The sequence below is a fragment of the Ochotona curzoniae genome, unplaced genomic scaffold (genome assembly GCF_017591425.1).
Source record: "Ochotona curzoniae isolate NIBS_2020 unplaced genomic scaffold, NIBS_Ocur_1.0 contig_3050, whole genome shotgun sequence".
Taxonomy (NCBI): Eukaryota; Metazoa; Chordata; class Mammalia; order Lagomorpha; family Ochotonidae; genus Ochotona; species Ochotona curzoniae.
In genome coordinates, this window is record NW_024465705.1 from 542,645 (window position 1) to 603,592 (window position 60,948).

Below are 60,948 nucleotides of genomic sequence, written 5' to 3' on the forward strand. Positions count from 1 at the left end.
CAGGGTCAGGGACTGAACAAAGGAGTAGAGGTGGCCCGAGATTTTAAGCTCAACTTAAGTAATCAGCCTCAGGTGAGCCCATCAGTTCGCACTCACTGGATGTCCTGCAGGAGCCAGCAGAGGCGCTGAGCTGGAGGGGTCATGGAGAGATGTGGATGGAAGAAGGAAAGGAGCACATGATCTTGGGCTCTGGGAATACAATTCGGAGTGGCAGTATCGTACAGAAATTCAAGACATACTGTGTCTGAAAGAGGGGAGATGGAAATGACCGTGCCAAGAATGGTGGAAGATGACAGGAACCCACGTTGAAGAAGCTTGTTGCAAACATTCCAATAAAAGTTTTCCTAACGTGGGGGCCTGCGGCTAAAGTCTTCACCTTGAATGTGCCAAGATCCCATATGGGCACCAGTTCTAATCCCTGCCACCTTGCTTCCCATCCAGCTCCCTGCTTGTGGCCTAGGAAAGCTGTGGAGGACGGCTCAAAGCCTTGGGACCCTGCACCTGCATGGGAGACCCAGAAGAAGCTCCTGGCTCCTGGCTTCAGATTGGCTCAGCTACAGCCATTGTGGCCGGTTGGAGAGTAAACCATCAGATGAAGATTTCCCCTGTCTCTCCTCATCTCTGTCTATCTTCCTTTCCAATAAAAATAAATAAATCTTCAAAAAAAATCTTTCTTAACATGTGAAAGTAAATACACACTCAAGTTGATAATAAACCCTTTCTAAAAAGCCTTATTGACAGAAATCTGGAACTACATCATATGTGGGGCTTCATACATGGGCATATAGGACAACCAGCACCTCAGATAGCAGGGTCGCTAAGAGGGAACTGAGCTGTACGCCATGGCTGAGCCCATTAAAAGCCCTGAATTACACAGCCAGTAACTGCCGCCAACCCAGCCCCACCTGTAAAGCTGCTCGCTGTGCCAGCTCTGCAGGTGGAGCAGAGGCGTCCCCTCGGCCCACTTCCCAGGTCCTGTGCCTGGAACTCGGAGGGACAGTTTCCACGCACAGTGACTGCCTCCCGTGGTAACCGGCTCTGCTCCTCCGCCCAGGAGCTTCCTCCGGCACTCTGCAGCTTGTTCCGGCTGACACAAGAGCGGCCGAGTGCGGGGGCTCTTACAACCCCGCAGGTAAGTGGGGGGGCTGACTACCTTCTCTTCCCCAGGGCTGGGGGACGTGCCAGGGACATGCACGAGACCGGCAGAACTAAATCACCCCCAGCGGTGAGGTGCACTGCTAACCGGCCTTCTTTGCTCCCGGTTCACCTTCTCCACTCAGCCCGTTGTGCTGCTTGGGCTTGCTTCCCAAACAAACTTTCTGAATCCAGGCCTTGTGGCGGGATCCCCATCCAAGCACCACTTCCGTTTTGTGTCTGCAGAGGCCAGGGCAAAAGACTTCTTCCTTCATGCTTCCCCACCGAGTCCCATCATCTACAGCAGTGCGCACAGTAAGCATTTACAGGTCCCTTCCTAATGCAGCTTCTCTGTGTGCCTGGAGAGAATTCCCTGATGAGTCAACATGGCTTCAAGCAGCTTCCAAGTGAGACTGGGACAGGACACACGGCAAAATTCCAGAAGATTCTAGAAGATTCAGACCACAGAAGAGGCAAGGCAGCTCTAAGGACAGGAACTACTTCCAACAGGGTAGTATTTCATCACTACACAGAATTACTCTTCAGACATTCTCCATCAAATATATTTAGATCAAGCTATATACCTTCATAAAAAAACTCAGCAGTGGGTCTGCTGCGGTAGCCTAGCAGCTAAAGTCTTCGCCTTGCACACCAGGATCCCATATGGGCACTGGTTCTAATCTTAGCGGCCCTGCTTCCTATCCAGCTCCCTGCTTGTGACTTGGGAAAGCAGTGGAAGGCAACCCAGAGCCTTGGGACCCTGCACTTGCATGGGAGACCCGGAAGAGGTTCCTGACTTCAGTTTGGCTCAGCTCAAGCCATTGCAGCTGGGAAGTGAACCAGCGGACGAAAGATCTTTCTCTCCGTTTCTCCTCCTCTCTGTATATCCATCTTTCCAATAAAAATCAATAAATCTTTTTTATAAAAAAAAGCAGTGCTAGCTGACAGGCCAGCCCAGACACGGTGCAGGGTCAATGGTCTAAGTGGCGACGCCTAGGCGACATGCTAAGCAAAGCATCTTCACTCTGAATTCTGCCTGCCATGGTGCCATCGGGTGTGAACCATGCATCCAGGGACCACAGAGCGCTCCTGCTGTGTCTGTCCCCACCTTGGGACCTTCCGTCCTGATTCTCTGTACGCCCGCCCACCTTTCGCCCTCTTCACTCCAGGCCCCTGACCACTGTCCTCAGAGCAGTATCAGCCGACACTGTCCCCTGCCTTCCCTTGGTGAAGGTGACTTCAGTGAACACCTGAGATATTACACATTTGCTTGTTTATTTTTAATCCCCTCCCATCAAAAATCCTCTAATCCCAAGGAGCTCCCCTCCCGCTGCATCCCTGGCTTAGAAGACCGCCTGGCACAGAGCAGGTGTTCCATAGGTATTTGCCTGAAGGATGAATGCATTTCCTCACTGGAACTCAAAGTCACCAGTCACCGGCCACAGTGGAAGTACCGTCCAGTCACCATGAATCAGGCCATGAGCGTGGAATGCCTGGGCCTACAGCGCACACTACATTTTGTGGGAAAAATTCAGGGTAGGGAGGGTAAGCTTTCAATATGTGCGGCAAGTACCAGTTAGGCAGCTTTAATTCCATCATAAAAATGTACAGTCACAGACTGTAACATCCCGTGGCATTTTAGAGCTCAGATAGTATCCGTCACTTACTACACAAACTTAATTGGGTTGTGTGTTTGTGTGACAAATACACACTGAGTACTTACGATGGATCCGGCGTTGGGCGAGTGTTACGTCTGACTTCTTCGCAGGAGTTGATTTTCCACCTCACTGCGAGGCCACACCTGTGCTTACACAGACAGCAAGAGCTCATCTGACAACACTGACATGCTCTCTTCCCATTCTTTTCTGCTACATTCTAATCTATTTAAACTCCATGGGAAATACTTCAAGTGGCAGACGCTCTTCCCATCACGTTAGGGGAGGAAGCAGAGCAGGGGCACGCCGTATTCGCCAGGTTACTCCCACTCTTACAGAAATGCTCCAGGGTGAGGCCAAATCCTAACGGCACAGGACTGGCTGGGTCCCTGTATACCCCTGCTCCTGGCTGGGTGACAGCCTGTTCGCCCATGGGTGACCCCACCAGACTTCCTCATGCCACTCCTGGCTTCTACCTGCCCACCTCCTCTCAGAAAGGCCGTGACCAAATTCCACCCCCCAGCACCCTCCTCTTCGCTGCCTCCCTCTCACATTGCTTCTTTCTCTGCCTTCCACAAGTTTCTCCCCATCTGACAAGGCAGGCTCACGCCTTCTCGGCCTCTACTCTGTGGTTCCTCTGGCCGGGGAACCCCCGCAGCACCCCACACACTGAAGACAAAGGGGGCTTCGCTGCTTGCCGTGACCCCATTTTAGAGCGATTAGAATGAGGATCACTCATCCTGTAGGACAAACGCCCTACGCATGGTCTTTCCTTTGGGACTCACGGGTCAACTTTCAATGTCTCTTACTTCCAAGTATTGTGAGGAAAAAAACTACTTTTGAAGAGCTGCAATAAGTAGGAAAGAAAAGCACTCCTGTTTTGTGAAAGCAAAGGGGAGGCCTGTGAGCATGAGGGACAACTGTTGGTGAGGCTGCGCAGGAACGGCGACCTCACTCACCTTGCAGCCCAATCTGTGTTCTAAAAGCCATCACCTGTGCATTAGCAAGGACCCAGCCATCCCTGAGTCATCCGCCGCGCTGTTGTGTAACCCGCTGTGCTGTCGGAAGGGCTCCCAAACTTGCGGCTCAGACAAAAAAAACCAAGACCTCTTAGGATGGTCTTTTGATTCCACTAGGACTTTCCCCAGAACTCACAACAGAATAAAGGACTGAGATCCAAAACTCATCTTTACAAACGACCCTTGCACCCTGGGTCAGATCCAACAGCCTCACATCAAGATTCAAAAGCCTGAGTTGAAGGCCACGGGAAAGCTGACTTTACAGCAGAGCTTCAACAACACCTGGTCTACACACCATCATTAATTAAGGGCCGATAAACGGAGAGGCGGGGCAAGGGGAGCGCAGACAGCCTTCATTTCGCGCTTGCCAGTGTAGCAGCCATATCATGTCATCTTGCCCAGGAAACAAAAGCAAAATATTAGAAAAAAAAAACCCCTTTGGTGTCCACACATTATGTGTTTCTCTAAAGCCACGGCTGCAGGCTTTCCAGAGGACTGGGGTGGCCAGCTTGGGTTCTCACAGCAATGCAGAACTGAAGGTGCTGTGATTACAATATCTCCTAAGCAGGTTAATCCAGCCATGCTGCGTTTCAGGAAGGGTCAATGTCTTGTGAAGGGGCACTCTTCGCCTCCCAATATTGCAAGAGAAATGCAGACAGCAGGCAACCAAACTGCAGTGGACCCCATACGGTTACGCTGGCTGGCTCTCTCGCTCTCTCTCTCTCCTCTCCACTCAACCCTACACAACCCTATCTTGGTCATGGGGAGACAACTGAGCAGCCAGCCTGCAAGCGTTTCTGTGTCCTGGCTGCCCCTGGATGTTATCAGCAGCCACACACGTTCCACATCCCCTGCTGGCTACATCCAGTAGGAAGGCAGAGGCTTCACCCCCGGTCCCCATCACCGGGGCTTGTGGGAGACTGCGGTTCGGAGTGATACACACAGCACCACCTAGCCATTGTGAGAGCCAGTCGGGAGAGCGGCTGCCACCAGCAGAAGAAATAAAGTGTTGCATTTCTTAGAATAACGCCCTGGCTGGGTGCTGCTGACCCAAAGGACGCCCACCACCTCTCAGCAGGATCCTGCTCCTCCTTTTAAAGACCCTCTCCCGTCTATCTGGCCAAGCGCACCTCCAGAGCTCCTTGCGAAGGAACAGCACAAAGGCAGGAGCCCTTCCAGAAGCAGAAGGTCTGCTTGGCTGCAAAGTTGTGGCAGAGGAACCGAGGAAGAATCCTGTCCTTCAGGTCAGACAAGAGATAAACAATAGGAAGTGCTGGGTCAGTCCAAGACCCTTGCTGGAGAGGGACTGGGGGGAGCGGAGTCAGCGCCCAGCAGCCCCCTTCACACCCGTTAGCCATGAAGGGGCAGCCATGGCCACTGCCCTGCCATCCGCCCCAAGGCGACATGCCCAAGTCCTGCGGCTCGAGAAAGGGGAAGTGAGAACCCCTTACCCGCCCGCGGCCGTCCGCGCGCAGCTGCAGAGTTGCAGGGTCGAAACAGCACCAAGTCCGGGCGCCTGCGGGTTCCGGGTGCGGCTGGGGCAGCGCCGAGGCAAGCACACGCAGCCGACCCGGGGTTTTACAAGCCCGCGCCCGGCCCCGCCGCCTCCCGCCGCACTTCACACCCCAAGTGCATCCCGGCCGGCCTCGCGGCTTCCCGCAGCGCGCTCAGCTCCCGGAGAGCGGCCGGACACGCGGCCCCGGGCTGCCGGGCATTCCTGGAAATGTCATCCCGGCACCTCGGGTCCACCGCCCCCATTGCTCGGCTGCACGCGCGCGCGCACTCCTGTCGCGGCTGTCAGCAGGCCCGTGCGCTGTCCCCAAAGCCCCCGTCGTGTGGGCGCGCGCCGGGCACCGGGCGTCTGCCCCCTGCGCCCCGTGCCACGCCTGGCTGCGGCTGGCCGGCTCCGGGCGCTGCGCCCCGGCTGCCGCCCCCGGCCCCCTCTCCACCTCACCATTGTTCCACGCGGCTGTTCCTGCGCCCCGCGCGCCCTGCGGCGGGGCCCGGGGCTCGGGCAGGGGCGGCCTCGGCGCCGGCACCCCCGCCCCCACACACGCCCGCCGCCCGTGGTACCTTGCCTGACAGCTGGCTCCGCGGGCCCGCGGGCGCGGGCGGCGCTACAGACAGCGTCGATGCCGAGCCCGGGAACCCAGCTCCGCCGCGGCCGCCGCTCGCGCCGGCGCCACCATCTTCCCCGCCGCCGCCTCAGCCCCGCGGCCGGCTCCTCGGGCCCCTCGGAGCGCCCCACCCCCGCCGCCCGCGCGCCCCTCGTGACGCGCGCCGGGCCGGAGGGAGCGCGCGCGCACGCCGCGTGCCGCCAGCGCCCCTGCCTCCCACGCCCACTCGCGGGCGCGCGCCGCGCGGGCCCGGGCTGCTCGGATGGGCGTGCCACCGCCCCGCGCGGGCCCGCGGTCGCACGCAGGGAGGCGGGATGGCGACTGCGGCCCCGGGAGGGCCCTGCCGGCCGCTTGGCACGCTCCCTCGGCGGCGGCCTGCCGGGCTTGCCTCTCCAGGCGCCGAGGACATGGCCACGCCGCAGGACCGGAGTGACTCCGAGCTTCCCGCTTCCCCAGCCGCTGGACGGCGGCGCGAGCGGGTCTCCGGACGCGCGTGGGTTCGCAGCAGAGCCACGCCGGCCGGCCTGCCGAGCCCGAGGGCCACTTACTCGAGGACCGGAGCAGCCAGCCTCTGGGTTGGGATGCCAGGGAGACGCCCGGATTTCCTACTCCGGGTTCAGGTCTGGGTGATGGACACTTGAAGTTGTCCTTGAAGCCTGGCTCAGGCCTGGAGGGAGCGGAGACCCTTCCCCGCAGGGACCAGGTGGCAGGTGCTGTGCCGTAATGAAAAGCCCCTCCGGTGGGTTCTGGCGCCAGCCCCATCTGTAAGTGGCAGGGGAACCCAGCCACGCTCCCTCTTCGAGACACACCTTTCTCAAGGATGACAATGACGCTCTGTTTGCGGCAAGCTCTCGTTATTACACATCCTGGAATTCTCATTTAGGAAGATGTGCGTGAGCCTCGGATATGCAGACACAGTGGAAAATGCAGCTTTTACCACTCCCTCGTCTCTGCATTGTTTTGAGCATACATCCTGCAGAAAAATCAGTGCGGCAGGGGTCACACCAAGAAACATTCTGAAAGTGTTTTTCAATGACCCATCATGCGAACCTTGCTTTCTACTTCACAGCCAAACCCTGGCGGGCGGGGCGGTGGCGGAGGAGGGTGGCATCATCAGCGTATCCTCCTACCAAGGGTCTTTTAGTAAAACGTAAACTGTTTATACCAGCGAGTTGTATCTTCATGCCGGTGCTGTGACATCGCTTGAGTGGGTTCCCATCTCCCTCCGGTTTTGGAGCTGCCACGCCCCGTCTTTCTGACATTGCAGACACTAAGCCCTCAGATCAAAGAAGAGGAACGTGGGTAACTCTCCCTGCAAAGGCGCTGGAGCTGCACAGGGCTCCAGGACCAGGCCAAGGCTTTCCAAGGAATTGTCACTGCCGACTGCCCGCGAGAGGCAGCAGTGAGAAACTCCAGATGGAGGATGGAGATGTGAACAGCGGCCAGGAGGGCAGGCATAGCGAGCTGTTCACAACCAGGGTTTTACCTGGGACCCCAGAAGCCAGGGAAGGAGGCAAGGTGGGTGGAGGCAAGGCAAACAGGTCAGCTCCTGAAAGCCTTGGGGGTGGGGGGCAGCGCCAGGGCAGGGACAGCCTGTGCTGTGCAGGGAGGGCTGGCTTCAGTGTCTGCAGGAGCTGCCCCGCATGCGGCTGCGTTGGGGGCTTGCCCAGCACCTCTTTCCATCTGGTTGCAGGAGAAGATGGCCCGGAGCAGAGGCGCTTTGCGTGTGTACTGTGTCCTTTCCAGCTGTGGTCCCAGTCCGACAGGGTCTTAGGCTCATGAGTGAGAGATCCGGGATTGCTCTTCAAAATGCTTCACCTTCGACTCTTACACGCCAAGACCTTTGTGCAGATGAATGCGAGTGTTTGGAACGCCCGTGCAGAGCATGAAGAGCCCTGCGTGTGGGTGCACATCTCCCCCCTGCCCTGGCCTCCTGGCCTTATTCCTTCCCCGCAGTGTGAGTCACTGTGTCGAGGGCTCACATCAACTCAAGGTCTGATTGGCACATCTGTGTAGGCAATGGGGAGATTCATAAAGCATTTATGTGTCTTTTTAAAAATTTATTTTATTATTTTATTTGGAAGACTGCAAAGAAAGAGAAAGACAAATAGGTCTTCTAGCTGCGGGTTCACTCCCGAACAATGGTAACACCCAGGGCTGGGCTGGGCCAAGGTCGTGAACCTGAAATTCCATCTGGCTCTCTTCTGGCCCACGTGCATGGGTCAGCTCCACCTTTTCCGCAGGTGCAGTGGCAGGAAGCCGGAAGGAAAGCCGAGAAGCCCAGCCTTGCTGCAGGCTTCAGATGGGGAACGGCAGCTTCCAGCTGACTGCTCAGCCTGCGGCACAGCACCGTGGGGCACCACCGTGGCTGGCCTACGTCTTAACCCTTCCCCTCCTCTCGTTTTACATGCACATTTCCTAAGCCTGTTTTACTGGTCTTTTTAGGCCTTATTGTAGATCTAAGGTACTTCAAATATTTGTTGGTACTTACTGCTAGTAACAAGAGTCACTGTGGGAACTAGATGTTCCCTAAGGTAATGATGTAGACTGTAGGTCCCCCTAGCAGCCAATGCAATAGGAACACCACAGACCCCGTGCCAGGACTTGGGCCTGCAGTAAGGCCTGTTGGCCTCTGCATGTGGAGAAGTCTGTGTGTGTCCCCTTTTAGGGTCCACTGACTCCTCAGTGACTCCTGGAACTGTGACCCTGAGGTCCTGGACTTCATGAGCCTGTCCTGTCCCTGACACAAGCTTGACAAGAGGCAGAATCTGTGCACTTTCTCCACTTAGATTTTATTGGTTAAGACTTGAGGATTCCAGGACGCACATACTTGCCTCGCATGTCCCAGGAGTGTGACGCGGCCCTCCAGCCCCTGGGGGTTCTGGACGGTCGGAAGGGAACACCTCTGATGCTGAGCTCCTCGCTGACAACCTTGTTTCCATCACACTGCTTTTTAAATTAAGATTTATTTATTGGTATATCCCCACCAGCATCTAGCACATTCTAAGTACTTACAGCAAGAACTTATCAACTGTTTGTTGATGAGTGAGATGTATTACAAAGCATCTGTAGAAAATGAAATTTATTTTGATTCAGAAATATTTATTAGTCCATGTCCACAAGAAATCTTCAGAAGTTCATGGAAATGATTATTATGAAAGAAAGATTTTGCATTGATTTGAAAAATGTTTGCACTAAATTCGTCCAGTTGCTGTCCTCCATGGGGTATTTGGAGTATTCTTGTAATTACTCCAACTGGGTCATCCAAGAAAATCATTAAAATGGATTTCCTCTACTTTGTTAGTATCTTAATCAGAATTCAGCAATGCATGAAAAAAGTGATAGTATGTTGATGAAAAGATAAAGAGCTTGAGGAAGGCATCTGCAGTAAACGAAGCCGACCAGTCCCGGCTCCTCTGTCAGTCAAGGGCCAGTTCATTGACGCTAACTCTCTTAGGTCCGCCAGCAGTGGGATGCAGCGAGCTGCTACTCCGTTCCAGCGCTATTTTAGGGGCGCTTTCACCATATGCTGCAGTCTCGGCATCCAGAACGGGCAGGAAGACCATAATTAAGTCACGAACATGCTGAATATTCCTAGTAGGTGATACTATTTTAAAAAGCCACCACATATTTGCATCTTCATTCACAACTTCATAATCTAATAGGCGTTAACTACTACCATGGGCATCTCAAAGCCCAATTACCATCTTAAAATTGGTCTTGCTGTTGATGCTGTTGCTTTGTTTTTTGCTTTAAGAAAGTCAGGCCAACATATAAATAAATGATTTCCCTGACAGGCCTAGTGTGATGACCCAGTAGCTGAAGCCTCACCTTGTAACTGCCAGCATTCCATGTACTGCCTTCCCAGGTCACAGGTCGGGACTTGGAAAGGAAGTGGAGCAGCCAAGACACAAACCATCATCCGAACAGAATCCTGGCACATGTAAGGTGAGGACTTTAGCCAATAGGCTCCTGCGCTGGACCCTGTAAATGCACTTTTTAAGAATTATTAAATCTGACCACGGAGAGGCCTCTAAGTTAGGAAGGTTTTGCTATAGATGGGATTTTGAAGGCACATTTAAATTTCAGTGTTTACAAAGTTGGGTGCTGCTAAATTGAATAGGCTTTGGTTATGGCGACTGCGGGAACTGAGATGGAACGGAGAAAGCTGTGACTGGAGAAAGCTTTTGCTGACAGATTTTAGGTCACTCTTCATAACGTCCAATAGTTAAGGAATAACACGGTGGGGAAGGTAGGAACGCAGGTTTCCACCCATCCCTGCCATTCGGAAGTTACATTCATTCACACACCACTGCAAACCCATCAAGCAAGCTGCATTGAACCACACCTGTCCCGAATCCAAACTGTCCTGCCAAGCCGACGGCTCAGGCCATGTGGTTAGCTCGCTTCGCAAAGACAAGGGATGCCTTTTAATTCAGTTGCATTGGACAAAGAAAAAATCCAGGGCACAGCGCCGGCTTTGGCGTTGCTGGCCTTGTTGACTGACTGACTGATGGCTTAGGGTTGGACAAGCCCAGACCAGCAGGAAGCCGCTCCTCTTCCGCCAGTACCTTGACTTCTAACGCCCAGAGAAACACCAGGTGACCCGGCGATGATTCCACACATCACACATGTGGCACTACTGAGTGTGGGAAAGACGGAATACCTACGATAACTGGTATTCAGTCAACAGTCTAACCGTTTGTGGAAAAGTTAATGTTTGTGAACTTACATCTCACCCCCTACAGCAAAATAAGCTCCAGACTTCAAAAAATGAAAACATGAAGTCATCAAATCATAACCATTTTGCTCCGGCTCTTTGCCAAAGGCCCAGCACCCATGTGAGCTCTAGAAGCCCTAGTTCCTGGCTTTGGCCAGGGGCGCCCGTGGAATGGAGGTGATGTGAGGAGTAAACAGGCAGACAGAAGATCTGCTTCTTCCTCTCTTTTTAAAATAAATGTAACTCTTTCAAATAAATAAGCAAACCTATTTTTAAAGAGATTTTTTGTCTTTGGTCCTCAGGCTTAAAACCATTGGATTTCTTACAGCATTGAGGCAGCTGGCAAGACAGTCTGTGTTCAGTCAAGATTTCTCCATGTATCTAGCCCCTCTATGGCTGTTCATACCAGTAGGAACTGGAATACTACTACCACTGGCTTGAAAGTCACAGATTTCCTTTATTTCAGTCAGAAACTCCGAGCCTATGATGAGTAAATTCCCGAAGATTTCTCTGTGGCTCTAAATATAGTAGCAACTGTTAATGAATCATACAATTATATAAAAAATATAAAGCTAACATTCTTCTCATAGAAAATTTGGCAAATATAGCAATTAGAAAGGGGAAATTACTCATTGCTCTCCCATTCAAAGCAACCATTACCTTTTACTTTTTAAAATTCCCTTTATTTCTTTATACAAGTGTGTGATCATATTCCACGGATAATTGTAATCTTGCTTTCGTCACTCACCATGTTTTTAGAATTCTTCTGTAAACATCAGTTTCATGACTACACGAGGGCCCCAAGCAACTCGCCAGGAAGCATTTCACTAAAACACTGTGCATGGATTTGAAAACTTTTTGTGCCTAGTGCAAAAAATGTAATGAACTTACACTTTATTACATTTTCATGAACTTTTTAAGCATCTTCAAGAGTCTTTGCTAAGCTGGTCTCCTTTCCGCGCCTATCGGTGTGAAAGCACCGTTGCAATCTGAAACTTGGGCTGTAGCACTTTGACATGATACAAAATGACAATAGATCCCAAGAGCCAGTGAATTTCTCTAATACAGCCATGCATCACTTCATGACAACAGTTCATTCGGAGAAATGCCCTGAGCGTCACAGAGCACACTTATACCAAGCTTGACGGCAGAGGCCGGGCAGCCCACACAGCCTCCTGGTGCCAACAGAGAGAGGCAGCAGTTACACGTACCTGACTGCCGCCGGCGCCAACTCGGTGCCAACTCAACACACACAGTGAGTAGGCAAGGCTCCGCTGCAAAACTGTAACAAGGCCACGATTCTCTGCACAGTCGGCCAAAGAATAACACGATCATAATTGTAAACAGTCAGGGGACAAAACTAAATAAATGAAGACTCATCCCAACAGCATCCTTTTGAAATATTTAAAACTGGAGTTATAAAATGACCTACTTCAGCAGACGCTCTCCAGTCCACACAAGCACCCAGTACTGCATACGCGGTGTTTCCTGCCTGCAGCACAGCGGAGACAACTCTGCTCCACAGGTTCCTCTGGGACTCCCTGGGAAAGGCATCTAGTCGTAAGGACTTTCCCAAGTTAATATTCCATGTGAATGCAACCTAAAACTGTGAAACTTTCACTAATTTGTTTTTGACATTTCCTTTATGTCTTAGTGGCAATGATGTTTTTTTAAACTCTTTCTACAAGTGGAGGTAACTGTCAGTTTTACCTGGCCAGCGGCTCAGACCTCCTCCCCACCACCACTGACACAATAAACCAGCCTAGCTGGTCTGAGACGTGTCTGAAGCACCACTACATGCAAAAATAACATCACAATACACTCATTTTAGGAGATGAAACGTTTACTTAGAAATTGCAAACATCTAGTAAAGATAAGACAAACACTACTCTCCCTATTCTACAGAAAGACAATAATTTATAGTTGGCTAGTACACGATTACATGATTTAAAAATGTAATGAAAGAATGGTTCATTCTACTTTCTGTCAGTTATCACAATAAGAGTACCAGTCAGCACAGGAAGACCGCTGTGTAGAAGGCTGAGAATCCCAGCATTGCTTGTTGGTGTACATGACCGTAATATAACACAGTTACCACGCAGTTCAAGTTAGGACTTCCAAGCGACAGGACTCAGGGAGCACAGCGGAGAAGCACCTTGCTGTGCTCAGCACATCCTGTCTTACACAGCGTGGACTTTCTGTTTGGCAAAACGGAACAGGTAGGACCTACTTCCACAGGAAATGTAAAATGAAGATGGAAAAAGTAGATAATTCCATTAGATGTTTTAAAAATTATTCTTAATAATTTGCAAAGTACCATCGTTTTCTGATTATCTCTGAATTGAAAAACCTACCTCTGAATCTGCACTGTCCAATACGGCAGCACTCAGCAACAGACGGCTAGAACTGAGATGTGCCATGACTGCACAACACACACACCCAGCTGGGCACTCGTGCACACCCAGCGGGGACACTCGCTGTGCACACCCAGCTGGGGACACTCGCTGTGCACACCCAGTAGGGGACCTCGCTGTGCACACCCAGCAGGGACACTCACTGTGCACACCCAGCTGGGGACACTCACTGTGCACACCCAGCGGGGACACTCACTGTGCACACCCAGCTGGGACACTCACTGTGCACACCCAGCTGGGGACACTCGCTGTGCACACCCAGCTGGGGACACTCGCTGTGCACACCCAGCTGGGACACTCACTGTGCACACCCAGCTGGGGACACTCGCTGTGCACACCCAGCAGGGGACACTCGCTGTGCACACCCAGCTGGGGACACTCGCTGTGCACACCCAGCAGGGACACTCGCTGTGCACACCCAGCAGGGGACCTCGCTGTGCACACCCAGCAGGGACACTCGTTGTGCACACCCAGCAGGGGACCTCGCTGTGCACACCCAGCTGGGGACCTCGCTGTGCACACCCAGCAGGGGACACTCGCTATGCACACCCAGCTGGGACACTCACTGTGCACACCCAGCTGGGACACTCACTGTGCACACCCAGCTGGCGACCTCGCTGAGCACACAGACAGGGCCACGACACCTCACTCATCGGCTGTTTATAGGATTACATGTGGAAATTGTAACATTTTAATTATACTAGGTTAAACCAAACACATTAGTAATTCCCACCTGTTTGTTTTAATGTTAGTAGAAAATTAAAAATTACTTTGTGGTTTATAATGTACTTCTATTCATCAGCACAGTGACAGGGAGTCCACAACCATTATTTTAGCCTTAGAGTGTAATGAATACTTTCAGTTCGGGATACTAACTCCCAGACACCACAAGCACACGCTGGGTACCGCACTGTGAAGATTCCCTTAATCTGCAGACTACTTCATCTTTAAGACATGTGAATTCATATAGGAGAGCTACAAGAACGTCCATGCAGACTGCTCTGACGGGGCAAGCAGATGGAGAATCAGCAGTGTGGCCAGCGCGAGGCCAATCAGGACCTTCTGTAAGCTCAGTCACCCAGGCTTCTCTTTCCCGCCCAGATCACACATGCCACTTGTGAATGGGCACAGAAGTCACACTGCTGTGACGCCCAGAAGTACCCCACTGCGGTGCGGGATACCAGCTCTCACAATGTCCCTCAAATGGTTCAATTCAACAACTGACTAGTATACGGAAACCCAAATTAGAAGCTATTCAAAGAATCATTACTGATCTTTTAGCTTTTCCTTTCTTCATTTTCTTAGTTTTTAAATATCGGGCATATTTGTAATACCTATTTTCCAACTTGAAGCAGTAAAATAGTCCAAGACACACACTCCATTCTAACACACCTCCAAACACAGTACTCCCTGCAGTCACCAACACCAGGCCTCGAACACCCTGCCAGCAGGCAGCGCCTGGCTGTACTTCAATCATACACCCTGTCCTCAGACTCAGCAAGGGATGTTTCCATGTGGATTTGTTTTTTTTAAACTCTTGAATCTTACATGAGGTAGTCCGAAAAATGCCATGGAAGGGGACCAGCACAGAAGCTTAGGATCTAAAGTCCTTGCCTTGTACATGCTGGGATCCCACATAGGCACCGGTTCTAATACCGGTGAAGCTAGTTCTAATCCTAGTGGCCCCACTTCCCATCCAGCTCCCTGCTCGTGACCTGGGAGAGCAGTCAAGGACGGCCCAAAGCCTTGGCACCCTGCACCCATGTGGGAGACCCAGAAGAAGCTGCTGGCTCCTGGCTTCAGATCGGCTTAAATCCAGCTACTGTGGCTACTTGGGGAGTGACTCATCAAACAGAAGATCTTCCTCTCTGTCTCTCCTTCTCTCTGTATATCTGACTTTCCAATAAAAATAATTTTTTTTTTTTTAACGCATGAAAGCTATAAAACAACAGATACTGAATCTGCTCATTTCTCACACCAAAAAGGTGACGCTTTTAGAAAACCAGCAGACGTGACCTCACGTAACTTCCTGGCTTCCCATTACCGTTTGTAAGACCCTAACAGGCTACCTGACTAAGGAGAAATGAAAGTAGCCTAAACCACACAGCCCTGCGCACGGCAGCAAGGAGACTGGGGCACGTTACTGAAGCCTGAATGAGCCCAATCATTCATGAATCACACAATTTCTCAATTCCACACTTACCATTACTCTACAAATACGCTCTTCAGTGAAAGCTAGGTGTGGTGTTGTTTCTGAAAACTCAATTAGTTCGGTGTCAAATCAATAATCAACTAAGTGTCCATGAAGTCCCCATAAAGGTTGTATTTGTCTAATCATCAACAACAGAGAGCTCCTCCAAATGCTGATGACATGTGAGAGAACACGTGAAGATTTTAAGCAGAATGTGTTTGAGCCAACGCTTAGACACATGAAATTTGTAACCTATGACTTAAAAAACCTTTAGATGTATTATCTATCCCTTACCTTATAAATAACCTAGAGTATGCGGTATAGTACCATGAAGAAAGTGACTGCAATAGAAGGCTGATGCCCTAAAGATGTGGAAGAAAAGCCAGGTGGTTTGTAAAGCACCAAAGACTTGACAGAAACCATTTTACAAAAACATCTGGTTAACTCAGGCAAATGGGTCCTTGTGTTCGGGTCCAACTCTGCAGGGAGAATTAAGGCAATAGGGAAAACTGCCTTAAATAGAAGCACATTATGCAAACCAGAAAATACAAATCTTTTGTGGATAAAATTCTTGGTAAAACCATAATTTCAAATTCAAGTCATTAATATGTATGCATTCAATCACATATGTATCTCACTTGCAATGCTGAACAATGAGACTTCCAAACTTTCGCCCTGTGCACTGGAACCTGATCACATTCTTTATGTAAATGGCACATTTCTTCCAAAGCTAAGAATGTGAACAATCACCAAGACGGGGGAAGCTGGCTACATCCTTGCAGTTCTTTGACGTGCAATGTAACATGGAATGTGGGGAACATGTGTTCACACAGCAGCCTCGGGGGGGGGGGGGATAACAAACTATTGTGAACTTGAGACACAATGGCAACTGCTTTCATCAATAATATCTACAAAACTCGGGCACGATGCCAAACAGAATGAAGTGCCATCACCTCCATCTCTGGCAAATGTGGAAATGCAACACAGACATGACTCCTACAGAGTCCGAGGGACCCCAACTGCGAGATGAATGAGGCATTCAGAGCAATTACAAGCTACTACACAGCAGTGCTTTATAAAAATACTATCTTTTGTAAAAGTTCAAGAACTAGTAGTATATTTAACGTATTTGCCTTTTCTATTGTCGCCACTGAATATAAAATTTTGCCCTAAATTAACTACATCTTTGAGACCCTGAGCAATAAAACCAGACTAAGCAGCTCACATCCGGGTAGCTCTGTGGTCTGCGGTATTGTCTAGAGGGCACACACTGCACGCATGGCCTCTCAAGGGTTAACAGGGCTGGGAGCCTGAGAGCCCTCCTGCCCCAGCTCCACTGGACGGCAGGCGTCCTGGTACAACCAGGGACATGGCATCATGCTGCGCTTTAGGAATATATTATTCAAGAGTTCTCTATAAAGAAAGCACTTTGGACTCACAACTATTGTTCTGAAATTACAATGAACAATTATTTGCTATTTTGATATCCCTCCCCTTTCGTATACAAATAAAATGAAAAAAGAAATCATTTAGGACGCCATCTTGGTGTTTCTTTTCCTTGAACAGGTGCTCATGCCCCCCGTTGAGCCGCCTGGCATTAGGCCTGGGTGGGGTGGCAGCCTCCAGGGCCGGCCACGGCTTCACTGCGCACCAGCACTGCCTTCACAGTGCTCAGTGCAGGCAGCAGGGTCACAGCAGCAGTTCTGTGTGCACACATCTCCCCAGAGATGTGACACCTCTAGTGCTCAGACCTAGTGCCACAACCGCTACCCCAGAGAGAGCTGAAATCACGAGACACTGATACGAATCGAGGCGTCCTCTCCTTTTCTACCAGTATCTCACCGGGACATAAACACCCCAGACGACCATGCCTAGTGAGGGGAATAAAGCAGATAAACACCAGTCATGATCAAATCTGTGAGAAGATGCCCCCCGATTCCCCACCTAAGCATCAGCCTTAAGTATAACCTTGCCCCTCCAAAAAGAAAGGCACTCAAAGTAACACAGTTAACGTAGAGTCATTTTTTAAAGACACTATGTGATGTTAAATAGAATTTGTGGGTTTATTTTTCCTACTCACTGCCTATGTGAACCTGACAGGCCAGTGCCCTCCCACAGTTCTCCATTTCATAGGAGAATCTTAGGGAGGGCAGAGTGGGGTGGGGAGAGGGCAGCATGACAAGGTTAGGGGAGAGCAGAGGGCAGCACATCGAGGCTGGGAGAGGGTAGAGCAGGGAGGGCAGAGCCAGGGGGAGGGCAGAGCGGGGGGAGGGCAGAGCGGGGGGAGGGCAGAGCGAGGGGGAGGGCAGAACGGGGGGGAGGGCAGAGCAGGGGAGAGAGCAGAGCGAGCAGGAGGGCACAGCGGGCAGGAGGGCAGAGCGGGGGGAGGGCAGAGCAGGGGGAGGGCAGAGTGGGGGGAGGGCAGAGCAGGGGGAGGGGTAGAGGGGTAGGGCAGAGCAGGGGGGGAGGGCAGAGCGAGCAGGAGGGCAGAGCGGGGGAAGGGCAGAGCAGGGGGAGGGCAGAGTGGGGGGGAGGGCAGAGCAGGGGGAGGGGTAGAGGGGTAGGGCAGAGCAGGGGGGGGAGGGCAGAGCGAGCAGGAGGGCAGAGCGGGGGGAGGGCAGAGCGGGGGGGGCAGAGCAGGGGGAGGGCAGAGCGGGGGGGAGGGCAGAATGGAGAGGGACAGCACAGCAAGCATTAAGGTTGCACAGCTCTGCTTGAGAAATAGAGACACAAGACAAAAGGTTCAGTTGTTACAATGTGGCCCAAATTTCTAGCATACTTTAAATATCTTGAAATTTTAAAATATAATTTTCTATTAACAAAATAATGGACTCAAATCATCTTTCTGCAAAAATAAAGTATCACATGTCAGCTCCTGTTACAGTGAAATCTATTTAGCATCTTATATAGTTGGTGGAAACTATGATAGCAATTGCATTGCTGTATATAGAGCTGGTAATAGTGGCATTCTAATAGCCCATATGAGATATCATCTTGTGCTACATAACAGAAAAGTAGTACATTGATTATGTTTTTGCAGCAATATTAAAGGCTGTTTGATACTTACACACACAAACACAAGTACAGTTTGACTCAACAAGCAGTCATGTGTAACTTGAACATACCCTGAAAACACAAAGTCTACCACATACACTTTCCTACAAACTCCCACACAAACATTCACAAACTTTTGTTTCCTTATTTTGCGTTACTCAAAGCCCTTCTCTGAAGATTGCAGGGGCCTTTAGTGACACATGAAGCCTTTAGTACACATGAAGTCCTTACATTAGAATTGTACCTTGCCAATAACTTGGTGTAGGTCCCAAGTTTCTGAATGGTAATAATAGGGCAAATTAACCAGATTTAAATCCATAAGTTTAAAAAAAAATAAAAGGACTCACCTAAGTTGAAGAAATAATCTAAAATGTCCATGTCCACAGTTCAAATTGGGAGAAATATAGAGATGCATAAAATGACTAGCCATGCATAAATAAGAATCAACAAGTCACATAAAATTGAAGAATTTTCTCAGATGCCCCAAGTGCCTCTGGGTCTGTATCGTTTCTCCAACCCATTACATGAAGAAAAAGGAGTATTCTTAATGTGCGTGTGTGCCGCTACCACTGACAGCGACAGTCCTAGCCTCGCCTAGGACTTAACACACGCACACAAGGCAATGGAGCAAAGGAGAGTCAACCCACAGCACCCGCTGGCCCAGCTCAGGCTGGAGAGCATCAGACTCCTTCACACTGCATCAACACATCAACCTCTCAATAATCATTCCATTCATCCAGTTTATCATCCACTAATTTAATAAACATTTAATGAATCCTCACAATGTCCACGGCTTACATGAGAGTCTGGAAACACTCCTCACTCAGTCAGGTAACTAACAAACACTGGGGAGAGGCAGTGGTGAGATCTTACTAGTCATCTCGAGCCACAGTGATGCTATTCTTCCAGGGAAAAGCAGATGAAACGCCTGCCAATCTAAACCAATTTCTCCTTTTAACAGTTAGAAATCTACAGGAAAATAAGACTAACACACCACTGAAAACAGACATGTCAAGTGATACTACATGCATTTTGAAGAGACAGCTTAAATATCAACTATTTAGGAAGAAAATATAACCAGAAAGGGAAATTCTAACTTCCTCTGTGAATGAACAGTTGCAAACACAAATCTGAGAAACAAAGTAGCATATACCAGTCAAGTACTAACAGTATCCCTTGGATATCTGTATTGTTACTCCCTACCTCAAAGTTTCTTAGGAAGACAAGAGAATTACAATATGTGAAGGACTGTATGGCTTTAGAAAGGAGCAGGTTAGGAGCCTCAGCCAGGTACGGCGGGCAGCACGCTGAGTGGAAGGGAAAGAGCTCTTGGAGAACTACAGAAACTCAGCTAACCTTTCACTGGACACTGCCTACACGGGAGTCCTTCTTTCACATCGAAGCGCAAGAGGACCTGGGATCCGGAATACCAAAAGTGATGCTTAGAACACAGGCAATACTGAGGCCAGACCCTGTATGCGTGGGATGGGCTGAAAGCCCCATCTTCCGCGTGCTGCTCCCTCCCCTAGTCCTCACAAGAGCTGGACAGAAAACATCTAATGGTTTTAGTCAGAGGTCTACACAGACCTTGAGGTATGCGATTCAAAATACACCTTGTATATAAAGGACCATGGAATTATTATTATACTGGCAAGTCTGTTCTCAGCTAGGTACTATAAATGCCAAAAAAGAGTAATAAAACAAAACAAAAAATACAAGAGTAATTGTGTCCCAGGAGAAAACAACTTCTGCCTACAGGGGGCAGGATAGAGAACACCTCTGACAACAGAAAGCTTCCACACTTGGGGAGCTCTTGGAGGGGCAGATTCCCATGTTCTGGGAATCACTAAAAATAAGGGAGGAGATTACTTCCTATGGGAATCTTTGAAATCAGACAGACAAGGAAAACATGCACGAACTAAGTGAAAAAAAAATCTGGAATGAGTTGGTAAAATAGGTAAAATAGAAGATCATTTACAAAGGGACAACAAGAAAGCAGACATTACCTGGCCCTTCCCCAGTCCTGTTTCACTGACCTGATAAGCAGCCCTTGGTAGGAAAAGATCAGATACAATTATTAACATGGATGCTTTGGTACCTCATCCCTGATTAGTGCAGTATCAAAGTGTTTTTGCTACATTTTTAAAATAAAGGTGGAAGAACTAAGCTGCAAAGTTCTTTCCTAGCAACCTTTTAACAGTCACATCACACAAGCTTTAAACTCATCCAGTGTAATCCTAAGGAACTTACATGTTTTAAAGGAAGATTTTTTAAATAAATATCTTTTTGTGTTCATTTGTCCCAATTTTCATGAGTAAATTGACTAAGAAAAATGTTTTAATTAACCTAATAAGTAAAAATGGCATTCTAGGTTTTTAGGAAAAATAACGTTATAAATGCTGCTGAGTGTTTTGGCATATACCAAACATGAGGTAAAAGCAAGCTATCAAAACTAGGACTAAAAATGATCTTCTAGTACTGCAATTACACAAGCTCTTAAATTAGTTTTTTTTTTAAATAACCATTTTTAAAATGGATATTGCATGGAATCATATTTTCATATAAATTCTAATACTTCTGACTTTGGTCATCTTAGTCTACACCTTGAGCAGAACATACTGGAGAAAGAGCATTGGTTTCTAATTTCACATATCCATCCATCCAGCTTGAGTCTCAAAATAACAACTAGATCAAATTACTCTGCATTTGTATTAATGTTCTTTAGCTAAACTGTAACAAATATTTTTAATTATTGTTAAAGATCTGCGTGTGTGGAAGCGACACTGAAACGGGTGGATGTGTGAGTTGAACCAATTAGAGGAACCAAGTAAAAAGCTCCATGGACAGCAAGAGAAAGGAAGACAAGTAGAAATTACAACTTTAAAACTCATCGTTAGCAGGAAGAAATGATACAATTATTTTATCCCCAAAGGAATACCAGTTCTGAGCAAAATAAATAAAACGAAGCATTTACTTTCAGCTTAGAGATGAAGAATCGTCAGCCTACAACAGCAGACAGCTCATGCAAGCACGTAAATCAGAAAGGGAAGCGATATTGCACTAAGAAGGGAATTCTGAAGGATCGTTCCACATTGTTCACTGACTCAAAGTAACCAGCCATTTCCTGTATGCGTTGGCATACTTGGCTTGCTCTACGTTCCGGCAAGTGGACAACACTTGATCAATGAATCTGTGTTCCATTTCTAGACCTAGGGAGTCTGAGATTGGGGTCCGCTTCAAGCGCTTGGTTTCCTGGGAGTAGCCTTGCTTGCTGGGGTCATTCAGTCCATCCACGTCCATTGTCTGAGAAGTCGGGGGGCCTGCTGCGATGAGGTGCAAGGCACTCGAGGTCCTCCCAGAGTTGTCTGCAGAGGGCAGTGGGGTCCCGTGGTGACGAAACCTGCTGTTCAAATGATGCTGAAGGTAGAACACATGCCGTCTGCGAGGGAAGTGGATGAGCAAGAAAATAAAGAAAATCATTTCACAAAGCCAAACGTTTCCAGGAAAAACAAACCTGGTGAGACTCTGCAGACCCCAGTTACGCGATGGAAGCGGGAGAGACAATTGAGACCAAGTCTGAGAATTTGGGCCAAGCCTTCAATCCCGACTACCTGGGCTGGTGACAGCATCGTCCAGAAGGTACTGCAACAAGCAGTCCCTGAGCGGGACGAGCTGGTGGTGCCTGAAATCAGAACTCAAGGTGGCTCTTAGCCCAGCATCTGCTGTGTGACCATACCAATAAAACCAAAAATGAACTTCATTCGTCAGAAGGCAATTCAGAAACAATTCCCTCCAAGACCTCCCCCCCTTTTTTTCTTTAAGATTTAGTTTTATTGGAAAGGCAGATTTACACAGAGAAAGAGAGAAAGATCTTCCATCTGTTGGTTCATACCCCATGGGGCTGCAATGGCCAGAGCTGAACCAATTCAAAACCAGAAGCCAGGAGCCAGGAGCTTGTGTCAGGTCTTCCACAGGTGCAGGGTCCCAAGGCTCTGGGCCATCCTCTACTGCTTTCCAGGCCGCAAGCAGGGAGCCAGGACATGAACCAGTGCCCATATGGGAACTGGGCACATTCAGAGCAGATTTAGCCACTGAGCCACTGGGCCAGGTCCCTGACACCTTCTGATCCTTTCTTTAGTAAAAGTAACCCAGCTGCTGCACTTGGTCTTAATATCTAGAAGTCAGCTCAACTTTCTGATACACCCATTGCTACAGTCTTAGCCCTCCCTATTAGTGGGGGAAATGCTGGCCTCTCTGAGTAAAGCCACAGTTTACTCAGTTCCTTTTCTTCCTCTCAGGAAAGCAGTTCTCCTGCCCTCAGAATTATTCGATTCCATCTGGTAAAAATAAGGAGAGGTGTCTCGCTTCCTAGTTAAAATATTAGATACAACACCTATGACTGACCTGGTAGCTCAGGCCTGGCTCCTGATTCCTGCATCACTCACCCTGGGAAGATGGGAGGGTGGCTCACTTAGACTCTCCACCCAGGGAGAGCTGGCGGAGGGCTGCAGGTAACCCACTGGTTGACCACCTATGCCCGGAAGGCGGAGTCTGCAGGAATCCCCTCTGCAGCTATCACAATCCGCTGCCAGCATGCTGGAAGCAGACGTCCCGTTGCCTTACCTATGACACCACAGAGTTTCATGTCCTGGATAAGAGTCAATAAGATCAGTGGTGAATTCAACTTCTTCTTCTAGAAGATGGGGAGGACTTATGCTTGGTTCTGCTGCTGAAGCCGCTGCTGCTTCATCGTTAGGAAGAACGGGGGCTGGCTCACTTCTCAAAGAGTTTTGCTCCACGGTAGAACTGTCCACAACAGCTTGGCTAATCAAAGACTTTAACAGAAACTGGCGGTAGTGAAATCCACTGTGGTCTGAAACGTGCATAGATGCCCAACGTTTAGTAGAAGATAGTTCACCAAGAAGAATCTTGTGGGAGGAAACAAAGAGAGGGCGAGTGAGATGAATTCCCAAAGGCTTCCTGTCCACCAACGCCTCCAATTTACACTGGGCTCACTCCACGTTTTCTGACAATACTGGTCACACTACCATCTTGTATGCAATGTTCAACATACAGTACTTTGTCTTAATGCAAGTTTAACATCTGCTAGTTTTTCCTTACAAAGTGGTAGTATTTTTTGTTTTTGGATTTTTTTTTTTTTTTGGTTTGATAGTTACAGATATTTAAGTTCTTTCTTTGGATCCTGACATTCTTATTTGCCAACTTCTAAAATAATGGTAAACCTTAGGGTATTCCTTTATCAGTAACAATACGTAAAAGGGAAAACAAACTCAGGGGTTATTTTGATATAAAGTTTTATATACCTAATGAATACACACTAGACATTCAATTAGGGTGAACATGTGCTACATCTGTTCAACAAGATTCAATGTAATTTTCTGTTCTTTCTCTGTAAAAGTCATGAGGGCAAAAACTTTCTTTCACCGATGAATTTAAGAGTTTAACACAAAAACTTGTTGCATAAATGACAGAACTTTAAAGATCTTATGACTTTCACTTATTAGTCTCATGTTCACTTTTAACACTAATCATAAATGAGGCAAAAAACAAATGAAAATTTAGCAGTAAATTGTTGAAATCTTTGTACTAACAGTCTTGCAAACTATAGAACTTCAAATGAAATGATAAAAGAAATGGGAAAAATGGGCTTTGATTCAGTAAAAGGTAGACTGAGGGCCTACGACATTCCGTCCGAGGATTTCAGAGCAGCTAAAGAAAAAAAAAACCAAGGGAAACCGAGGGAAGCAGTGGATTAGAGAGAGAGGAGCATGGATGCTCGCTGGCTGTGAGGGTCCTCCACGGTGTCTCCCCGCCTCCGCTGGCTGTGAGGGTCCTCCACAGTGTCTCCTCCCCCCGCTGGCTGTGAGGGTCCTCCACTCCCCCCGCTGGCTGCGAGGGTCCTCCACGTGTCTCACCCCCACCCCGCTGGCTGCGAGGGTCCTCCACGTGTCTCACCCCCACCCCGCTGGCTGCGAGGGTGCTCCACAATGTCTCCCCACTTCTCCAAATCCTTTCTTCCCTAGAAGAAACCCTGCCTGAGTCAGCCAAGGAACTCATGTATTCTACTGTACGTACTAGGGAATTTCTGTGTGTTTCTTCATTCCCATGAAACACTGTCAACTGCTTCCAGTTTCTCAACCAATTCTCCAAATTACTAATTTCTAATTGGTGTTTCTATCCCCCTACGACCACTAATGAATACCTAATGAATCAATATCTAATAAATATTTAAATAAATATCAAATGAATCAAAAAACAGTTGAATGAAAAGAAGCACCTAATACAAGAGAGAGAATACTCCATTATATCACTAAGACGTGTGGCCATCAAGCACTGTACTTAGGTTCCATCCTCATTCCAGTCTGGGGGACGTGAATGGGATTTGGGAACCCCTATGTATCACCAAGCTTTGTTAACACCTGCTTAAGATATTTCTGCTTTCTTCCTTCTTCTTCGCAGAAGTGGAAACTGCGAAAAGATAGCGAGCTGATTTAGTACATTAAGGCCCATAGCCAAAGACTGCCAAAAAAAGCATTCCAACTCTATAAGGTTTAGTAAATGTCTCATTTCCTGTTTGGGAAGAAAACAAGTTAGTATTCAGTCTTCTTTAACTAGTTCAACCCGCCTTTTTTTCACTAAGGTATGAGACCTAAGGTGGCCAACAACTACACTGACAGGAAATGCAAACTTCTTTTTTCATTGTCAAGATTTCTCTGGAAGTTTTCAGCTGTCTTAAAATTCTTGGCCTCCAGGCTATCAATTCCTCTGCTTTATTAAAGCTGTTAGAAGATGAGCCACTGCCAGGACACACAGACATGCTGCCCCAGCAGCCGACAGTGACAGCTTACCTGGATGTCCAGCCTAGCCAGCTTTTGCAGAACCCAGATGCGATGGGACCATGCGTTATAGTTGCTAGGGTATCTCCCCGCTGCTTCCCCACACACTTCCATCTCTTCCTGTATTAGCTGCCTTGTCCGTTCTGCAGGAATTGTTCCCAAAACTCCTTTGGTCACATAGGAAGGCCAGGAAGTTTGCTGAATTAGCTGTTGTAGCACCCACCGCCTGTCATAATACCACATGGGAACGAGAACAAAGAAGACAAATCACAAAATTTCTTTTTTAATAATTTAATTTCCACTCACAGAAGAAGCAAAATAATAGTTGCCAACAAGCCTGTTCTTGGAGACCAGGAGGGATAGTGATTTTGTTGTTGGGGGGATAATTCTTCTTGGAGACCAGGAGGGATAGTGATTTTGTTGTTTGGTGGGGAGATAATTAAGTTTGGCAGCATAGATGACTCAGGTAGGGGAGAGATAAGCAAATAGGAAAATGCTCTCTAAAATTTTAAAATGTGTTAAGGTAAGATCAGTTCCAAAATGCTAACTTTAAACTCCACTTGGCCAGGAAATGGGAAGGGAGTTGGTGACACCGTTCTTAAGATCAGTAGTATTACAACAGGCATCGCTGGTTCCCATCTTTCATTACACACCCATGCTTCCCTCTGTGCTTATTTGTTTGCAAAGAAGCTACATACTGACAGCATTCATTAAGCAAAATTTCTATGTTACAGCAAAGTATCTGGAAGGAAACAAATACGACTAGGAATGATTAACTCCTGGCTCTGGCTTGGTCCAGCTCTGACCATGGTGGCCATTTGGAAAAGAACCAGTGACGGGAGATTTCTCTACCTCTACCTTTCACATAAAAAAGAAACCTTAAACACACACACTCTCTGTCTCTCCAGGCAAGCCAATAAACTAATGAATGTAAATCTAGCAGTGCCTTTTACCGGCCATGGCCCCTTTCTAAGCCCCCTTCCATAGAATCACATAGCTCTCTGAGCTTCACTATCCAGGTTTCCTTCTAGGAAGAAACAAAGCAGAACCAAAGGAGCTGATGTGCAACCCTAGCCAAAGGCACGGGAACAAGCAGGACACCTGAAGGGCCCCCAATTTAAGCCAGGTAAGGACAACGCTGGAAACTGACATTAGACTCTTGGAAGGAACTTGTGTATTCATGCTGGCCAGCGAGCCACATTATTCTATGTCAGTGGGGCAGCAGGAGCCAGGCGAGACCCACAGCCAGGACTCAGTTCTTATGTGCCCTGGCTTGCTCCTTGCTTCAGGCTTGCAATCTAAAATCCTTCTTTGCATATATATTCTTAGCAACTTCAGCTCAGCTTACACTACGCTCATGTCAGCCTTACCTTTCTCTGTAAATTAACTTCACTAACCACAACCATTACCACTACCGTCTTCACAAGGAACACAACCAGAAACCTTGAGAAACTCAAGGTGCTCATTATAACTGAGTATAAATACAATCTTCAAACCACTTCAGATACTAAATGGTAATAACTAATATTTACTATTTATTATGTGCCAGGTACTCGGTAGAGTTCACATGTATTATCTCATGTATACGCAAACACTACTCTATAAAACAGGTGTAATTATCTCCTTTTACAAATGAACAAAAAGGACCTAACAAGCTAAATAATTCCCAATGTGGCAAGGGATGAACTTAGCTTTAAGTTCTGGTAACCTGACAACAGAATCCATGCCCTGGCCCACAGACTGCACTTTTTTCTTCAATCATCTGAAATTTTAAGAAAGACTGGTAGATGGGGCCAATGCTGTGGCACAGCACGTTAAGCTGCCAAGATCAGCATCTCATACGGGCATCAATCTTACTTCTGCTGCTTTACTTCCCTCCTAGCTCCCTGCTAATGCACTCAGGAAAGCAATGGAAGGGTCCCGAGTCCTTGGGCCTCTGCGTGTGTGCATGGGTCAGCACACACAAAGTTGCAGGCTTGTGTCCAGCCCAGCCCTGCCTGCTGCCCTCTCTCTTCTGCTTTAGAAACAGCAAAATAACAACATCAATAACTGTTACACTATAAATTAACCCCACCTGTGAATCCACGTTTCTGGACTCTTTGGAAATTTCGTTAAGGCCAATTTTCCCAGATATAAATCCTTAATTGGATTTAAAGTGCCCGAGAGGATCAGCTCTTTCCTGCAAAAGAAAGAAACAAAAACTCAGAAAAATAAAAGTGTTTAGCTCTTTTAGCCAAACATTCTACGCTTTTAACATAACTTCATTATAAATTGATGATCACAAATTAACAATAACAAAACCAATGGCCACATCAGAATAACCAAGAATGCATTCTCAGAATCGCAAACTACCAAGAACAAGGGGAAGCTCTTCTACCAGCAGAAGCACCTTAGTTTTGGCCTATTTCATTTCGGAGAGCTGCTGACATGACGGCACTGTCTGTGGTGTGTTCTAACGCCAGGTCAACGGCACTGCCTCCCCAGGCAGGGTCCGCTCTGCTCCAAAACACCCCACACCGACCCGGAACAAAGCACCTGGGATGGAAGTGGGGAGTCACTTGTGGAATCGCTTCCCTAAACAGAACTACAAGTTTTTAATTTTCAACCATCCCTTCCATCTTTCCCCATGTGCAAATATTTTAATGTATAATTTCACAGGCTGCTTTCATTGTATTTTAAGAAGCTTTCTATTGTAATGAACATTTTGAATTATCAAACAATTTTCATTCAGTGACTATGCTATAATAACTTTTTCTTATATTGGCATATATTTAGGTTGTTTACAATACTTGCTATTCTAGAAGAATTGTGGATATAAAAAGAATTTGTGCCTATGAATTCTTTCTTCTGTGTTATTATGTAGGATAAGTTTTCAAGACAGGCACAAACAAGTAAAATACAAGCAGAACCCTTCACACATGAGACATGTCTTCTGTAAGCAAGCAGCAAAAGCAACAGAAATGCAAAGATCTTGTTTTTAAAACTGCTCAGGATCAACCTATACACGGCCTGGTACGGTGGCTTAGTGGCTTCAGACTGACTCAGCTCTGGCTGTTGCGCTCACTTGGGGAGTGAATCACTGGATGGGAAGATCTTCCTCTCTGTCTCTCCTCCTCTCTGTATATCTGACTTTTCAATAAAAATAAATCTTAAAAAAAAAACGAACAAACTCGAGGGGCCAGGACAATGATGTGGCAAGCTAAACCTCTGCCCATGGTGCAGGCATCCCCCAAGAGCGCCTACTCCTGTCCTGGCTGCTCCACTGCAATCCAGCTCCCTGTTCATGGCCTGGGCAGCAGCAGAGTTTGGCTCAAGTCCTTGGGCCCCTGCATCTACTTAAGAGACCCTTAAGATGCCTCTGGCCCTTGGCTTTAGACCAGCTCATCTACAGCAACTATGGCCATTTGGGGAGTGAACCACCAAATGAAAATCTCTCTTTTATTTCTTCTAATTCTACCTAATAAAAATGAAGTAAATCTTAAAAAAAAAAAAAAAAAAGTTAAATGGCTAAGTTACGGCAACTATACTACCCAAAAGTAAGTTAGAAAAAAATGAAATCCATAGGTGCACGCAGGAATTTGGTTTGAGAAAATTTCCATCACACGTCAAGTCAGAAAGCACTGGCGGGCTAAAAGTCCGGACAGACAAGCTGGGCTCTGGACATGAGCAGCAGCGAATCAGAAAGAAAAGAAGCAAGCGAATGCTCTTACGACACAGGAGCTCAACAGGGCGTGCAAGGAGTTTAAATAACACTGATAAAATCTGAGCAAGAAAAGGAAGAACTCATAATACAATACTTCACATAATGTTGATTTAAACAAGTATAGCCAAACTGACATAAGCATCTCAAGAAGGCACATACATATTTCATGTACGGCCCTTGAACACTTATACACTGGTATGAGCCTAAAGAGTATTTTCTTGGATTTTTTTTTCCCAAGAAAATACTTAAAATAAGCAAAAGTCTCCCTTTCACACTTGAGCCTTATGGAGTGGCACCCTGCTAACGGAAGGAGGGGAAAGGGCCTCACCAAAGGGTCATCCAATGTGGGGAAACTAGGCCAGGAGCAGGCGTCACTGCAGGAGGCGGTGGGGACTGACACACAGTGCTGCGGCACTTGGTGGGACGACACTGTGTCAGCCAGCACTGCCTTCTTCTAACAAGGGCGGGGACTCTGGCAAACACCAAAGGCCCATGAAGTCATCTGTGTGGTCCTTCCAAGTCAACCACAGGTGGAACTCCAAATCCAACAGCTCTCCAGCAGGCCAATTCCGGAGTTCTTAACCTTGGACAGCCCTTCCAGAAGCAGTGCCCTCAGCCCCGTGTTCAGGAGGGGATGTTTCAGTCATGCAGCTAGTACTCTCCTGATGGCGGCTGAGAGGAAGCAGTGAACGGGGAGGGCACCCGGATGCTGCTCTGCTCGCGCTTTGGCAGTAAGGCAGAGCGTCCCTTCAGCACTGTCACAGACCCGCACGACCAGGCTGAGGCACGGCGTGCAGAAGACCCGCATGGAAGCAGCAGCAAGGTAGGCTCCCCCTTCGTGACGAGGTTAGCTCAGTCTCACTTATTCCCGCCAGTATCTACTTATACATGCCCAATTTACACCTTGTGGTACGGTCCTGTGGGACACTAGTCCCCTCTTACCCAGTCTGACCTTCTGTGGTTTCCATAATGTAAAGCTTACCAAGACCCAAAAACATGACATAGAAAATCCCAGAAATAAACAATTTAGTTTTTAACCTGTACCACTGTGTTCTGTCTCATCTTTTAGTCCAGCATTTCTATACTGTATTTGACACCATTACTCATTTAGTAAGAAAAAAACCAGTATTTACAGGGTTCAGTACTATTAGACTTGAAGCATCCACTGGGGTTATTACAGCACTTCTCAAGAGAGGATGGGGTAGTACTGGATTTATTCTGTTGCTCGAATCATCCCAGCAATAGGCACTCAGGTTCCTCCACTGGGTCCCTGGTGTCCCTCTGACGCTCCTCCACTGGCTCCTCCACTGGGTCCCTGGTGTCCCTCTGACGCTCCTCCACTGGCTCCTCCACTGGGTCCCTCGTGTCCCTCTGACGCTCCTCCACTGGGTCCTCCACTGGGTCCCTGGTGTCCCTCTGACGCTCCTCCACTGGCTCCTCCACTGGGTCCCTCGTGTCCCTCTGACGTTCCTCCACTGGGTCCCTCGTGTCCCTCTGACGCTCCTCCACTGGGTCCCTCGTGTCCCTCTGACGCTCCTCCACTGGCTCCTCCACTGGGTCCCTGGTGTCCCTCTGATGCTCCTCCACAGGTTCCTCCACTGGGTCCCTGGTGTCCCTCTGATGCTCCTCCACTGGGTCCCTCGTGTCCCTCTGACGTTCCTCCACTGGGTCCCTGGTGTCCCTCTGACGCTCCTCCACTGGGTCCCTCGTGTCCCTCTGACGCTCCTCCACTGGGTCCCTCATGTCCCTCTGACGCTCCTCCACTGGGTCCCTGGTGTCCCTCTGACGCTCCTCCACTGGGTCCCTCGTGTCCCTCTGACGCTCCTCCACTGGCTCCTCCACTGGGTCCCTCGTGTCCCTCTGACGCTCCTCCACTGGGTCCCTGGTGTCCCTCTGACGCTCCTCCACTGGCTCCTCCACTGGGTCCCTCGTGTCCCTCTGACGCTCCTCCACTGGCTCCTCCACTGGGTCCCTGGTGTCCCTCTGATGCTCCTCCACTGGGTCCCTCGTGTCCCTGACGCTCCTCCACTGGGTCCCTCGTGTCCCTCTGATGCTCCTCCACTGGGTCCCTCGTGTCCCTCTGACGCTCCTCCACTGCGTCCCTCGTGTCCCTGACGCTCCTCCACTGGGTCCCTCGTGTCCCTCTGATGCTCCTCCACTGGGTCCCTCGTGTCCCTGACGCTCCTCCACTGGGTCCCTCGTGTCCCTCTGACGTTCCTCCACTGGGTCCCTGGTGTCCCTCTGACGCTCCTCCACTGGCTCCTCCACTGGGTCCCTGGTGTCCCTCTGATGCTCCTCCACTGTGTCCCTCATGTCCCTCTGACGCTCCTCCACTGGGTCCCTCGTGTCCCTCTGATGCTCCTCCACTGGGTCCCTCGTGTCCCTCTGACGCTCCTCCACTGCGTCCCTCGTGTCCCTCTGACGTTCCTCCACTGCGTCCCTGGTGTCCCTCTGACGCTCCTCCACAGGCTCCTCCACTGGGTCCCTCGTGTCCCTCTGACGCTCCTCCACTGCGTCCCTGGTGTCCCTCTGACGCTCCTCCACTGGGTCCCTCGTGTCCCTCTGATGCTCCTCCACTGGGTCCCTCGTGTCCCTCTGACGCTCCTCCACTGCGTCCTTGGTGTCCCTCTGACGCTCCTCCACTGGGTCCCTCGTGTCCCTCTGACGCTCCTCCACTGGGTCCCTCGTGTCCCTCTGACGCTCCTCCACTGGGTCCCTGGTATCCCTCTGACGCTCCTCCACTGGGTCCCTCGTGTCCCTCTGACTCTCCTCCACTGGGTCCCTGGTATCCCTCTGACTCTCCTCCACTGGGTCCCTGGTGTCCCTCTGATGCTGCTCCACACGTTTGCTCTCATCACTATCACCTTTGCCTCTACAGGATGCTCTCAGCTTGGGCCTGCCCTACAGCAACAATCTAAGCCCTGACCTCATCACCAGCCATTTCTCCAAAGAGCCAAGTTTGACCTCCTAGAGGATAGTAGGAGAAAATAAGATCTGGGCAATAGGATTTATAAGATCAACTTCATAGAGTTCAACTGCATTTTACAGATAAGCAAACTCAGTCACGAGATCTGGTAACTTGGTCAAGGTTTTTTAGCTCAAACTGTCAGACCAAATGTCAAAACTAAATAAAACTGAAGGAAATAGGGTTTGGGTGGAGAGCACCCTTCACTGGCACCTGGGGGAGCAGAGCACAGAGCAGCCACCACTGGAACCTGGGGGCACTGAGCATACATCACTGGAGCCTGGGGGACACAGGTCATCCACCACTGGTGCCTGGTGTGTCATCACTACCTGTTAGCAATTAGCAAAATCAATCAGCTGAAATCAATTACCATACATCCATGGTTCGCACGAGACGTCACAAGGCTTCAGACATGCACCTGGAACAGCCGCTTCACGCTCCCAATGAGCCCGGACTCTGTCTCCACAGGCCAATGCAGTACAGGCAGATTCACCAACACCAAAAGTCCCTCAAAACGTCGCTAATCAACTTACTAAAATCATTTTAAGACTAATTTCTATAAACATCATTCAAACAAACACATAATTTCAAAAATGAGTTTCAAATTTACGAATGCATAATGTATGCACGTGCGTGTGTATCCATATGTAAGCATATTACATGTATGTGCGTATTACGTGTATGTACATATTACATGTACATACATATTACGCTAATAAGAATTTCACACTGGGGGCTGGTGCTGTGGCATAACAGGCTAATTCCCCAACCTGCAGGCATCAGTATTCCCAATGGCCCGTTGTTCCACGTCATGCCCCGGCTGCTCCGCTTCCCATGCAGCTCTCCGCTTATGGCCTGGGAAAGCAGCAGGGCATGGACCCAGCGCTTGGTCCCTGTGCCCATGTGGGAGACCTGGGGGAGACTCTACACTGCTGGCTTTGAACTCTGGCTGTTGCAGTTCTTTGGAGAGTGAACAAGTGAATGGACGATCTCTGACTGTCTATCTCTTTCCATGTTATTCTTTCAAGTAAACTAAATACATCTTATGAAAAAAGAATTTCACAATGATGAATTTTCAATTTCTAATGATGAGCAACGTTAAAACAGGAAAAAATATGGCATTCCCATGTACCTATTAACTTCATTCCTTTTACACTCAATTTATCTTCAGTTCCCAGTATGTAAACATTACAGTTCGACACCAGGGAAACAAAACAAAACAGGGCAGAGACTCAGTCTGCCCTTAGGAAAGCACCCAACTAAAAGTGGCACCCCGAGTCTCCTCTGCTGATTCTTTCTGATCTTGCCAATGCTACAGTAATGCTGCCCAACAGAAATACAACTCAGCAAGGTAAGCAACTTCCGGTTTAACATTTTAGTTTAAGGGAGTGATATCTAGTTTACACTTGGAGTGTTTCTCAACTGAAACTGTTCATGCTGCAAGAGTTTAACAGCCACGCAGGGCCAGCAGCCACAGCCCCGACCCAGGCAACGCTGGAGTGTACAGGCTGGGTCTTTGCACTGGTTCACTTCTCTAAAGGCAACTATTCCTCTGTGGTCTCGAATGCTGTCACGGCATCTGTAGGTACTGACCCCCAAATCCATGTCTAGCCCCTATCTGGTCTCTGAACTTTAGATTCATGTACAACCACAGGGCCACAAACTGAATTTGTCCCAAATTGAACTCCTGGCCACCAACCAATGAGCCTCAAATCAATCTGGCCTTTTCTAGATATCTCATTTCATTAAATGGCAACTCCAGCTTCTCACTTGCTTGGGAGGGAGAAGCCAGGGCAGCCTACTTTGCACCAGTCACTTGTTAATACAATGCAGAGTTTCTCCAATATTCTAACGGAAATCTTACAGTCCAGCCAGTCAGGATGACTATCTGTGCTCGTCCCCCAAGAAGGAAAAGAAGCATGCACCAGCAGTAGAGTGTGACAACACGACAATTCAGTTCTCGTCAAGAAAGTTTACAAAGAACAAGCAAACATGCAAAATGGGGCAAAGTGTATTAAAACTGTCATGGAGATATAAACAATATGCAGAGAAAGCAAGTGTTAAATGCTACGAGTAAATGCTTTATAACGCAGTTTTCCAAGAGCTAAGAACTCAGGAGGCTCTGCGTCTTCGGCTATTTGGAAAAACTTGCTCTTACCACTGATAACAATGACATACCTCACGTTCCATGCAGTGGTAAAGTCTGGGTTTAGAAGCAGCAGGGTACATGTGACATCTATCAACTCTAAAATAAAAAGAAGTTACATTAAAAACCAACAGTCCTACCCGTAAAAGCTTGGCTGTTCTCTCAAAGCGCTTTTTATGTTCTACCTCTTTTCAGACGTAAACATCACAGTATACTAACATAAACCTCATGTTACATTAATCTTAATGTGACCCCACTCTAAGCTGTCAGAGGCAGCTATGAAGATTACTATCAAATTTCCATTTACTTTATATATAATCCTTTTATCCAAAAATGTTGTAACAGACATAAAAATTACATACATTTATTGAATATCAAGTGATATTTCAAATACATTTTTAACACACTAACATTGAAATAGTTTTACGATATGTGATGTTTTTGAAAAAAAATTAACAGAAAAAAGTGTATTACCAAAAAACTGCTGTGACAGTGCAGGGTTGCAGGGGGTTAAAACGCCACCTGCTAAGCTGGCATCTTAACCGGACTACCTGCTTGAAGATCAGTTCTTCCACTTCCAATCTAGCCCTTTGCTAATACGCCTGGGAGAGCCATGGATGGCCCCAGAGCTGGGTGACATGCCTGGGAGAGCCAGAGATGGCCCCAGAGCTGGGTGACGTGCCTGGGAGAGCCCCATAGACAGCCCCAGAGCTGGGTGACGTGCCTGGGAGAGCCCCATAGACGGCCCCAGAGCTGGGTGACATGCCTGGGAGAGCCCCATAGATGGCCCCAGAGCCAGGCGACATGCCCAAGAGAGCCATGGACGGCCCCAGAGCCGGGCGATGTGCCTGGGAAAGCCCCATAAACGGCCCCAGAGCCGGGCGATGTGCCCGGGAGAGCCATGGACGGCCCCAGAGCCGGATGACGTGCCTGGGAGAGCCACGGACGACGGCCCCAGAGCTCTCTCCTACCCATGCAGGACACCCTGACTGAGTTCCTGGCTGTCAGTTAGGACCTATCTTAAACTTGGCTCTTCCAGCCATTTGAGGAGTGAACCAGCAGAGGGAAAATTCTGCCTCTGTATTGCACTGCCCTTTAAATAAATAAATCTTAAATAAGTACATAAAACTAAGACTGGATTTAAAAAATATCTGCACCAAAATAAACATTATTCACTCCATTTTTTCATAAATTTTTTGAAATATCACTATATGCCAATAAAAATAATCTAAATAACTTCTTCCTTTAGAAATTTTTGCCACTTACATAAAAGGAAACAAATTTCTATACCACTAACTATTTAATTCCACGTTCATCAATTGTCTACATGCACGCTTTCAAAAGTAAAAAGGCAGCTGTTCTAAACTGAGTATTTTCTCTTAATTCAACTTACGTAACACACTGTTTCCTATATTTTTACCTAACTAGAGCAATGGCAAATGCACAATTTTGTTTTTTATTCAGTATTATTTATGTTCTCTTATATTGCTTGAATAGGAATTCTTTAATATACACTACCACTTATTCTAAAACAGACTTTTCAAAAAAATCTAATGGATTACTACCTTAGGCTATATCTCCTAGAGGTGAACTACTACGTCAAAACAACACACAAATTGGCAGTATGGGTCCTACAAAACATTTCCCAACTGACTGACTCATTTCGTATTCCCAGTGTGAATCTGTGTGCACCTGTGCCCCTGTAACTCTGATCTCTATATAGGTACAGTTGAAGAAATGAATGTGACAGAAAAAACTGTATTTAGTTTCTGTTGCAATTTGTATCTTTCATTAATATTTATTATTAGGAACTTTTTTCATCCTGTTTATAGCCCACATTATGAAGAACTAGTCATTATGGTCTTGACAGAATTTTTACATTTGCAACTAAACTCTACAAAACTCGAATTAAAGCAAGCCTGTAAAATGTGAATGTGTTCCTTTTGTTTTACTAAAACTGAAAACAGAATTCCAGAGGAAGATCATCAGTCTGAAGGCAACAAAGTGAAACACAGTAACATTACTAGGCCAATATTAAACACCAAGTGAACAAGACAACAACAAGGAAAATCATCCTGACTCATCAGCACCGAGTTTACAAGATTCCATGCGACTCTCAGGCCTGTGGTCCAGAGTACTGTCACTCCCCTTCACAGACGGCAAAACAAGACCGCCAGCACGACGGCGTGCGGGCCAGTCGCCCAGGTGGCAGGTGACAAGGTCAACAGCTGGCAGTGTTTAGCCAGACAGGCGTGTGGCACTGCAATGCAAACACCTGGACCACTGTTTACACGAGCAACTCGCCAACACCCTAACAGATCCTGTATTTCCTTTTCACCAGCTTAGCCAGAGATGAACTTTTTCAGCTCCTGACTTATTACCAAGCATACCATATTTTTCAACTGACAAGCAGCAACAGCAGGATCAGCACACTTTTACTTCTGAACTCCCCATTAAAAGCCACTGCAAGCATTACAACGGCACACCTACAAACATCAATCCACTTAACCTCTTCATTCTTCATTTTATTTTTAATAGGTTGCATACTGATTTAATATTTACCAGAGAAAATGAACATAATGTGAGCCCAGCACGGTAGCCTAATGGCTAAAGTCCTCGCCTTGCATGTGCCAGGATCCCATATGGGCGCCGGTTCTAATCCGGGCAGCTCCACTTCCCATCCAGCTCCCTACTTGTGGCCTGGGAAAGCAGTGGAGGACAGCCCAAAGCCTTGGGACCCTGCACCCGCGTGGGAGACCTGGAGGAAGCTCAGAGGTTCCGGGCTCCTGGCTTCGGATCGGTGCAGCACCTGCTGTTGCAGTCACTTGGGCAGTGAACCATCGGACAGATCTTCTTCTGTCTCTCCTCCTCTTTGTGTGTTTGACTTTCCAATAAAAAAATAAAATCTTTTTAAAAATGAATATAATGTTATGTACTACTACTCATTTACTTTTTGGAAGGATTTGTTTGAGGGAGGTCCCGAGCAAGATCTTTGATTTACCAGCTCATCTCCCCAGGAGCTTCATCGGCACGTCCCACGTGCATGCCGGGAGCCCTAGCGCTGCGGCCAGCACACACCGCCAGCAGGCAGCAGCAGCGAGGACATGAGCCGGCGCCCGTATGGGAAGCCAGCATGACAGGCACGCTTTGTCTGTGACACTACAACACCGGCCCCTGGTACGTCTACGAGTTTAACACTACAAGTATTGCAAGTACAGACAGCAGCTGCCATCGCTCACCCACATCTTCAATGTAACTACAGACCTTTCAGACCGAGGGAGAAGATACCACCATCATCACAGAGACTCATCTCACTGTCCAGAAGGGAACCCCCACATGGAGAACACACAGAGAAACAAAGGAACTGCTAAGCAATAGCACACTCCCGAGCTGGGCCTACCCTAACAGGGGCCTCCTGGAATACCGTAAAGAGTAAGGCAGTACAGACATCGCGGACAATGGAAAGAGCAGAAACGTGGGCAGTAAGGCTTGGAACATCACCCAGCCTGCTCTTCAAGACAGCATGGGTACCGGAGTGTGCAGGCATCACAGAGCAGGTGCAGGGCGAGCCCACCAGAACCTAGGCCCAAAGGCCCTTCAGCACAGCCTCCCACTTCTGCCTACCTGCGCATGCTCAGCTGAGCTCAACCCCGCCATACTCTGCACACCTTCTACCTGACTAGTCTCTTCTCTGGTTTTGGCTCAGATTGCAAAAAAAAACTGCAATTTGTATATTTTTTTAATGTTTCAAAAGCTCTTAAATACACCAAAACGCATTCTTTGTGCAGCTGGGAGAAATCTTTCATCTCTGCTCTGGATGTATTTTTCTTTGTAATTTTCATAAATATTATCTTCTTAGTCAGACATAGCCAGCTGTGCCATTCCAGTAAATAACTAGCTCATCATCACACTGCAGGCAGAAAATGAATCTGTTCACGTTACACTCCAGCAAGCAGCTCTACTCCAGATGCGACTAGGTGAGGATGTAAGGACACTACAGAAATTACAGAAAAATGACACTCTCTTTTTTACAGAACATTCTAGCAAGGCCCAAAGCCAGTGGTCCCCTGGTAATGGCCAGGGGGAGTTCTCTTGGCTTTTGAAGCAAGCCCCAAGCCACCGTGCACTGCTTCATCTCTTCTGCAGAATACGGCCAGGTTAGCACCGGACAGGTCAAGCACCGTAAACCACTATGAAAGCCCCAGACAGGCCATGTTTATGACAGGACACACTGAAGCACAGCGGGCTGACCAGGCAACTCTTGCTTACCCAAGACGGGCGACCTATGACAAAGGTCTGACGAACATCTAAACGTGATAAATAAACAAAGGCCATGGTCCTCGCTCTGAACAAACTCCCAGCCTGCTTTAGCAAAGGTTGTTAATCAATGGCAGCGCAGGGTAACAGGTGATGCTGTCTGGATAAAGGACTGCCATCACAGTGCAGGGAAATGAGGCTGGCATTGTAGAGTCGCAAGTCACGGCAGCACTGCACACAGGCACTGGTTCCAGACCACACTGCTCCCTGCTTACTAATACGCTTGGGAAAGCAGTGAAAGCTGGCTCAAGGGTTTGGGTTCCTACACCCTTGTGGGAGATTGGGAAGCAGTTCCTGGCCCCAGGCTACTGCAGCCACTAGGAGAGGGAACCCCCTACTGAAAGACTTCTTTCTCTGTAACTGTTTAAAAAAAGAAAGAAAGAAACCTTTAAACAATGCACAGAAGTAACTACTGCTTCCTGAATCAATGTAAAAGGCACCTGAGTGAAAACCCTTATGCTGGAAGCCACACCAACGACAACAGCAAAGGATACAAGACTGGCCTGAGCCACAGCACAGACCAGGACAGAGGAATACAGCAAAGTCAGGGGAAGGAAGAAAGTAACTGCAGACAGAAAATGTAACAAGTGTTGGCCAGCACAAGAAGTGGGAACACAAACAGCTTTTAGAGAGACAACTAAGTTACCCACTGAGAGCAGGGACAAAGAAGAATGGTACAGGGAACAGCTGGAGACAGAATCTGGAAGAGAAATTTTGCTTAATAAGAATTCCAAAGCTGTGGTCTTCTGGTTTTCCTAGTTTGCATGGACTTCTCAAAAAATCAGAACTATGGTATCATTCCTCTCTCAAACCAAATATTGCTATTTTTACAGCACAGTTTTTAAAAACATCAGTCTCCATGTTGATGCTTTGGTGTCATGAGTAAAGTCAGCACCTGCAATGCTACCATCCCATATGGACGGATGGGTGCTGGCTCATGGCCCGGCCGTTCCACTTCTGACCCAGCAATGGAAGCTGGTCTAAGTGTTTGGGCCCCTGCCACGCAGGTGGAAGATCCAGAAACTCCTAACCTCAGCATAATGGCCAACCTAGGTAGTGAAGCAGTGGATAGAGGAGCGCTCTCTCTCTGGAACTCTTTCAAAACAAATGAATAAAAACATCAATCTTTAACTAAACAGTGATGCTTTCCAAACACCTAAGGAAGTCAGCATGCTAATAAAAGCATGAAGAAAAAACCCATGCCAGGAGTCCTGTCCTGAAACCCACCCTCAGGTGCCTTTCTGGGGCTCTAGGAGTCAAGGTCAACTTCAGCTGTGAAACCCACATCAGCTGCCTTTCTGGGGTTCCAGAATGATCGGTGATGGCAGACACTGATGTTCTGAGCTCCTTTCGAAACCGTCAGCTTTGTTTATTTGGCTCTTTATATGAGTAATAAACAAAATGGGTTAAAGGCAAAGAATTATTCATGGAGTAAATGCTTTTTCCCAATATTTTCACCATTTTCTTCACCATATTCACCTATGCTCCAATTACTTTGATTCATAAGTCTGGCAGAATACTCTCATTACTGAGCATTTGCGGAAATTTTTTCCATCAAGTCAAAAATTCAATTCCTCATTTTTTACTGACAATACTACAAACACACAACCTGGAGGTGTGATACCACAAGAAATTATGTTCTCCTCCACAACCTCAAAACTAGTTCCACAAGGGTGCAAGTTAGGCGACCCCGAAGCTGCCCTGCACACGCGGTGTTATCCAGCTGCGTTTAGACAGCGCTCTTCCCGAGTGACCTGCACCAGCTGGCCTGACCCAAGCACAGTGCTCGGAGTGCAGCTAGCTGGGCAGCTCCGGAAGGCCACGGGCTGGGGGGTGGCATAATACATGACAATGGGCAAAAACTAACGATCTGAGACAAGCACAACCTCCGACCTTTTAAAAACCATATTGCAGTTTCTCTTTGGTCTGTGTTGATTTAAAATATTATCATGAGTAGAATACAATCTGGCTTCATTTCATCAAAACTAACTTGAGTGATTCATAAGGTGATAAGCTAGGGAATTAAAAGACGAAACCTCTTGGGTTTATGCCTAAATTCATGCTTGTAAAGTTTATACTATAAGACTTAAGACTATGCTCTAAAGTTAAGCCAGGCCTAAATTTAGGAACTTCCTTCAAGTTAACAAGTGGATTCTCTCCATCCTTCCTCTAGCACCTGTCCCGCTGTCCCCCATCTCTCTGTCACTCTGCCTTTCAAGATGAAAACAAACAGGTCTGCTTTCTGGTGTGTTGGGTTAAGCTGCCAGCTGCACTGTGGAGCTCAAATAAGTGCCAGGTCAAGTCCTGGCTGCTCGGTTTGCCATCCATAGCCTTGCTAATCTACGTGAGAAAGTAGCAAAAGCTGGCCCGCGCTCACATGGCAGACCCAGACAAACCTCCTGGCTCCTTGGCTTCAGCCGTCCCGGCCAGCACTGCAGCACCTGCGAGTCCGTCAGTGGACACAGAACTCTGTCTCTCTGCCTGTCCCTGTTACTTGGTGTTTCAGACAACAAAAAACAACCAACCAGCCAACCAAACGGGTAACAAGCACTGGCTGAGAGGAATAACTCAGAAAAGGATACTACTGCTCTGGAAGACCCCTCTTCTGAGGTCTCAATGGGGGAAGTGCTAGCAGCCTGGAACCGCACGATGCCCACCACGGTGCTGAAAGGATCCAGGGACATCGGTGTGTCATGTCTCTGCTGATGTTCTTCACCACATCTTGCATCCTCAGACTGTTTATCATTTATTGTCAACTTAACAAAAGGGCCTTGGATTATTCATCTTTGCATTTCCCACAGTTCTCAGAACTGCTTCCAGTATGACTATGCTCTTGGTAATGACTACCAAATTGGTAATTAAAATTCTCTAAGGTCCAGTGTGTTAGCCCAGCAGCTAAAGCCCTCGCTTTGCACGCACCAGGATCCCATATGAGTTCTAATCCCAGCTGCTCCACTTCCCATCCAGCTCCCTGCTTGTGGCCTGGGAAAGCAGTCGAGGATAGCTCAAAGCCTTGGGACTCTGTACCCATGTGGGAGACCCAGAAGAAGCTCCTGCTCCAGGCTTCAGATCGGCTCAGCTCTGGCCATTGTGGCCACTTGGGGAGTGAATCAATAGATGTAAGATCCTCCCCTGTTTCTCCTCCTCTCTGTATATTTGACTTTCCAATAAAAATAAATAAATCTTTTTTAAAATTCTCTAAGAAATGAAGTTCTTGTTTAAAATCAGCCTCCAAGCACAGTGCATGTGCCGAAGGGCCTGACACGGTATGTGGGAAGGCAATAACCGTTACAGCAGCAGAAGGCAGCTGTTACCGGGAGCCCTCAAGAAGCGAGAGCTGCAGGGAGCCAAGAGTCAACAGGGACTGCGCACACGAGTCTGAACCGGTGGGAAGAGCTGCGGTATCAGGCAGTCGGCTGCAGTGAAGAACTCTCCTGAACACCTGCATGGTTTCCTGTGCTCACTTCAGCACTGGGACAGGACAAGGAGGGCTGGAACTCAACCAGGATTCAAATGCAATGGCAAAAATACAATATACACAACAAACAACTGCCGCCCTCAGCTGACCATCACCCATCTGGACTGATAAACACAATTAGAACAGCTGTGGTTGCACTTCACCTAGAATCAAATTTGCTGCACTTCCACAAAACCACTATACATGCAAAATGTAAAAACCAGTGATCCTTTTGCAATGCCTCTCCTGACAGGTGCAGCACCTGTCCAGGCAGAGAATGAGGGGGCACAGCTAGAACCCAGGCATGCTCATTCTATTCCTGTCGCTCCCAAAGCCCATGCACAGAAGGTGCAGTCTACACTTACCATCTTTGTTCAGCCACTGCTTCCTCGTTCTGTACAAGAGGAGCTTGTTGTGCACGTATGGCAGAAGGAACTTGACACACCAGCTCTCCACGCCAAGCTTGTTTTCAACCAGGACTATGGGACTCCGGTTATACCGTGCTTCAGGACAGGGAATCAGGCCAATCTCATCTCTTAGTAATGCAAAACACACAAGAAATTATACATAATATAATATCAGCTTTTCCAAACATTTTTCTATTACATAGTTTTAAAGCCTCACATACTTCCTCCTTTAAAAATATTACTTTTCCTCAACTGAAGGCAACTGCCCAGGTTGCCTTGTACCCAGGCAAGCGTTACACTGCTGGGAGAAAAGCAGCCAACAGCTGGTGGGCATCCTGAGCCTGGTTAATGCCAAATTTCTGTTAACTATACCAGTGTGCCAGCATACTCATTTATTCCTTTTTTGTTAAAGATATGTAGGAGGTAAATGCCAGCAAGTCGGCACACCAGGACGCTGGCAGCCAAGGTGTGGGAACTGTGGGCAAGCTTGCATGGGCCCCAGGCAGGGCCTCAGGCTGGTACGCTGCACTACTGGGACCCACATGCTCAAGGTCATGGGGGCTGCGGACGGCTCAGGAAAGGGCGCACGGGGATGTGTGGGAGAGAGGACTGCTGAGTGTGTTACAGGTGAAGAATGACTTCTGGGGGACTTCCACTGACCAAACTACTGCACTTGCGGGTACACAAGAGGGCTGACACCACGTGGCTTGGAGGAGGGAAACCGGAGGACCATTCTGGGACAGACAGTCCACATGGCAGACCTGAGCTGAGATAGTTTGTATCGACCACCACCCACCAGTGTACACAAAGGCCGTGTGACTGGGGGACAGATTATGCTGAGTGGGGCCCTAGCACCCGCTGACACTCGTGAGGTCCAGGTCTGGGAGCAGGGCTGGTGGGGGGAACCTGCGGAACTCTCCTACTGTGTTGTAGCTCCTGTGGTGAGCACAAGAGTCTGCTGGATGTGGGTCAGACCAGACAAAGATGCTCCTCCACTTGGCAGGTATGTGAGCTGGCGTCGGGGATGGATCAGACAAGGCTGTGCCAAAGCACAGCATACTGGCAAGAGCAGGATCCAGGACAGGGTGCAGGCCATACCAGACTAGGCTATCACACCCACCAGTTTACAAGAGAGCCAGGGATGGGGCAAATTGGGCAGACTTAGGCTGCAGTACCCACCAGTGAGAGTTGGGATGAGGGGCTGGCCAGGTCAGCCTAGGCTGCAGCATGCAACAGCAAGGGCCAGGAAGGAGGTTAGATCATGCTAGGCTGGGTCGGAGCAATCACCAGCAGGTGCAATACCTGTGCTGGGAGTGGACAGGGTAGGGGAGTTAAGGGGACACGCCTACTGGGTTGCAGTTCCCACTGCTGAGCACAAGAGCCAGAAATGGGGGCAGGCAGTTTGGGTTGAACGTAGCTACAACATCCCTTAGCATGGGTGTGGACTGCGTCCGGGATGTGCCAGCCTGGGCTAGGCTCCAGCACCCACTGGTGTATGCGAGATCCAGAGTGGGTGTGGGATGGACCTGAGTAGGTCATGGCACCCACTAATTCACATGAGAGCTGGGTCTGGCATTGGGCCAGGCAGGGCTGGCTGTAGCACCCATCAGCAGGAGCCAGAATGGGTATGGGCTGGTCTGCAAGGCCACAGTACTGCCGGTGAAGATTGGGACTGGAGGTGGACCAAGTCAGACTGAGCCAAACACCCACTGGTGTGTAGCAGATCTGACTGGTGACTGGGCTGATGGGAAGTGTGGGGAACACCCCTGTTAACATGCAGCCCTGGCTGGTGAGCACGAGAACCAAAGCTGGGGGCGGACTACAGTATTAGCTAGCACAGATGTGGGTTAGGTCTGGAGGTAGGCAGGGACAGGCTAGTCTGCAACACCCACTGGCAGGTGCCAAAGTCAGGACAGAGTGTAACCAGACCCACCAATGAGTGAGCCACCAAATACCCATCACCTTCCTTTCTGAAAGAAGGGAATAATCTCCCAGTACTAACACTGAACCCTGAATCCCAAAACAGCCAAGGACTCAAGAAATGGCACAAATGTTTTAACTTTAGTGTTTATTTTATTCAAGTGGAATTATTCTAAGAATGGCCAGAAGGAAAAGTTACTAAAACATCTGAAAAAACTGACCTTTGCATATTGATAATTAAAATTTTACTGGTAATTAAAATACTTCAGAAATCTCGGGGCTGACGCCATAGCTCAACAGACTAACCGTCCGCCTGTAGGCACCAGCATCCTATACTGGCACTAGCTCGTGTCCCGCCTGCTCCACTTCCAATCCTGCTCTCTGCTTATGGCTTGCAAAGGCAGTGGTGAATGGCCCAGCACCGTGGGACCCTGAACCCTCAGAGACCCGGAAGAAGCACCTAGCTCTTGGTTCAGCCCAGCTCAGCCGGGCTCAGTCCAGGCTGGCCCAGTTCGGCTGGGCTCAGCTCAGCTTGGCTCAGCTCCAGCCACTGAAGAGTGAACCAGCAAACAGAAGATTTCTCTCTCCTCTCTATAAATCTGTTTTTCCAATAAAAATCAACAAATCTTTTTTTAAAAAATGTTATTTCATAGATTCCATAAGCCTTCTCATTCATTCTAAAGACTGCCAGCTTTGTGCACTGCTGAAATGACGGAAGTGACTTTCTTCACAAACAGCTTTCCGGATACTGCTGGTTACCTGTCACCTCACAGGTGGCTCCTCAAGGCATCTCACTCAGCCCGCACAGTAACTTACAAAGCAGGACTTTATCCGCTATGTTATAGATAACAAAAGGATCTGGCTGAAAACTACACATCTAGCAAATGACAAACTACGGTTCAAATCCAGCACTGTTAAACTCTGAACTCAAACTTGCCTATTTTTGTCTAATTAAATCTTAACGAAATGAAAACCAGAATAAGACGAATAGACTCTATGGCTTCCTAGTCTTCATTTCAACTGACAGAACTTTTAAAAGCGCTTTCACTTCACTCCCACTGGGGCACTGTAATCTCCCCAGTCAATTCCCTCCAAGTCTTCTATCTCAGCTGAAATGCTGTTTTTCGCAAGTTCTGCCTGCAACTTCTGATCTACACTAGAACCCCCTGGACTTTTCTCAGAGCGCCCTTCTCACTCAACCGGCCCCTCTTACAGCCAGAATACTGACTAGTTCAACATTCCCTAAGGCAGGGCTATTCCCAGCCGGTTCTAAGATCTACACCGAGCTTCTAGACCTTTACACTGACAGACTAGCACCATGCCACAGAAGCACTCTTTCAGTGAGCGAATGAATAATAATAATAATAAAAAGATTTTAACTAGGGAGTCGAATTCTTCCATAACAAGCCAGCCTGACTGCATATTCCTACCCCAGCCTCCTACTTTTGGCTGATGCACTGCTCTGACTCCCTCAGTAAGTACTCCCCTAGACCTCACTGTTGAGTTTCAAAGTCACCTCCACCACCACCCAGACGCACCCACTCAGCCCCTCCCAGCTCCCATGCCACTGGCTCAGCATCACACCGGGGGTTCACCCCTCAACTCCAACCTGCCTCCGCAGGGCCCTTCGACTCTCTCTGGAGGTTGGTCTAAGGCTGCAGTGGCCACTGAGAGCACGCTGTCATTACAATTCCATCAACCAACCACAACGGACCCACTTGGAAAGTTCAATGTCCATTCCCATAAGGCACGGTTCAAGTGCTTACAGCCACACATGGCCAGTGAATACCAGATGAAACAGTCCTCCGGAACATTCCCACCGCCCAAGACACTCCCGTTAGTGCCTAGAACTGAGCTTCCGTGTGAGAGCTCAGTACTGACCTGCTGGGTCCTCGTGATTCAACATGGCCTTCCTGTGGTAACAGTGTCAACTCGTACATTTGCACTCCTCCACACTGAGCTAACTACGCCTTCCCTAGGTCAAGTCCTCAGCTGCAGAGAACCCCAAGGACGTCACCAGCGGATAAGCCGCATCTGTACTGCGTCCCCAGTTTCTAAAGTGCTACACAGGCATCATCCACAGGGAGAAACACAGATTCCGCTCAGTTCTCCTCCTGAACAGTGGCAGCTGAATGTCACGCGTGGAGGCGAGTTTCCCTTTGTTCTCTTCAGCATCCAAAGATCAAGCAGCAACCAACGCCGGGAACAAAGACCCTAACAGTAACAAAATCCAAAAGCCACCTACTCCATCTTTGATTCCTTCTGGCTCGATATTTCCACACTAAGTCAACACACTTAATTCAGTAATGACTATACTCTGGATTCTTGGAGGAAAGAAGAAAAAGAAAAAACTTTGATAATACTGAAAGTATAACAAATGGCAAAGCTACCTACTAACTTTAAGAGTAAACATGCTCTTCTTTTAAACTATATGCAGTCTTTTTATTTGGGGAGTTAAAAAGGACAGACTGGGGAAGAAGCACAGACGGCTTTGAAAGGCCTAAACTCCAAACAGCATTTTAAAGAGCAGAAACTGCAATATAATAACCGCAGTAAAGATGAGTACCAAGACAGTTACTACAGGGAACACCACCAAAACACAGCTGAGGAGTAAACAGCAATTCGAAGCATGGGAACATTCAGACCAGAACTGCACTTACTCCAATGTTCACTGTACCCGGGACTTGCAAAAGGACAAACAAAACGCTCATAAACAACGCGGACAGGCAGTACATGGAGACTCACGGCAAGCACGGAGAAGGGGGCTTATGTATTCCGGAGTTTTGGTGCACACGACTCAGAAACACTGCCAAGTCACGGACACCCAACTCCAAGTTTCTTCAAATAAAATAACAGCTCTTTCAGCCAAGCTCAGGGAGAACCTGAGATGATCATTGTTTTTATTAGACCTTCAACTTCTGCTAAATTTCTTCTAGAAAAACTAACGCCAAGGATGAGAAATAGGGCCTCCAGCTGTCCCCTCCTGTGCACTAAGACACCCAGTCTGAAAAAGGGGCTTGAAAGAAGAAAACCCCAGCCATCCAGGAATCCTTCCACAGGCCCGGCGACCACTACACGCTGCCAGATCACTGGGGACGCGCTCATTTTGAACGGAGGCAGCCCAGGGGACGGGGAGGGGAGCAGCGGCTGTCAAAAGCGGCAGGTGTCTTCGAGGTCAGATTTGTTTTTAATGAGACACGGTTGCATTATCTCCAACTGTGCACCACAGGGAGTAAGACATGTGCAGGCCGCCCAATTTTTTTTTTTTATAATCATCATCACCTCAGGGGAAGAGAACGCACTGTTACAATGTAGGCTCCCTCCCTCTGCCAGGCAGGAAAAAATAACAAAACAAAAACCTTAAGCGGCGACTTATATCCTTTCAAAGAGTCACCAGTCTTCGGGTTTAGAAAAAAAAAGGAGGGGGGAGTAAAAACACTCCTCACTCCTCCCCCCCCCCCCCTAAAAACCCAGTTCGGTCAAGTGCCAACTCCCCGCAAAGCTGGATCTGAAGTTTCTTTCCTCCAGGGAGGGGAATGGGAAAGGAACTACGAGCTGGCTTCTTTCTTACTCCGCTTTGGAACAGTTGTAGCTCGCTTTTAATGTTACATAAAAGCTGAAGTGTCAGCCAAGAATCCGGACTTGAGCGGACTCCGAGCCGAACGCACCCGGAGAAAGAGACAGCGTGTGTCCATCCCGCTCCAGGGCGGCGGATACAAACATCCGCTCGGCTAACTTTATGAATCGAGCCGTGCCGGCGCCCGCGCCCCGGCCAGCGCTCGGCGGACCGCTCCGTTCACCTTGAGACACAACGTCTCCGCGGAGTGGGGCACAGGGCAGGCGGCAGCCACCCTCAGGGCGCACACCGAGGGCTCCCGGCGACCCCCTCGGGCGCCCGCAGCCCGCGCGGAGCCCCGGCGCCGGGGGACGCGGAGCGAACCCCAGAGCGGGGGAGGTCGCCCCGAGTTCCCCCAACTCCAGGGAAAGCTGCGGAAGGGCAGCCGGCCAGGTCGCTCTGCGGAGCTCCCGAGGTCCCGGGGGGCTGGCCGCGGGCGCGTCCGGGGGTGCCGGGGTGCTTCACGCCGGCCTGGCGCGCGCCCCGGGACACGGCTCGTCCCCCGCGCCCAGGGGCGCACGGGCCCGCGGCGCCCGGAGGCGGCAGGCGAGCCACTCACATGTGCGGGTTCCTCCTGAAGGCGTTGGTGATGTCCTTGACCACCCGCTGCACCAGCACCGCCACCTCCTCGCTCGTCTCGGCCATGTTGGCGGCTCGGGCGCGCACAGCCGGCGGCCGGCGGGAGCTGCAGCGCGCGCGCGGGCGCCGGTTGGGCCGCCGCCGAGCACTTCCGGGTCGGGCTGCAGCGGCCGGCGGCCACACCCCGGGCCGGGGCTGGCGGGCCGGGCGGGCCGAGCGGGTCGGGGGTCCTGGGGACCCGGGGGGCCCGCGAGCCCGGAGGCTGCAGGAGGCGAGCCGGCCCCGGACGCGCCGGCTTCCCCAGTGGAGGACTGTCACGTGCTGCGTCCCCGGGCCCCTGCCAGTGACCTCCTTTTCTGCCTCTCCAAGGGGAGCAGCTCTTAATAAACGTTATCTTAAAGGTTTGAACTGCGTCAAACGCAGAAAAGACAAAGAAATCGTGTTTGTCAAAACTTTATTTTTTAGATTTATCTACTTTAAGTGTATTTCATTTTGCATGTGGCCTCGGGACACTGAGTCAGTTTCGGAGTGAAAGTAGCAAAGCTCTGACAGTTTGCCAAGGATGGCCACTGACCTTGGCTACAAATGAAGTTTTGTAGGGAAAACATGTAACCAGAGGCGCAGGATCTAGAAACAAAATGAGGAGGGTGTGGGTAGGTCTAGGAATAACTTGTCTTTAGAGAAGGTTCCAGGAGACATTAGCTTGCCACATTGCAGTGGTTCTGCCAGCTGCACGCCACCACCTCAGTTCCTATCTCAGTATCCCAATCTGGAGTGTCTTCATCACCACTCTAATTGACACGTCTGGGAGAAGAGTTGGTGGCCTTGTGAGCAAATGACCCTGCTTTGCGGATGCTCCTCTACCCTGGCTGTGTGGCAAGTCCCACTTGGAGCCAGCCGGAAGCCAGCTGGAGAGAATGAGATTCGGGTAACGGAATTGCATCCGTGCAGTGGGATGCAGCAGTGTGCAGTCACCATGCCCCGGCCAGTGACAGCTACCAGGACAAGTCATTTAGTGTCCCTGGGAGCCACTGCCCGTCCCGGATACAGGATGACTGTGCTGCGTGGATATTAGCACACACTTCCTGGACCTCCTAAAGGCAGAACCCCAGCAGTGCTCACAGGTGCTGTTGGTGGAGGAGCCTGCTGGCAGCGGCTCTCTTCAGCAAAGATGTCTTTCACTTTGTTGCTCAAGATGGGTTTCTCCTAAAGGCCTGGACCCCTGCTGAGGCTGCAGCAGCCCAAGCTGTCTGGAGACAAAACTGCTCTTCAGAGAGGCCTTTCCTTAGGGAGCTGCGCCTTCCTGCTGTCTCATTGACATTTAGGTCCAAAATGAGTCTTGTCTGCGTGGATTCTCAAGTTTAATAGTTCAGGTTTCCATGCTGAGCTTTTCTTCTGCTCCACTGTCATGGAAGATCTGGTTACCTTTGATCCAAGCCTGTTTTTATTCCAGTCTTAAAATCTATTTCTTACCCAGACATACAAAATGAAGAAAAAAGCTTGAGGAACTGTTGCTGATTGTAAAAGTTAAAGCCAACTGTTGGTGGAGAAATGTAAGGGAACTAAGCCCACTGGTTGATTTGAGTGTTTATCAAAGCTGGACACTGTACTGCTGCTTTAAAAAGAAGTGAGAAACACTTTACAAAATTGCAGAAAGCAAGATGGAAACAGTTTAACAAGAGTTACAATAGCAGGTTTTCACCTCTGACAGTTTCTGGAATGAAGCAGTGAAACGAATGGAATGTGTGCTTGGGTTCAAAGGTCCAGACGTAAAATATCCTGCTTAGACGAAGAAAATGCTGCCACTTCTCAGCTGACTCCTGAAAAGCAAGGAGCTACTTACTCTTAATCAGAACCTAACATCCTGGTCTAATAACAGTGGGAATAAAATGTGACTTCTGGTGGTTCTGCACAACACACTCAATAATACAATTTTCCTACCCAAAGGCTTTTTTATATTAAAAAATCATTGTGACAGACTCATACTTTATATGAAAACAAACAAGAACAAATCCTGGGACCCAGAGCGGTAGCCTACTAGCTAAAGTCCTCACCTTGCACATGCCAGGGATCCTGTATGGGCTTCGGTTCATATCCCCGTGGCCCCGCTTCCCATTCAGCTCTCTGCTTGTTGAAAGCAGTTGAGGACGGCCCAAAGCCTTGGGACCCTACAGCCATTTTGGAGACCCAGAAAAAGCTCCAGACTCCTGGCTTCAGATCGGCTCAGCTCCTGCCATTGCAGCCACTTGGGGAGTGACTCAACGGACACGAACGGAAGATCTTCATCTCTGTATATCTGACTTTTCCCTCCGCCAAAACGAACAAACAAACAAACAAAAAAAAAAACAAGCTTTGTCCCCAACTCGAAGTCATCCTGGTGGTCCAGGATCAAAGTTCCTCGGAGTCATTCTTTACATCCTCACATAGACATGCAGGTGCACACGGTGTCCATTCTGTTGGATTATGTCTCATGTTTCACAAATTACACTACCCAATTATGCAGCTCTCCTCTGTTAGGGATCAGTGCTCTGAGAATGAGAGTGCGTTAGACCTGTCCACCAATAACTTAGGGACGGTGAGACTGAGGTCCCAACAAGAATTAAAACACATGAGCCCCTAATAACCATGTACATCCAAGAAAAGTATGATGCACTCGGCATGATTGTGTTGGAGAACTGAACACTTCACATTCATGGAGCCACAAATGACATAGTGGGAAAGTGTACGTAACACAAGTGCTCAAATGCCAGGAGATTGTTTCGAATGGGTTTATAACATACAATCATATCAGCTGTTTAAACATCACCTTACAGGGCCAGGGAAGCTGCTGCCTGGGAGTGGCATCCCGTATGGTGCGGGTTTGTGCCCAGGCTGCTCTGCTTCCGGCTCCCTGCCGATGTGTCCAGCCAAGCAGTGGAAGGTGGCTCAGATGTCTGAACCCCTGCCATGCGTCTGTCCCGGGTTAGGGTCCTGGCTCTTGGACTGGTGGTTGGTTGTGTGACCACCTTCAGAGTGAACCAGCAGATGGCAGATCTTTGTCTCTCTGTCTCTCAATAAATCTGACATTCAAATAAATAACTAAATCTTGTAAAGATGTTATACATGGAAGAATACATAGTCATTTAAGGGAAGCATATTCAGAGCTTCATTTTCTAACTAGTGCAAAGAAGAAAATATAATTTAAGAAAACATATGAAGGTACATACTAATAAGGATATGAGCATTCATTTGCAAATTTTCCAACTGTCTTATGCATATTAAATTTACATGTACATATTAATTTTCTTAGAGATATGTTAATTTTAAAGCAACATATTACTTTTTTGAACTTTCAAAGAATATTAAACTTCTGCTTCCAAAGAACTTTTGGTTTCCTTAAAATCACCGAGACAAGCCTATCATTAGTATTCACATGGTTTTAACTATAGTTTGAAAATACTCCTGCACTCTTCACTCCCAAATTTGATATTCTGAAGACATATTTTTCATATTTTCACGGACTAATTGCATAAATGTATGATATGCATAAATGTAATGATAAACACAGTCACCAAAATATAATCCCATCTTCCTACTATTTATCATATGAATTACATAAAATACAGAGATATGATTATATAGAATTACTACATAGAAAAATATGTGCGGCCATATATGATAGACTAAGAGAATCTCAAACAATAGTTATTCCCATGAGAGAATCCCTGGACAAAATTAAACTGTTGGTAAGCCTTGTTTGCACTTTCTGGACGTTGCAAACTTTCTGTAGTGATAACCCTGTGCTTATGCTGAGGACCCTGGAAGGCAGGAAGAGCACAGACGGCGACTTTTTTTTTATATGTAAGATTTTCTTTTTATTGGAAAGGCAAATTTACAGAGAGAAGGAAAGACAGAGAAAAGACCTTCCATGTGCTGGCTCACTCGCCAAGTGGCCACAACAGCTGGAACTGAGCTGGTCCGAAGCCAGGAGCCATCTCTGGGTCTCCCAAGCAGGTGCATGGTCCCAAGACTTTGGATCATCCTCGACTGCTTTCCAGCAGGGAGCCGGGTGGGAAATGGAGTAGCCAGGACAAGAACCAGTGCCCATGTGGGAACCGAAAAGATGCAAGGCTGGGCCATTGCGCCGAGCCTGCCAAGTGGTTTTAATGAAAAGTAGGAGTTGGCCTTGGAATGTGTTTCTACCCTGACTATTGTTCTCTTTACTTACGATCACACGCTTTTTATGTACTCCACTTAACATTTATTCAAAGTCCCTTTTCTTATCCTACAAGATAAAATTTAAATAGCACAGCACATATTCTTATCATGTATCATTTATTACTACAAAAGCTGCAATCTTACTTCCTCCCTTAAAAAAAACGTAACGCATTGGCTAGCGTTTTGGCGCAACAAGAAAAGCTGCCGGTGATGCTCCGTAACATGTGGCTGCCATTCTGCTCCGCATCCCAGCTGCTCCACTTCCTGTCTCACTCCCTACCAGTGTGCCGGGGCAGCAACAGAAGATGGCCCAAGTGTGTGTGCCCCTGCACTCACATGGAGGCCTGGGAAGAACCTCCAGGCTTCCGGCTCCAGCTTGGTCCACTTGGTGATTGTAGCCATTTGGGGAGTGGACCAGTGGATGGAAGATCTCTCACGCTCTCTGTAAATCTGAGTTTCAGAATTAAAAAAAAAACACACACACACACAAGTGCTTTATCATATTACTGTTGTGATTAACTCTACCTTATAGTATGGCAGACCTCAGCTCTATCCACTATATTTTTAAAGATTTCTTTATTTTTATTGGAAAGTTAAGTATACAGAGAGGAGGAGAAAGAGAAAGGAAGATCTTCAGTTTGCTGATTCACTCCACAAGTGGCCACAACAGCCAGTGCTGCACCAATCTGAAGCCAGGAGCCTGGAGCTTCTTTCAGGTCTTCCACATGGACACAGGGTCCTGAGGCTTTGGGTCATCCTCAACTGCTTTCCCAGGCCTCAAGCAGGATGATGGATGGGAAGCGGGCTGCTGGGATTAGAACTGATGCCCATATGGGATTCTGGCGCGTGCAAGGTGAGGACTTCAGCCGCTAGGCTACCGCACCAGGCACTGCTCCAACTACTATTCTAAAATTTAAGAATTATCAAGGGAAAAGGATAATGCACTAGAATAGGAACCATGAAACCAACATACTTTCATGAATTTTTAAGAAATTTCAATAGGATTAAATGCCCATCTTTAAGGTCTTTATTAAAGACATGCATAGGCGTGACATGGTGACATAGCGAGCTAATTCTCTGCCTGCAAGCACCAGATGCCATACCGGTGCCAGTTCATGTCCCAGCTGCTCTAATCCAGCATAGGTTAGCTCAGACCCTGGGGCTCCTGCAGCCACGTGGGAGGCCAGAGAAAAGCTCCTGGCTCCTGGCTCCAGATAGACTCAGCTCTGGGGGAGCAAACCAGCCATGGAAGACATCTCTTTCTGTCCCTCTGCTTTATAAAAATCTGCCTTTCAACATAAGTAAATACATAAGCAAATAAAACATTAAAAAGACAGACAAGTTCAAGGAAAGACATAGAAATGAACAAATACATTTTATAAGACAAGTATAATAGACTTAATGAATATTGGGAATATGCATAGCCTTTGTGTGTTACTCTATTCGCAAATAAAAACTCCATTCAAGAAATATTTTTTTAAATCCATGAATACTAATGCTGTTTGTTGTCCTGTGTAGTAGATCTCTCTAGGACTTCTTCAGTCCAATTGTTGGGATACAGTCAAAATGCACATTTGACAATATCTTTACACTATGAGACACCATATAAATTCTTATTTATGTGGGTGAATTATCAGTATTAAAGCAACAGCAAATTAAGACTTAACCAGATATTTCAATATGAGATCCTATTTTTTAATGCTTCTAAAGATAATTATGACACAGTGATTGAAATTTATTTCCTAGTTAGAGCATGAAATGTTTTTTCATCTAAGTGACAATAATGGAAGTGACTTTAAATGAACAGTTTGTATTGACGTTAGAATCCACTGAGTGCGCAGGTGAGGGTACTGGTTACAAAACGGCCTGAGCTGCTGAGTCCTCTTGGCATTTGTTGCCTCTAAGATATCCTCCTGTCCTTACCCTGGACTTGTTCCCCACCCCAGGGGCCCAGGAGACCCATGATGTAATCCTTGAAACAAGAGACACTTCCAACAGGGGAAAGAATGAAGCAGGGCCATGCATGTGGAAACAGCTGGGAACCCGGGCGTGCCTCTGCGATGCCCTGAATGCTTTCTCACGCATGCCATGAGGATGCCAAGCTGCACACAGGCTCTCCAGGCCACGTGTCCTTTAGCGGAGGGCTGAAGGAAAGGACAGCCTGGGGATGCACTAATGCTGCGCTATACTTCACTTGTCTTTCTCTGTAATGGAGATAAAAAACAGACTTACATTCCAAAACTATAACTGAAAATGTCAAAAGGTATTAGGGGCTGCGAGTTGAGGAGAGGTTCAGTCTGGGGCCTCTTGGGAACTGTGTAGAAGCAAGACAACACTGTATCTCTTCTGCTCTTTCCTCGGCCTCCCAAGATCAACATCTCAAGAAGCTTAGTAATAAAAGTCTACTTTGTTTCTCACGTTCTTCCTATTTGTGAAGCTAGCTGGCAGCCCCCGTGGACACAGCGGGTCTCCTTGGTTAAGAACAGAGCTCTGGCGCTGGGCCCTCTTCCTTGGCCGCTGCGTTCAGCAGGTGTTTCCTTTGCTGAAGGTTGAGTTCTGCTCTTTTTTTCTCAGTAGAGTATTTGGGCACTAATATGCTGAGTTTTAGAAAGGAAATCAAAGAATGACTCCCCACTTGATAGCTTCTGAGTTAACGACACTTTAATTTCTGTGGAAGTTCCCCAAATCATCAGTGTGCAAAAAAGGTACAGGGGCCAGCACATGGCTTAATTGGCTAATGCTATACCTTCAAGTGCCAGGATCCCATATGAGTACCAATTTGTGTTCCGGCTGCTCCACTTCCCATCCAGCTCCCTCATTGTTGCCTAGGGAAGCAACTAAGGACAGCCCAAAGCCTTGGAACCTTGCACCTGCATGGGAGACCTGGAAGAAGCTTCTGGCTTCGGATTGGCTCAGCTCTGGCTGTTGTGGCCATTTGGAGAGTGAACCAACAGGCGGAAGATCTTTCTGTCTCTCCTTCTTTCTGTAAATCTGCCTTTTCAATGAAAATAAATCTTTTTCTTAAAGGTGCAAATGATGGGATATTTGGTTTATAGGAAGAGACAGCTAAATTATATCTGAGAAGATAACACTGCAGTTATCTTATTTCTTATTTATCCCGTGAAAGTTATGGGTGTCGTGTATAAGACATTAGTGTTCAAGGATGATTACAACAGACATGGGATGTGTCTTCCTGTAGGACATAACATATAATGGAAGAGATGAACAACACTCAAGTAAACCAACAAATAGGCAATAAAAAGTGTACTTAGTACGTGACAGCAAAGTGCAAAGTAGGGCATCAGGAGAGCTCGCGGGGGTGAGGGCTTTCCACAGACAGCGAGGTCAGGGAAGCCCAGGCTGGGGATGTCATTTAAGCTGAGACCTGCAAGATGAGAAGAAACTAGAGCTGAAAAGCAGAGGAAGCGCCACGTGGCTGGTGGAGACACTGAGAAGAAAAGTGCTTTAGCTGCAGGAATTCAAAGGTCAGCTACCCACAGTGCTTGTAAAGTGATTGCAGATTCAGGATGCTTGTCAGGGCCTGCCAGCTAGAAGCAGAACCATACCCCATGTTCTTTGTTGCAGGTCCCTGAGCAACTCTCCGAGCTGAATGTTACACACCTTTTCAGAGAAAAACAAATGTGTGGTAAGGGGTTTGAGTTAAAGTCCTACCAGGGAAACAGAAGTCATATTCTCCATTCTGCCTGGAAAGAATTGAATACAGGTAGTCAGTCGGGTCTCACACACTCATTGGAAAGAGTGTGTCACCAGTAAGGGGACTCGTCCCCAACTATCTCAGCCTCCAGCAGAAAACCTGTAATTGTGCTGAGACCAGTGGCGCAGTGAGGTCTGCTTGGAGCGGTCTCCTGGGGAGTGATCCCAGATGTGCCAGGTCCTGTGTTGGCCGTCCGTGCAAGGTCCTGCTTGGAGCGGTCTCCTGGGGAGTGGTCCCAGATGTGCCAGGTCCTGTGTTGGCCGTCCGTGCATGGTCCTGCTTGGAGCGGTCTCCTGGGGAGTGGTCCCAGGTGTGCCAGGCCCTGTGTTGGCCGTCCGTGCATGGTCCTGCTTGGAGCGGTCTCCTGGGGAGTGGTCCCAGGTGTGCCAGGCCCTGTGTTGGCCGTCCGTGCAAGGTCCTGCTTGGAGAGGTCTCCTGGGGAGTGGTCCCAGGTGTGCCAGGCCCTGTGTTGGCCGTTTGTGTGTGGTGCTGTGCTTGGAGCGGTCTCCTGGGGAGTGGTGATCTCTTCTCTCTGCTGCCTCTATCTTGTGTTCTTGCTGGCAGGCAGTACTGCGTACAAAGAAACTTCTAGAAAGCAATCATAGTGATGCCTGTGTGACAGAGATCCAAAATCGCCAACACACAACCTAACACAACAGTTTGCTCGAGTTACCCTTTAGGTGCAGTAATACAGAAAATCACTTCCCCTTGGCCCCTGATATTTGTGTTCTAGAAAATAAAGCCTGCCACACTGAAGGAACCTCAGAGCCGTCCGGCTATAGTCCACCTGGTGCTCTCAGACCCTCGCTCCTACCCTACATTTTGCACCGGCCCTGAAATATTCCTTTTAATTCCATTTCCATGAATTTCTCAAAATTTGCATATATAAATGTCAATGTACTTCCCCCTCCCTTGTGTTGTTATTGCCTTACAAATCACATCAGTAGACACTGTATATTCAATATTAGCTGTAACCTTTTTAAATACAGGCAGGTTTAAAAACTAACAAAAATACATTTATACTGCTCGTTATGTATTTTTTTTTAAAGATTTATTTTTATTATTTTTTCATTGGAAAGGCGGATATACAGAGAGGAGAGACAGAGAGGAAGATCTTCCGTCCGATGATTCACTCCCCAAGTGAGCGCAACGGGCCAATACTATGCCGATCCTAAGCCAGGAGCCTCTTCCGGGTCTCCCACACGCGGGTGCAGGGTCCCAAAGCTTTGGGCCGTCCTCGACTGCTTTCCCAGGCCACAGGCAGGGAGCTGGAAGGGAAGCGGGGCTGCCGGGATTAGAACCGGCGCCCATATGGGATCCCGGGCGTGCAAGGCGAGGACCTTTAACCACTTGTGCCACCGCGCCGGGCCCCTCTTTATGTATTTTTAACTATTTGTTTACATTGATGACCATTCTTTATCTCTTCACATGAATTCAGGTTTCTATTGAGTGTCTTTTTTTTCAGAAGACTCCTTCAAGAGGCCAGCATGATGAGAGAGTGCGTGAATCCTCCGCTGTGGCCCCAGCATCCCACATGGGTGCCAGTTCGTGTCACAGCTGCTCCACTTTCAATTCAGCCCCTGCCTAGGGCCTAGAAAAGCATCAGAGATTATTGGTCCAAGCTCTTGGGACTCTGCCTCCATGTGGGAGGCCCAGAGAAAACTCCTGGCTCCCAGCTTCAGCTCAGCTCAGCTCTGGGCTTCGCTGCCATTGGGGAGCAGTGAAGCAGAAGGTGGAAGAGCTTCTCTCTCCTTCTCTCTCTGTGAAAATCTACTTTTCAGTTGAAAATAAATAAATCCTTAAAAAAAAAAACCACTCCTATGTAGCAGGCTTCATTTTGACTTATTCTCTCACTTTGTTCTTTAGATTTAAATTTTTCCCACAATCCTAAATACATGCAGATATTCTCAGGTGCTCAGAATTACAGCTTGGGAGGAACCAAAGGGGACTATGATGTAATTCAATGTAATTCTTTCTGCTTCTTCTTGTGGTAGAATTCTTACCAATGCACTTCCGACAGTCAGGTGGTGTTCTCCTGCCTCTAACTACTTTTAATAAGTCCTTCTTGAGCCAGTGCTGTGGCATAGTATTACTGCCACCTACGGGGCTGGCAGGCTGCTTGGGTACCAGCATGAGCCCTAGCTGCTTCATTTCTGATCTGATCATGTGCCTGGGAGAGCAGCGAGGGACAGCCCAACAGGCCCCTGCACCCATACGAGACCTGAAATCATCCCTGGCTCCTGGTTTCTCACCACTGCAGCCATTTACACAGGGAAGCAGTGGATGGGAGACGCTCCTCTCACTGTAACTCATCCTTTCAAATAAACACTTCTTTCTTTTTTTTTAAGAGTCATTGCCTTTGGTTCACTGCAACTTGAATAGGAAAACCTTGGGTGTAGTTTTGAAAAAATATTTACACTGCATCATGTTCTCTGAGTTTCCAGGATCTGTGGCTTTTGTTGCCATCAACTTTGCAACACTGGAGACTTCTCAACTAAAATAAATTTTTTAATATGTATTTATTTATTTAAGACTCAGAATTACAGAAAAAGAGAAAATGCCAACCCCATTCACCCTTTCTTCCATTCCGTTCCCCTCTCTTACTGGTGTTCTCATTCTACCAGGTTACAACTTTCTCAGTTGTCCCACATTCTAAGAGTTTGAAATATCAAGAAATCTAGTCTCTCAAGAATAAAGGAAAAGTGAAAATTAGGCTTAAGAACCATGTTTCTACCTCATTTGTTCATCCATGTCTCTGCTCATTAGATGTGTATTTTTGTTGAGACCTGCTCCATATCAGCATGTATAAGCCTTTATTTGGTACCATGACCTTGCATACACTGTGTTCCTTAAGCACTTCTCAAATGTGAGAAATGTGGCTAACGGACCAGGAGTCGGCACTTTAATCTCTGAAGTCTCTGGCAGCAGACTCTTTGTTTGAAAAGTCTGAACAGATTCCTAACTCTGGTAGCTCTTTTGCAAATGATCTCATCTGTTATTAAATACAAACAATGTTTCAAAGGTTTTTTTTGTGCATATTAACTGGGACAATACATGATGTACTATGCACAATCCCCAGCTTCACATATGGTGATCACTCATTTGCCACAGAGTTCTAAGTGAAAAAATGGAAATCCTAAAAAGATTTATTCCACTTGAATTTTCCAATTTGTGTAAAATATAGTTTTCCATTTATAACTTTTAGATGACAAAAGTAATACCAGTAATGCCAGGGGTACATACAGAATTAAGCAAACTCGTATGGAAATGTTTAAATTAAAGGTAAAATCCCAGGCTTCATCAGGGTAAATCTTTTTTTTTTTCATTTTTTATTATATTTTTGACAATCTTTACATAGTTAATCATCGGGGTAAATCTTGACACCATTTGGCTAAGTGAAATCGACCCATGAAAAAGGACCATATATTGTGTAATTCCATTCCTATGAAAACCCAAATTGCACAAATATTTGAGGCAGAACCTAGACTAGAGATTGTCAAGGGCTGGGAGGCAGTTAAGGGCAGGTGTAGGCTCATGGCTAACAGATAGGGAAGCTTTGGTGGTGATGAAAATGTTGACTTCAAAAGACAAATTGTGTAATACAGGAACTCTATCTCAAACCATTTGTATTTAAAGTGAAGCCTGCCACTTCACCTCGTACCCACACTGTCAGGCCCACTCCCCATCATATTCCTTTTTCGTTCCTGAAAATCCAGGAATTTTATCTGTGGGCCCTCAGTGGGAAATGCTTCCTCACTTATCTCCTTCCGTTCAGCCTGAATCTGCCTGACCCGTGAGTGTCAGAGGGTTCCATGGTCTTGCCTAGCTTAGCACATCACCTACCCCAGTTCTTAAGCTAACCAGCAGAAATTGGAGTTCCACAAGGGAGAGAGATAAAAAGTACTCCCATCATAGGCTCACACTCCATGTGCCTACAATGGCCCCCATGGCTCACAGCAAGGCCACACTGGGAACCACAAACTCAGTGGAGTTTCCCCTGCAGGTGGCAAAGACTCTGCAACTCCGGCCACCTCTACCATTCCCCAGAAGCTGCATCAGCAAGGTGCTGACGTCAGAAACGATCGCGGGGATTGAATTGGAGGCATTCTGCATCACAGTGTGTTCTGCGTCTCTGCACACTCACCTTCCGTTTCTCTTTGTGCCTGAAATATCTGGTCCCAGACTGATAACCACAACCGGCAGCAGTCATTCATACAACCTACAGACAGAAGACAAAAGTCTGTATCCACTCCAAAAATATGTAATTCCAACACACTCATCCCCCCTGAGCACCCCACATTCATTCCCATATCAGCGAGCATGCATCCTCAGGTGTGTGCGTGGCTCACTCAGCCACAGGAACTACCTGCACACACCTAACCTCCCGGGGCAGTCCATCAGCTGCTTTTCTGCCTGCTCCCACACAGCTGAGGGTGGGGCCTATTGCGGATATGGGAAAGTATCCAGCGGCATCAGGGGCAAAAATGGAGCCCACTCCTCCTTCCTCTGAGCTCTTTCAATGAGAGAGGAGGTTCCTGCGCGCAAAGGCCTCTGGGAACAAAAAAGCCACAATAATATTAAACTTACTATAGGCACCACTCTGTTTGCAGGAACAGTCCACAGCTCCGGCTATATCATCTAATTCTTGCTGCTATTGAACAATGAAGACGCCAAAAACACAAGGCAATCCTGGTGAAGAAGGGCAGAGACTCAGGGTCGAGACCATTTATGGAAATAGATATCCAGCCCTTGAATAATTAAGGAG

General features: G+C 48.0%; 1 protein-coding gene across 5 annotated transcripts; it reads right to left on the reverse strand.

Moving 5' to 3' along the window:
• Positions 1–21,176: 21,176 nt before the first annotated feature.
• Positions 21,177–48,337, reverse strand: PTAR1 (protein prenyltransferase alpha subunit repeat containing 1). Of its 5 annotated transcripts, none has more exons than XM_040979201.1 (8): positions 48,252–48,337; positions 42,115–42,284; positions 34,008–34,074; positions 27,236–27,340; positions 25,174–25,387; positions 22,928–23,232; positions 21,709–21,743; positions 21,177–21,624 (listed from the first exon to the last, which is right to left on the reverse strand). In XM_040979201.1, the coding sequence occupies exons 1-8, from the start codon at positions 48,335–48,337 to the stop codon at positions 21,401–21,403; spliced, it is 1,206 nt and encodes a 401-aa protein (XP_040835135.1). In that variant the 3' UTR covers positions 21,177–21,400. The 5 variants fall into 5 exon arrangements, with proteins under 5 accessions (XP_040835135.1, XP_040835134.1, XP_040835133.1 ...); XM_040979200.1 differs by having other exon boundaries at positions 21,177–21,627; XM_040979199.1 differs by having other exon boundaries at positions 21,177–21,743.
• Between the last annotated feature and the right edge of the window lie 12,611 nt (positions 48,338–60,948).

Excerpts from the sequence above, each read along its gene's own strand:
- PTAR1 (XM_040979199.1), bottom strand. The coding sequence starts at position 48,337 with ATGGCCGAGACGAGCGAGGAGGTGGCGGTGCTGGTGCAGCGGGTGGTC. Across the intron at positions 34,075-42,114 it reads GCAGTGGCTGAACAAAGATG|AGTTGATAGATGTCACATGT; the intron begins GTAAGTGTAGAC and ends TTTTTATTTTAG. Across the intron at positions 21,744-22,927 it reads GAAACTCTGTGGTGTCATAG|ACGGCATGTGTTCTACCTTC; the intron begins GTAAGGCAACGG and ends CTTCCCTCGCAG.